The sequence below is a fragment of the Leptodactylus fuscus genome, unplaced genomic scaffold (assembly GCF_031893055.1).
Source record: "Leptodactylus fuscus isolate aLepFus1 unplaced genomic scaffold, aLepFus1.hap2 HAP2_SCAFFOLD_56, whole genome shotgun sequence".
NCBI classification, from domain to species: Eukaryota; Metazoa; Chordata; class Amphibia; order Anura; family Leptodactylidae; genus Leptodactylus; species Leptodactylus fuscus.
In genome coordinates this window covers 22,653-83,600 of record NW_027440589.1, presented here as the reverse complement: position 1 = coordinate 83,600, position 60,948 = coordinate 22,653, and the positions used below count along the sequence as shown (strand labels likewise).

At 45.6% G+C, this 60,948-nt stretch overlaps 1 protein-coding gene across 1 annotated transcript; it reads right to left on the bottom strand.

Moving 5' to 3' along the window:
- Nucleotides 1-5,982: 5,982 nt before the first annotated feature.
- Nucleotides 5,983-38,432, bottom strand: LOC142188586 (voltage-dependent T-type calcium channel subunit alpha-1G-like). The gene is made up of 6 exons (XM_075261878.1): nt 38,071-38,432; nt 36,319-36,459; nt 17,169-17,294; nt 12,523-12,697; nt 7,681-7,814; nt 5,983-6,925 (listed from the first exon to the last, which is right to left on the bottom strand). Exons 1-6 carry the CDS (start codon nt 38,284-38,286, stop codon nt 6,230-6,232), a joined length of 1,488 nt encoding a protein of 495 aa, XP_075117979.1. The 5' UTR covers nt 38,287-38,432; the 3' UTR covers nt 5,983-6,229.
- Nucleotides 38,433-60,948: the final 22,516 nt, after the last annotated feature.

The following is a 60,948-nucleotide window of genomic DNA, read 5'->3' as shown; positions in this document are numbered from 1 at the left end:
CCCTGCAGTCCTGTCAGATAATCCTCACTGTCCCCAAGATAATGATTACACAGCACAGACTCTTATATAGTATATAAGTGACACAGGGTATATACAGTATAAGTATCGCCCCCTGCAGTCCTGTCAGATAATCCTCGCTGTCCCCCAGATAATGATTACACAGCACAGACTCTTATATAGTATATAAGTGACACAGGGTATATACAGTATAAGTATCGCCCCCTGCAGTCCTGTCAGATAATCCTCGGTGTCCCCCAGATAATGATTACACAGCACAAACTCTTATATAGTATATAAGTGACACAGGGTATATACAGTATAAGTATCGCCCCCTGCAGTCCTGTCAGATAATCCTCACTGTCCCCAAGATAATGATTACACAGCACAGACTCTTATATAGTATATAAGTGACACAGGGTATATACAGTATAAGTATCGCCCCCTGCAGTCCTGTCAAATAATCCTCGGTGTCCCCCAGATAATGATTACAAAGCACAGACTCTTATATAGTATATAAGTGACACAGGGTATATACAGTATAAGTATCGCCCCCTGCAGTCCTGTCAGATAATCCTCGCTGTCCCCCAGATAATGATTACACAGCACAAACTCTTATATAGTATATAAGTGACACAGGGTATATACAGTATAAGTATCGCCCCCTGCAGTCCTGTCAGATAATCCTCGGTGTCCCCAGATAATGATTACACAGCACAGACTCTTATATAGTATATAAGTGACACAGGGTATATACAGTATAAGTATCGCCCCCTGCAGTCCTGTCAGATAATCCTCGCTGTCCCCAGATAATGATTACACAGCACAGACACTTATATAGTATATGTGACACAGGGTATATACAGTATAAGTATCGCCCCCTGCAGTCCTGTCAGATAATCCTCGCTATCTCCCAGATAATGATTACACAGCACAGACTCTTATATAGTATATAAGTGACACAGGGTATACACAGTATAAGTATCGCCCCCTGCAGTCCTGTCAGATAATCCTCGCTGTCCCCCAGATAATGATTACACAGCACAGACTCTTATATAGTATATAAGTGACACAGGGTATATACAGTATAAGTATCGCCCCCTGCAGTCCTGTCAGATAATCCTCGCTGTCCCCCAGATAATGATTACACAGCACAGACTCTTATATAGTATATAAGTGACACAGGGTATATACAGTATAAGTATCGCCCCCTGCAGTCCTGTCAGATAATCCTCACTGTCCCCCAGATAATGATTACACAGCACAGACTGTTATATAGTATATAAGTGACACAGGGTATATACAGTATAAGTATCGCCCCCTGCAGTCCTGTCAGATAATCCTCACTGTCCCCCAGATAATGATTACACAGCACAGACTGTTATATAGTATATAAGTGACACAGGGTATATACAGTATAAGTATCGCCCCCTGCAGTCCTGTCAGATAATCCTCACTGTCCCCCAGATAATGATTACACAGCACAGACTCATATAGTATATAAGTGACACAGGGTATATACAGTATAAGTATCGCCCCCTGCAGTCCTGTCAGATAATCCTCGCTGTCCCCCAGATAATGATTACACAGCACAGACTCTTATATAGTATATAAGTGACACAGGGTATATACAGTATAAGTATCGCCCCCTGCAGTCCTGTCAGATAATCCTCACTGTCCCCCAGATAATGATTACACAGCACAGACTCTTATATAGTATATAAGTGACACAGGGTATATACAGTATAAGTATCGCCCCCCTGCAGTCCTGTCAGATAATCCTCGGTGTCCCCAGATAATGATTACACAGCACAGACTCTTATATAGTATATAAGTGACACAGGGTATATACAGTATAAGTATCACCCCCTGCAGTCCTGTCAGATAATCCTCACTGTCCCCCAGATAATGATTACACAGCACAGACTGTTATATAGTATATAAGTGACACAGGGTATATACAGTATAAGTATCGCCCCCTGCAGTCCTGTCAGATAATCCTCGCTGTCCCCCAGATAATGATTACACAGCACAAACTCTTATATAGTATATAAGTGACACAGGGTATATACAGTATAAGTATCGCCCCCTGCAGTCCTGTCAGATAATCCTCGCTGTCCCCAGATAATGATTACAAGCACAAACACTTTGGTAATATCTTCAGTTATTTTGCTTGCAATGAAAAAACACAAAAGAGAATGAAAAAAAGTCACATCATTGATCATTTTACACAAAACTCCCAAACTGGTGCGGACAGAAGTATTGGCGCCCTCAGCCTAATACTTGGTAGCACAACCTTTAGACACAATAACTGCGCACAACCGCTTCCACTAACCAGCAATGAGTTTCTTACAAGGCTCTGCTGGAATCTTAGACCCTTCTTCTTTGGCAAACTGCTCCAGGTCCCCCCTGAGATGTGAAGGGGGCCTTCTCCAAACTGCCCCCAAGAGATCTCTCCCCCTCCCCCACAGGTGTTCTATGGGATTCAGGGCTGGACTCATTGCTGCCACTTTACAAGTCTCCAGGGCTTTCTCTCACCACCATTTTCTAGTGCTGACCTGAAGTGTGTTTTGGGTCCTTGTCCTGCTGGAAGAGCCCTGACCTCTGAGGGAGACCCAGCTTTCTCACACTGGGCCCTACATGATGCTGCACAATGTGTTGGTCGTCTTCAGACTTCATAATGCCATGCACACGGTCAAGCAGTCCAGTGCCAGAGGCAGCAAAGCAACCCCAAACCATCAGGGCCCTCCGCCATGTCTGACTGTAGGGGGCGTCTTCTTCTCTTTTTCCCTGTAATCTCTATGTTGAGGCCTTCTCCTACTTTTGTCTCCTCTGACCAGAGAACATTCTTCCAGAACGGTTTTGGCTTTCTCAGGTAAGTTTTGGCAAACTCCAGCCTGGCTTCTGTCTGTGGGTAAGAAGTGGGGTCTTCCTGGGTCTCCTACCATACAGTCCCTTCTCATTCAGACGCTGACGCTGGATAGTACGGGGTGACACTGTTGTACCCTCGCACTGCAGGGCAGCTTGGACTTGTTTGGATGTTAGTCGAGGTTCTTTATCCGCCATCCGCACAATCTTGCGGTGAAATCTCTGGTCAATGTTTCTTCTCCGTCCACATCTCGGGAGGTTAGCCACAGGGCCATGGGCTTTACACTTCTTACTGACACTGCGCACGGTAGACACAGGAACATTCAGGGCTTTGGAGATGGACTTGTAGCCTTGAGATTGCTCAGGCTTCCTCACAATTTTGCTTCTCAAGTCCTCAGACAGTTCTTTGGTCTTCTTTCTTTTCTCCATGCTCAATGTGGTCACACAAGGACACAGGACAGAGGTGGAGTCAACTTTAATCCATTTCAACTGGCTGCAAGTGTGATTTAGTTATTGCCACCACCTGTTAGGTGCCTCAGGTAAGTAACAGGTGCTGGTAATTACACAAATTACAGAAGCATCACATGATTTCTCAAACAGTGCCAATACTTTTGTCCACCCTCTTTTTTATGTTTGCTGTGGAATTATATCCAATTTGGCTTTTTGACAATTCTTTTTGTGGTTTTCCATTGAAGACAAATTAAATGAAGAAAATACCAAAGAATTTGTGACTGTAATCATTATCTGGAAGAACACGAGGATTATCTGACAGGACTGCAGGGGGGCCAATACTTTTGGCCATTACTGTATGTCAGACTACCTACGATTGGTTGTAGTCTGTTACCATGGAGACACATGAGCATACCCTGCCGATGTCACCACAATGATAACCTATTATCTCTCCACAGAATCTGTCATTGGTGCAGGCCCCGCCTCTGGGCCCCCTGCCGGAGGTCCCCCATTGCATTGTGCTGCTCAGAATCATCCACCCCAAGACACAATTTCCAATCACTTTTTGCTGTTTCTTGTACTTTTATATTTCGCACTTTTTATACTTTGGTGAATGTTTGTCCACAGGATTTGCCGCAACGTCTGACAGATGAGACTCCCCCTCCCGCCAGGTAATACCTCGCCGCAACGTCTGACAGATGTGACTCCCCCTCCCACAGGTAATACCTCACCGCAACGTCTGACAGATGAGACTCCCCCTCCCGCCAGGTAATACCTCACCGCAACGTCTGACAGATGTGACTCCCCCTCCCGCCAGGTAATACCTCACCGCAACGTCTGACAGATGTGACTCCCCCTCCCGCCAGGTAATACCTCGCCGCAACGTCTGACAGATGTGACTCCCCCTCCCACAGGTAATACCTCACCGCAACGTCTGACAGATGTGACTCCCCCTCCCGCCAGGTAATACCTCGCCGCAACGTCTGACAGATGTGACTCCCCCTCCCACAGGTAATACCTCACCGCAACGTCTGACAGATGAGACTCCCCCTCCCGCCAGGTAATACCTCACCGCAACGTCTGACAGATGTGACTCCCCCTCCCGCCAGGTAATACCTCACCGCAACGTCTGACAGATGTGACTCCCCCTCCCGCCAGGTAATACCTCACCGCAACGTCTGACAGATGTGACTCCCCCTCCCGCCAGGTAATACCTCGCCGCAACGTCTGACAGATGAGACTCCCCCTCCCGCCAGGTAACATCTCGCCGCAACGTCTGACAGATGTGACTCCCCCTCCCGCCAGGTAACATCTCGCCGCAACGTCTGACAGATGTGACTCCCCCTCCCGCCAGGTAATACCTCGCCGCAACCTCACTGACACTGCAATCCAGACAGCGAAAAAGCTCTGAGCCATAGGCGGAACCAGAGCAGAACATTCGTCCATCGCAACTCTGTAACTCCCACTGACTTTTGTAACAGTTTTTGCTGTTTTTTATAAAGCTCAACCACTGAGGATAATCTGGATTATTAGTCTGGATTACTCTGAATAAGTCTGGAATACTCCGGATTAGTATGAAATAGTCTGGATAGTCTGAGTTATTAGTCTGGATTATTAGTCTGGATTACTCTGGATTCGTCTCAAATTTTAGTCCGGATTAGTCTGAAATAGTCAGGATTACTCTGGATAGTCTAAATTAGTCTGAATTATTACGCTGGATTAGTCTGAATTGGTCTGGATAGTCTGAGTTATTAGTCTGGATTACTCTGAATAGTCTGGATTAGTCTCAAATTTTAGTCTGGATTAGTCTGAATTATTACTCTGGAATAGTCTGAATTTCTTCTGGATAGTCTGGATTAGTGTGGATAGTCTGAGTTATTAGTCTGGATTAGTCAGGACAGTCTGGATTAGTCTGAGGTATCAGTCAGACTAATCCAGAGTAATCCAGGCTAATAATTCAGAGTTATTAGTAAGGATAGTCTGAGTTATTAGGATGGATTAGTCTGGATTAGTCAGTTATTACTCTGGATAGTCTGGATTACTCTGGATTAGTCTGAGTGATTAGAGTGGATTACTCTGGATTATTCTGAGTGATTAGTGTGGATTACTCTGGATTAGTCAGTTATTACTCTGGATAGTCTGGATTACTCTGGATTAGTCAGTTATTACTCTGGATAGTCTGGATTACTCTGGATTATTCTGAGTGATTAGTGTGGATTACTCTGGATACTCTGGATTAGTCTGGATTAGTCAGTTATTACTCTGGATAGTCTGGATTACTCTGGATTAGTCAGTTATTACTCTGGATAGTCTGGATTACTCTGGATAGTCTGGATTATTCTGAGTTATTAGTCTGGATTCGTGTGGATTACCCTGGATACTCTGGATTACTCTGGATAGTCGGGATTATTCTGAGTGATTAGAGTGGATTACTCTGGATAGTCGGGATTACTCTGGATTTCAGCGTGTCAGTAAGGTGCAGCCTGGTGAAGTCCATTGTGCAGACAGATGCGGCCGCACCTCCGGGACTCTCCGGTGGATACGCCATACATGTAGAGTAAGCCGAGCTGTATACTGGGCTCAGTCTAGGACGGCCCTACCTCCGGCACACTCCGGTATACACTGCACAGACACCCTTACCATAGAGACCATGTGAGACGCGGAGCTGACACTCTATAGAGTTTATTTAATAAAAATAACATGAGTTTTACTAACTAGAGAAATGTGAAAATCCTTTTGGAAACGTATTGCTGTTTGTCCCGACAGAACGAGGTGTTCAAGTATTTCCCCTCCTCCTCCGACTTCCCTCCGTTCACCACCCAAGCAGCTCGGCTTTGTGTAACAAATGTTCAGACTCAAAAATAGGATTTAGTTTTTCTTTCAATTGATCGGATAGAAAAATGATTCCTAGAAATTAGGAGATTGACATCTCGGGAAGTGAGGGCTCCGCCGTGGTGGGCGGGTCCTTAGAGTCTAATGAGTGGGATTGTGGTGGTAAAGCTTGCGCCTGTAGGCAGGGGGCGCACTCGGGGCAGTGCGGGAGGCTCGCTCGTGTCTGGAGGTCTTCGCGTTCATTGAGTATATGACTAATGAAGCCGCACGAGCGAGACGTCGGGTGCGGAGACTTTGTGTTCTCCAGGGAACAGACCTCGATGGAATGTCTTCTGGAGTCCTCCAGCCACGAGGCGGTCTTCTTCTTCAGGGCGCGCTGGGCGTCCATGCTGTAGAACTTCTTCATGTCTCGCAGCACCACATTGTTACTGTTCTCCAGCTGGACCTTCTGGCTCAATGAATAGGCGGCCGAGTAGAATGTCAGGGCCTGGCAGGTGCGGAGGCCGAAGTCTTGGTGACATTGGGACGACGTCTTCAGGACGTGGCTCCTCTCCTGGGCCGAGGCTTTCCATGTCAGAGGACAGAGGCCGCTCTCGGGGCAGGGTGGGGGAGGGACTGTCTGTTTGTCCACCTGGCACAAAGTCCTTTCGGGCTCCGCTGTGTTTCGGACGGTTGGCACGTTTGTGGGGAGTTGGCAAACTGGTAAGGACACGAGGTTTTCGGCGGCGTCACCTTGGTTGTCCATGAACAGCTCAAACGAATCGTTCTGCACCGCTTTCTGCAAGAAGGAAGAAAGATGGTGAATGTGTAACGAGGGACGAGAAGAAGACGGCGGCCATCTTACGAGTTCTAGAGTGAGATAGTGAAGGTCCCGGGGGGGGGGGGGGGCTCTGGGTTATTCACTTACCTCCTCCTCCGACCTCTACTGCGGATACCTGAGGGGTTTCTGGCCCAGGGTCATGTGATCTGAACAAGGACCTGCCCCGCCCCCATATTCACTCCTTGCAGAGAGGAGGGCGGGGCCAAGTGCCGAATCTCGTGACCCGGGGTCAGAATCAGCCTGGAAGCCTCCGGCACATCCGCAATAGAAGCCACAGGAAGGAAGTGCTGGAACGTCCCGCAGGACCCCGCCAACGCCTGAACCTCCAGTACGTAGAAGCCTCGGGACATACAAGTCACTCGGAGCTAGGATTAGTGACTTGTATCTCTGGCAGGTCGTGTTAGTTATGGAGGTGAAGGAGGCGGAGCCAGGACCACCCTGTACTTCCTCCCCGCCGAGGTCATACAGTCCTGTTATTACTGCAGCATTGGCGCTGGGTCTGGTCGGCAGTGACTACAGCAGTGTGTGAGTAGTGGCGGAGAGCGCAGTGCAGACGTGCAGACTCAGTGACCGGTGACCGCACTGCAGCTTCACTACATCTGGAACAGACAATGAGAACCGTGAAGAAGACAAAGCCCAGACCTGAAGCCGACAAGGGAACGTCCTGCACACGGACATGGAAGAAACGTGACACGGACACGGACCGCACGTACCTGTCGCCGGAGCATCCTGTGTGTAGATGGCGACCGCAGGGGGGCGCAGAGTTTTGGGATCACTAATTCAGATCTGACATCATTCAGCGCGGCGTCCTGGAGCGGACAGCGGCCGTCCACGTGACTGCTGGAACCTACAAGAGAGTCCCAATCACCAGGGACAGTGTGTTATACAGGGGGCGGGGCGGTATACGGAGGTCGTCTGTTACAGTAATACAAGCGTATAGGCCCAACAAACAGCCGGATAATAGAGAGAAAGAAACACATTGTATACAAAGTATCTATAGACTGGTAGCGGTATATACTGTATATAGATTACAGACTGTAGTATATACTGTACATATAATACAGACTATATACTAACACTAATATACTATATACTAATACTACATTCTATACAAAGTAGCTATAGACTGGTAGCGGTATATACTGTATATAGATTACAGACTGTAGTATATACCGTACATATAATACAGACTATATACTAACACTAATATACTATATACTAATACTACATTCTATACAAAGTATCTATAGACTGGTAGTGGTATATACTGTATATAGATTACAGACTGTAGTATATACTGTACATATAATACAGACTATATACTAACACTAATATACTATATACTAATACTACATTCTATACAAAGTATCTATAGACTGGTAGCGGTATATACTGTATATAGATTACGTACCATATACTAACACTAATATAATATATATATATATATATATATATATATATATATATATATACACTAACATACTATATACTAATGTTGCACACCTAATGAACTAACACTGGTGTGGTTGGGGGGGTTTATATTCTTTATTCACCTTATCTGTAATCATAAGGGACCTGCATCAATATGGAGAGTAGGACCTCCCTTCTTCTTGCTATCTGAGGTGCACTACAATAAGTGTCCTTCCATACTATCTAGTAATTATACATTAGCATCAAGTTCTCAGTCATTCCTAACATCAGTGACTGTATCAACATATACTGAGCAATACAATATGAGAATATAACAACAACATGGCTGCAGCAATTAATCACTGTACCTGTAATCATAAGGGACATGCATCAACATGGAGAGTAGGACCTCCCTTCTTCTTGCTATCTGAGGTGCACTACAATAAGTGTCCCACCAGAAACACACCTCTGAGATACATGGTCCCACTCTAGTGTCAGATTACAGGACCTGTAAACTGCTAGTCTGACACTAGGTAATATCCAAATTTTTGTGTGGTGGATCTTTCTGTATATATCTCACACTAATACTATACAAAGTATCTATAGACTGGTAGCGGTATATACTGTATATAGATTACGTACCATATACTAACACTAATATAATATATATATATATATATATATATATATATATATATATATATATATATACTAACATACTATATACTAATACTATACAAAGTATCTATAGACTGGTAGCGTTATATACTGTATATAGATTACAGACTGTAGTATATACCGTACATATAATACAGACTATATACTAACACTAATATACTATATACTAATACTACATTCTATACAAAGTATCTATAGACTGGTAGCGGTATATACTGTATATAGATTACACACCATATACTAACACTAATATAATATATATTAATACTATACAAAGTATCTATAGACTGGTAGCGGTATATACTGTATATAGATTACACACCATATACTAACACTAATATACTATATACTAATACTACATTCTATACAAAGTATCTATAGACTGGTAGCGGTATATACTGTATATAGATTACGTACCATATACTAACACTAATATAATATATATATATATATATATATATATATATATATATATATACACACTAACATACTATATACTAATACTATACAAAGTATCTATAGACTGGTAGCGGTATATACTGTATATAGATTACGTACCATATATATATATATATATATATATATATATATATATATATATATATATATATATATATATATATATATCTATATATCTCCCTATATTATAAAAATGAATGTCTGTCTGTCTGTCTGTCTGTTCTCTAATGCGAACCAAACGACTGGACCGATCTTCACCAAATTTGGTACAGAGATACTTCAGATATCCGGGAAGGTTTAAGACGAGACTCCAACTCGCTCGGACGTACCGTTGCTGAGATACAGCATTCCAAACACTCATATTCCAACTGCAATACACACGGTCACTCCACATGCACAATACAACACTGATATCCAAACTGAGATACACGCATCAGAGGATTAGATACACAGATCAGCACACAGTATCACACTCCAGAAGATTAGATACACGCGTCTGCACACAGTCCCACACACCAGAGGATTAAATACGCGCTTCTGCACACAGTTCCACGCACTGAAGGATTTGATACGTGCATCTGCACACGGTTCCACCTACCGAAGGATTAGATACAGGCGTCTACACACAGTTCCACACTCCAGAGGATTAGATACGCGCGTCTGCACACATTTGTACACACCATAGGATTAGATACACGCGTCTACACACAGTTCCACACTCCAGAGGATTAGATACGCGCATCTGCACACATTTGTACACACCATAGGATTAGATACACGCGTCTGCACAGAGTACCACATGCCGTAGGATTAGATACATGCGTCTACACACAGTTCCACACTCCAGAGGATTAGATATGCGCATCTGCACACAGTTGTACACACCATAGGATTAGATACACGTGTCTGCACACAGTACCACATGCAGTAGGATTAGATACACGCGTCTACACATAGTTCCACACACCGAAGGATTAGATACGCGCCTCTTCACACAATACCACACAAGGGAGGATTAGATACGTGTGTGTGCACACAGTACCACACTTTGGAGGATTAGATACATGCCTCTGCACACAGTACCACATGCAGTAGGATTAGATACGCGCGTCTACACATAGTTCCACAAGCGGAAGGATTAGATACGCGCCTCTTCACACAATACCACACAGGGGAGGATTAGATACGTGTGTGTGAACACAGTACCACACTTTGGAAGATTAGATACATGCCTCTGGACACAGTACCACAAGCCAGAGAATTAGATACGCGTTTCCGCACACAGTATCACACGGGGGAGGATTAGATACGCGCGTCTGCACACAGTACCACACGGGGGAGGATTAGATACGCGCGTCTACACACAGTACCACATGCTGGGGGATTGGATACGCACGTCTACATACAGTACCACATGCCATAGGATTAGATACGCGCGTCTGCACACAGTACCACATGCCGGGGGATTGGATACGCACGTCTACACACTGTTCCATACGCCATAGGATTAGATACGCACCTCTTCACACAATACCACACAGGGGAGGATTAGATACACGTGTCTTCACACAGTTGTACACGCCATAGGATTAGATACACACATCTGCACAGAGTACCACATGCCGTAGGATTAGATACACGCATCTACATACAGATCCACACTCCAGAGGATTAGATTCGCACGTCTGCACACAGTTATACACGCCATAAGATTAGATACACACATCTGCACACAGTACCACATGCTGTAGGATTAGATACGCGCGTATACACACAGTTCCACACGCCAAAGGATTAGATACGCGCCTCTTCACACAATACCACACAGGGGAGGATTAGATACATGCGTCTGAATACAGTACCACACGGGGGAGGATTAGATATGCGCATCTGCACACAGTACCACATGCCAGAGAATTAGATACACATCTCAGCACACAGTACCACACGGGGGAGGATTAGATACGCGCATCTGCACACAGTACCTCACGCCAGGGATTAGATACACCTGTCTGCACACAGTACCACACGCCAGAGGATTAGATACACGCGTCTTCACATAGTACCACATGCCGTAAGATTAGATATGCACGTCTGCACACAGTTTCATTTACTGGAGGATTAGATACACACATCTGTACACAGTACCACACCAACAAGGATTAGATACTTGCGTCTAAACACAGTACTACACGGGGAAGGATTAGATACAGCTTTACTCCAGGTCTCCATAACAACTGATCACAGATTTTTCACTGATATCCAAAATGAGATTCACATAATGACATGACGCTTATGGACATACACACAAAGCACATACAACATACACCAGTGCAAAACTGGACAATTCTTATGGGGCCACTACACAAACATAACATGTAATATACCCGTGTGAAGCCGCCTCCTCCCTCTAGTATATATATATATATATATATATATATATATATATATATATATATATATATATATATATACTAACATACTATATACTAATACCGTACAAAGTATCTATAGACTGGTAGCGGTATATACTGTATATAGATTACAGACTGTAGTATATACCGTACATATAATACAGACTATATACTAACACTAATATACTATATACTAATACTATATTCTATACAAAGTATCTGTAGGGTCTGGTAGACTGATACCGGTATATACTATATATAGATTACACACACATATATATATATATATATAGATATTACATTATATAGATTAGTACTATATACTAACACTATAATATACCATATACACACTAACCTACTATATACAGATACTTATATATACAGTGATATATACAGTATATATATATGTGTGTGTATACTACCATGTGACTATAGCCGGACCCCGGGGTCTTCTCTCACTCACTGGTTGGTACCATTACTATGGTGGGGTGGGGGGGGGGGATCCTGCACAATTTCTCCCCATTTGTAGCCCACATATGGCTGTTGCCCTTCTCCACTAGCCCCATTGTATCATGTACTTGCCCTTGTTGGTACCTGACTTGTGGCAGGAGATGTTCCTCTGGGCCTGGCACTCGGCACACACGTGTTCTGTCCGTAGCATGTAGCTGTCATTGGGCAGGGAGTGGGTTCTGCAGACCAGCGGCTTCTTCACACTCAATAAATGACTTTCTTTAGTAGTCGCCGACTTCTGGAGCGGAGAATATTCACCCTGAAACGGGGAGGAAGATGGAAAAATCATTAAAACCATTTGCTAATCACCGACTGGACCTGATGTCACCACTAGAGGGAGCCGGAGAGTGCAGGCTGTATACAGAGATCTCCGGCTCCCCCAGTGGTGGCCTCAGGAACTACAAATCAAAAAATCACATCACTAAATGATACTAAGAAATGGATCGGCACAAAATCCTGGACGGTGTAAGAAAACGTGGAGGATCCCTTTAAATATAGTAAGATCTGATTGCCTAGAAATCTGCCCCAATAACTGCCCCCAGTACACATAAAGGGTTACACTAATCTCCTGCCTTTCGGCCTTGGACAGAATAAATTTGTCAGGGTTGGGACAATCCTTGTGGATATATTTCATTCTGCGGGGCCACATGTGGGGTCCGGGCGGCAGAGAGGACAGTGTAGCCAACAGGACGGGTCATTTAAAGGGGATGTCGAGGAGTCTATAAAGATTTAATAAGGAAGAGAATGGGGTAAAATAAAAAAAACAAAACAACCTGGTAAATGCCCCAGTGACTCCCTATATGTGACCAGTGATTCCTTATATGTGGCCAGTGACTCCTTACATGTGGCCAGTGACTCCCTATATGTGACCAGTGATTCCTTATATGTGGCCAGTGACTCCTTATATGTGGCCAGTGACTTCTCATATGTGGCCAGTGATTCCTTACATGTGGTCAGTGACTCCTTATATGTGGCCAGTGACTCCTTATATGTGGCCAGTGACTCCTTACATGTGGTCAGTGACTCCTTATATGTGGCCAGTGACTCCTTATATGTGGTCAGTGACTCCTTGTATGTGGCCAGTGACTCCTTATATGTGGCCAGTGACTCCCTATATGTGACCAGTGATTCCTTATATGTGGCCAGTGACTCCTTACATGTGGCCAGTGACTCCCTATATGTGACCAGTGATTCCTTATATGTGGCCAGTGACTCTATATGTGGCCAGTGACTTCTCATATGTGGCCAGTGACTCCTTACATGTGGTCAGTGACTCCTTATATGTGGCCAGTGACTCCTTGTATGTGGCCAGTGACTCCTTATATGTGGCCAGTGACTCCTTATATGTGGCTAGTGACTCTTTATATGTGGCCAGTGACTTCTCATATGTGGCCAGTGACTCCTTACATGTGGTCAGTGACTCCTTATATGTGGCCAGTGACTCCTTATATGTGGCCAGTGACTCTTTGTATGTGGCCAGTGACTCCTTATATGTGGCCAGTGACTCCTTATATGTGGCCAGTGACTTCTCATATGTGGCCAGTGACTTCTCATATGTGGCCAGTGACTCCTTACATGTGGCCAGTGACTCCTTACATGTGGTCAGTGACTCCTTATATGTGGCCAGTGACTTCTCATGTGGCCAGTGACTTCTCATATGTGGCCAGTGACTCCTTACATGTGGCCAGTGACTCCTTATATGTGGCCAGTGACTTCTCATATGTGGCCAGTGACTCCTTATATGTGGTCAGTGACTCCTTGTATGTGGCCAGTGACTCCTTACATGTGGTCAGTGACTCCTTATATGTGGCCAGTGACTTCTCATATGTGGCCAGTGACTTCTCATATGTGGCCAGTGACTCCTTACATGTGGCCAGTGACTCCTTACATGTGGTCAGTGACTCCTTATATGTGGCCAGTGACTCCTCATATGTGGCCAGTGACTCCTTACATGTGGCCATTCACTTGCCATATTCACAGGACTGAGGCTGCCAGTGATTGGCTGTAATGGTCACATGTCGGGGGCTGTTTCCGCGGCCCCGGGGTGGGGTTTCTTTTTAGTTTTCTACCCTTACTACATCTTTGAGACCCCTGAGGACTGTATAAGGAGCAGTTGGGGAGTTTTTTCGGTGTTTGCAGCAGGTTTTCGGTTCCTCTTATTACACTCCTATGACCCGCATTGGTCTGAATGCGCTCGTACAAAACCATTAATAGGAAGGGAATGGGAATGTCGCCCATGGGGCCCACCAATGATGTGCCAATACTGCGCCATCTGAACAGGCCCATAAACAGTCCGGTATTGGATGTGCGGCCCTAATGTGGAATACAGAGTAGTGGCCCCAAACCTGAACACCCACCATTACAGGGGGCCAAGGGCCACTAAATCCTGAACACCCGCCATTACAGGGGTCCGAGGGCCACTAAATCCTGAACACCCGCCATTACAGGGGTCCGAGGGCCATTAATACTGAACACCTGCCATTACAGGGGTCCGAGGGCCACTAAATCCTGAACACCCGCCATTACAGGGGTCCGAGGGCCATTAATACTGAACACCCGCCACTACAGGGGTCCGAGGGCCACTAAATCCTGAACACCCGCCATTACAGGGGTCCGAGGGCCATTAATACTGAACACCCGCCACTACAGGGGTCCGAGGGCCACTAAATCCTGAACACCCGCCATTACAGGGGTCCGAGGGCCATTAATACTGAACACCCGCCACTACAGGGGTCCGAGGGCCACTAAATCCTGAACACCTACCATTACTGGGGTCCAAGGGCCACTAAATACTGAACACCCGCCATTACAGGGGTCAGAGGGCCACAAAATACTGAACACCTACCATTACTGGGGTCAGAGGGCCACTAAATCCTGAACACCCGCCACTACAGGGGTCCGAGGGCCACTAAATCCTGAACACCCGCCACTACAGGGGTCAGAGGGCCACTAAATCCTGAACACCTACCATTACAGGGGTCCGAGGGCCACTAAATCCTGAACACCCGCCACTACAGGGGTCAGAGGGCCACTAAATCCTGAACACCTACCATTACAGGGGTCAGAGGGCCACTAAATCCTGAACACCCGCCACTACAGGAGTCAGAGGGCCACTAAATCCTGAACACCTACCATTACAGGGGTCCGAGGGCCACTAAATCCTGAACACCTACCATTACAGGGGTCTGAGGGCCACTAAATCCTGAACACCCGCCATTACAGGGGTGACAGGGCCACTAAATACTGAACACCCGCCATTACAGGGGTCCGAGGGCCATTAATACTGAACACCCGCCATTACAGGGGTCCGAGGGCCATTAATACTGAACACCTGCCATTACAGGGGTCAGAGGGCCACAAAATACTGAACACCCGCCATTACAGGGGTCGGAGGGCCACTAAATCCTGAACACCCGCCATTACAGGGGTCTGAGGGCCACTAAATCCTAAACACCCGCCATTACAGGGGTCTGAGGGCCACTAAATCCTAAACGCCCACCATTACAGGGGTCTGAGGGCCACTAAATCCTAAACACCCGCCATTACAGGGGTCGGAGGGCCACTAAATCCTGAACACCCACCATTACAAGGGTCACTGAAGTTCCACTGGGTCAGGCCAGGCTTCGGGCCCGCGTGGTCCTCCCGTCACGTGCCGTTGTGTATAATGGGCACCTTCTGCCTACACTAACAGGACAGGCCGTCACACCGCACACGGGGCTATTATCAGACCATTGGGGTATTAACCCTCCAGACGCCAGGCTCAGGGGCAGATTACTGCTCGCTCACCAGTGACTACAGCGGTGCCCCATAGCCCCCATAACTAGTAGTGGCCCCGGACCCCTCCCATAGACTGAGCGGTCACGTGTCTTATCTCTCATGATATTCAGCATGCCCATCCCCCCCCATCATTAGTGGGACCGGTGGCCCCCATGGGTACGGCCATCGTGACATCTCCAATAACCTCGCCCTGTACACAAGACCCAATGAGATGAGGACAAGAAATGAAGACACAAAATCCACATATAATGAATGGGCCTGGACCGAGGGGTTAACATGACGTAGGCGGAGCCAGGGGGCAGATTTATTAGGACTGGCCAGTCTCAGTAAGGGCCCCGACCAGTGGAGGGCCCGGCGGACTCACAGGATGGAGATCTAAGACAGAACGGGCACCAGAGGGCCAGAGACTCTCCAGAGATTTAGTGCCCCGAATATTCCATACAGGGGTTAATACCCACCCGGTGTCCACTTACCTAGAGATCGGTCTCGGGCCCACCCGCAGCTCAGCAATGTTCATCCCCCGCAACTGCGCATGCGCCATTCATTGTCTGCGCAGGGGTCAGACAGGGGTAGTAGTGCAATATCTGGGGCACTAAATGTTCGGTCGGTGTTGGGTTTAGTATAGGTGAGGGTTCACACTGGAAGATTCTGGACCAGGTCTAACATTTATACTTGGAATTATCTGCGAGATGTGATCAGAGCCCAGGAATTATCTGAGGAGCAGCAGAACTTCTCTCTACCGTCTATAATTAGGCTTAGTGGTCAGAGTGGGGATTGGATTATACAATATATATGGAAATCTAGATAAAACAATGAAAATGAAAAATAAAATAATCAAAAATTCTTATAAAATGGTTTTGACCTAAAAGGCTGAGATGACAGACAAGGGGGCGCGTGGAGACCCTTTAAGGAGCCCTAGAGCTGAGAGAAGTAATAGAAAGAAAGGCGGATACTTTGGATTCGAGAACGCTAAACATGATGTCGTCCGGCAGAGAGTCGTCCGTTAGCGCTAAGGACCAGGACTTTTCGGACATAATATCTGAGGTCATGGACAATCCTTCCATCTCCGCTAGAGGAATCTAAATGAGGGAAAACGGCCAAGAATAAGAACAGAACAAAAGAAAAAGTTACCGAAAACCTCCCCCGAACACAAAATATCCCAAGACACAAAATAATGGACCACCAATGAATGAGATGAAGACATTTATACCCTGAGCACTGACTGACCCTCATCGCTGCTTCACAGATTACCCCTATACCACAGACTAGGGCTCAGATTACCCCTATACCACAGACTAGGGCTCAGATTACCCCTATACCACAGATTAGGGCTCAGATTACCCCTATACCACAGATTAGGGCTCAGATTACCCCTATACCACAGATTAGGGCTCAGATTACCCCTATACCACAGACTAGGGCTCAGATTACCCCTATACCACAGATTAGGGCTCAGATTACCCCTATACCACAGATTAGGGCTCAGATTACCCCTATACCACAGATTAGGGCTCAGATTACCCCTATACCACAGACTAGGGCTCAGATTACCCCTATACCACAGACTAGGGCTCAGATTACCCCTATACCACAGACTAGGGCTCAGATTACCCCTATAACACAGATTAGGGCTCATATTACCCCTATACCACAGATTAGGGCTCAGATTACCCCTATACCACAGACTAGGGCTCATATTACCCCTATACCACAGATTAGGGCTCAGATTACCCCTATACCACAGACTAGGGCTCATATTACCCCTATACCACAGATTAGGGCTCATATTACCCCTATACCACAGATTAGGGCTCAGATTACCCCTATACCACAGACTAGGGCTCATATTACCCCTATAGCACATATTAAGACACAGATTACTGCCTATAGCACAGATTAGGGCTCAGATTACCCCCTACATCACATATTAGGGCTCAGATTACCCCTATACCACAGATTAGGGCTCATATTACCCCTATACCACAGATTAGGGCTCATATTACCCCTATACCACAGATTAGGGCTCAGATTACTCCTATAGCACAGATTAGGGATCAGATTACCCCCTACATCACATATTAGGGCTCAGATTACTCCTATAGCACAGATTAGGACTCAGACTACCCCTAAAGCAAAGATTAGGGCACAGATTACCCTCTATAGCACATATTAGGGCTCAGATTACTCCTATAGCACAGATTAGGGCTCAGATTACCCCTATACCACAGATTAGGGCTCATATTACTCCTATAGCACAGATTAGGGATCAGATTACCCCCTACATCACATATTAGGGCTCAGATTACCCCTATACCACAGATTAGGGCTCAGATTACTCCTATAGCACAGATTAGGGATCAGATTACCCCCTACATCACATATTAGGGCTCAGATTACTCCTATAGCACAGATTAGGACTCAGATTACCCCTAAAGCAAAGATTAGGGCACAGATTACCCTCTATAGCACATATTAGGGCTCAGATTACTCCTATAGCACAGATTAGGGATCAGATTACCCCCTACATCACATATTAGGGCTCAGATTACTCCTATAGCACAGATTAGGACTCAGATTACCCCTAAAGCACAGATTAGGGCATAGATTACCCTCTATAGCACATATTAGGGCTCATATTACCACTATAGCACAAATTAGGGCCCAGATTACCCCTATAGCACAGATTAGGGCACAGATTACATCTATATATAATGTTAATTTATGTAAATTGAAGACTTTTCCTAAAAATATTGCTTTAGAAATTCTGCTTTGTTTTCCTGCGATGTGACCTTACTCCCCCATTGTTTACACAGCGTTTCCATAGCGCCGAACCTGTGAGATAGGACAAGTGACGTCACTGACTGCTCTGGACAATCGTTCAGCTAATGGGAGTTTGCTGACAAAGTCGAGTCTGCTATCTCTTTATGTAAACACACAGATAACACAAAGTCCATTGTGTACAAGCATCTGCATATTATCTGACCGGTATAAGTATTGTGATACCTCGTAGTGTCAAGAGGGAGGGGAGAAATACAGGAAGTGAGAAGAAGAGACTGCAGGGAAAGCTGCTGGAGCACTGAGATAGGAGAACCCCTTTAATGTCTGCAGATCCCACTAACAAGTTCTTCTGTATAGGAGAATCCTGTATATGGAGTCAGCGATAGAAGTGTCTGCCTTTCATGGGCACGTTCCCTCTGTCACCCCCTGGTGCCAATAATATGCCATGGCATTCAGGGGTCTGAGAGAGGCTGTTCCATGTCCATATACCTATCAAAAAAACTGCACAGCTACACCGTCACTGAGATACACCGAGTAATAAACAATGACATAGACTGTACAGCTACACCGTCACTGAGATACACCGAGTAATAAACAATGACAGACTGTACAGCTACACCGTCATTGAGATACACCGAGTAATAAACAATGACAGACTGTACAGCTACACCGTCACTGAGATACACCGAGTAATAAACAATGACAGACTGTACAGCTACACCGTCACTGAGATACACCGAGTAATAAACAATGACATAGACTGTACAGCTACACCGTCACTCAGATACACCGAGTAATAAACAATGACATAGACTGTACAGCTACACCGCCACTGAGATACACCGAGTAATAAACAATGACAGACTGTACAGCTACACCGCCACTGAGATACACCGAGTAATAAACAATGACATAGACTGTACAGCTACACCGCCACTGAGATACACCGAGTAATAAACAATGACATAGACTGTACAGCTACACCGCCACTGAGATACACCGAGTAATAAACAATGACAGACTGTACAGCTACACCGTCACTGAGATACACCGAGTAATAAACAATGACAGACTGTACAGCTACACCGTCACTGAGATACACTGAGTAATAAACAATGATAGACTGTACAGCTACACCGTCACTGAGATACACTGAGTAATAAACAATGACAGACTGTACAGCTACACCGCCACTGAGATACACCGAGTAATAAACAATGACATAGACTGTACAGCTACACCGTCACTGAGATACACCGAGTAATAAACAATGACAGACTGTACAGCTACACCGTCACTGAGATACACCGAGTAATAAACAATGACAGACTGTATAGCTACACCGTCACTGAGATACACCGAGTAATAAACAATGACAGACTGAACAGCTACACCGCCACTGAGATACACCGAGTAATAAACAATGACAGACTGTACAGCTACACCGCCACTGAGATACACTGAGTAATAAACAATGACAGACTGTATAGCTACACCGTCACTGAGATACACCGAGTAATAAACAATGACAGACTGAACAGCTACACCGCCACTGAGATACACCGAGTAATAAACAATGACAGACTGTACAGCTACACCGCCACTGAGATACACCGAGTAATAAACAATGACAGACTGTACAGCTACACCGCCACTGAGATAAACCGAGTAATAAACAATGACAGACTGTACAGCTACACCGTCACTGAGATACACTGAGTAATAAACAATGACAGACTGTACAGCTACACTGTCACTGAGATACACCGAGTAATAAACAATGACAGACTGTACAGCTACACCGTCACTGAGATACACCGAGTAATAAACAATGACAGACTGTACAGCTACACCGTCACTGAGATACACCGAGTAATAAACAATGACAGACTGTACAGCTACACCGTCACTGAGATATACTGAGTAATAAACAATGACAGACTGTACAGCTACACCGCCACTGAGATACACCAAGTAATAAACAATGACAGACTGTACAGCTACACCGTCACTCAGATACACCGAGTAATAAACAATGACAGACTGTACAGCTACACCGTCACTGAGATACACTGAGTAATAAACAATGACAGACTGTACAGCTACACTGTCACTGAGATACACCGAGTAATAAACAATGACAGACTGTACAGCTACACCGTCACTGAGATACACCGAGTAATAAACAATGACAGACTGTACAGCTACACCGTCACTGAGATACACCGAGTAATAAACAATGACAGACTGTACAGCTACACCGTCACTGAGATATACTGAGTAATAAACAATGACAGACTGTACAGCTACACCGCCACTGAGATACACCAAGTAATAAGCAATGACAGACTGTACAGCTACACCGTCACTCAGATACACCGAGTAATATACAATGACAGACTGTACAGCTACACCGTCACTGAGATACACCTAGTAATAAACAATGACACAGACTGTACAGCTACACCGTCACTGAGATACACCAAGTAATAAACAATGACAGACTGTACAGCTACACCGCCACTGAGATACACTGAGTAATAAACAATGACAGACTGTACAGCTACACCGTCACTGAGATACACCTAGTAATAAACAATGACAGACTGTACAGCTACACCTTCACTGAGATACACGCGTAATAAACAATGACAGACTGTACAGCTACACCGCCACTGAGATACACCGAGTAATAAACAATGACAGACTGTACAGCTACACCGTCACTGATATACACTGAGTAATAAACAATGACAGACTGTACAGCTACACCGTCACTGAGATACACTGAGTAATAAACAATGACAGACTGTACAGCTCACCGCCACTGAGATACACCGAGTAATAAACAATGACAGACTGTACAGCTACACCGTCACTGAGATACACTGAGTAATAAACAATGACAGACTGTACAGCTACACCGTCACTGAGATACACTGAGCAATAAACAATGACAGACTGTACAGCTACACCGTCACTGAGATACACTGAGTAATAAACAATGACAGACTGTACAGCTACACCGCCACTGAGATACACCGAGTAATAAACAATGACAGACTGTACAGCTACACCGTCACTGAGATACACTGAGTAATAAACAATGACAGACTGTACAGCTACACCGTCACTGAGATACACGAGTAATAAACAATGACAGACTGTACAGCTACACCGTCACTGAGATACACTGAGTAATAAACAATGACAGACTGTACAGCTACACCATCACTGAGATACACTGAGCATCAAACAATGACAGACTGTACAGCTACACCGCCACTGAGATACACCAAGTAATAAATAATGACAGACTGTACAGCTACACCGTCACTGAGATACACCGAGTAATAAACAATGACAAAGACTGTACAGCTACACCGTCACTCAGATACATTGAGCATCAAACAATGACAGACTGTACAGCTACACCGTCACTGAGATACACCTAGTAATAAACAATGATAGACTGTACAGCTACACCGTCACTGATACACTGGGCATCAATGGCAAAGACTGTACAGCTACACCATCACTGAGATACACCTAGTAATAAACAATGACAGACTGTACAGCTACACCGCCACTGAGATACACCAAGTAATAAACAATGACAGACTGTACAGCTACACCATCACTGAGATACACCGAGTAATAAACAATGACAGACTGTACAGCTACACCGTCACTGAGATACACAAGTAATAAACAATGACAGACTGTACAGCTACACCGTCACTGAGATACACCAAGTAATAAACAATGACAGACTGTACAGCTACACCGTCATTGAGATACACCGAGTAATAAACAATGGCAAAGACTGTACAGCTACACTGTCACTGAGATACACCGAGTAATAAACAATGACAGACTGTACAGCTACACCGTCAATGAGATACACCGAGTAATAAACAATGACAGACTGTACAGCTACACCGTCACTGAGATGCACTGAGCAAACAATGACAGACTGTACAGCTACACCATCACTGAGATACACTGAGCATCAAACAATGACAGACTGTACAGCTACACCGTCACTGAGATACACCGAGTAATAAACAATGACATAGACTGTACAGCTACACCGTCACTGAGATACACGAGTAATAAACAATGACAGACTGTACAGCTACACCGTCACTGAGATACACCGAGTAATAAACAATGACAGACTGTACAGCTACACCGCCACTGAGATACACCGAGTAATAAACAATGACAGACTGTACAGATACACCGTCACTGAGATACACCGAGTAATAAACAATGACAGACTGTACAGCTACACCGCCACTGAGATACACCGAGTAATAAACAATGACAGACTGTACAGCTACACCGCCACTGAGATACACCGAGTAATAAACAATGACAGACTGTACAGCTACACCGCCACTGAGATACACCGAGTAATAAACAATGACAGACTGTACAGCTACACCGCCACTGAGATGCACTGAGCAAACAATGACAGACTGTACAGCTACACCGCCACTGAGATACACTGAGTAATAGACAATGACAGACTGTACAGCCACACTGTCACTGAGATACACTGAGTAATAAACAATGACAGACTGTACAGCTACACTGTCACTGAGATACACTGAGTAATAAACAATGACAGACTGTACAGCTACACTGTCACTGAGATACACTAAGCATCAAACAATGACAGACTGTACAGCTACACCGTCATTGAGATACACCGAGTAATAAACAATGACAGACTGTACAGCTACACCGCCACTGAGATACACTGAGCATCAAACAATGAAAGACTGTACAGCTACACCGTCACTGAGATACACCTAGTAATAAACAATGATAGACTGTACAGATACACCGTCACTGAGATGCACTGAGCAAACAATGACAGACTGTACAGCTACACCGTCACTGAGATACACCGAGTAATAAACAATGATAGACTGTACAGCTACACCGTCACTGAGACACACCGAGTAATAAACAATGACAGACTGTACAGCTACACCGTCACTGAGATACACTGAGTAATAAACAATGACAGACTGTACAGCTACACCGTCACTGAGATACACCGAGTAATAAACAATGACAGACTACAGATACACCGCCACTGAGATACACCTAGTAATAAACAATGACAGACTGTACAGCTACACCGTCACTGAGATACACCAAGTAATAAACAATGACAGACTGTACAGCTACACCGCCACTGAGATACACCGAGTAATAAACAATGACAGACTGTACAGCTACACCGTCACTGAGATACACTGAGTAATAAACAATGACAGACTGTACAGCTACAGCATCACTGAGATACACCGAGTAATAAACAATGACAGACTGTACAGCTACACCATCACTGAGATACACCGAGTAATAAACAATGACAGACTGTACAGCTACACCGTCACTGAGATACACGAGTAATAAACAATGACAGACTGTACAGCTACACCGTCACTGAGATACACCGAGTAATAAACAATGACAGACTGTACATCTACACCGCCACTGAGATAACCAAGTAATAAACAATGACAGACTGTACAGCTACACCGTCACTCAGATACACCGAGTAATAAACAATGACAGACTGTACAGCTACACTGTCACTGAGATACACCGAGTAATAAACAATGACAGACTGTACAGCTACACCGCCACTGAGATACACCGAGTAATAAACAATGACAGACTGTACAGCTACACCGCCACTGAGATACACTGAGCATCAAACAATGACAGACTGTACAGCTACACCATCACTGAGATATACCGAGTAATAAACAATGACAAAGACTGTACAGCTACACTGTCACTGAGATACACTGAGTAATAAACAATGACAGACTGTACAGCTACACCGCCACTGAGATACACTAAGCATCAAACAATGACAGACTGTACAGCTACACCGTCACTGAGATACACCGAGTAAAAAACAATGACAGACTGTACAGCTACACCGTCATTGAGATACACCGAGTAATAAACAATGACAGACTGTACAGATACACCGTCACTGAGATACACCGAGTAATAAACAATGACAGACTGTACAGCTACACCGTCACTGAGATACACGAGTAATAAACAATGACAGACTATACAGCTACAACGTCACTGAGATACACCGAGTAATAAACAATGACAGACTGTACAGCTACGCCGTCACTGAGATACACTGAGCATCAAACAATGAAAAAAAACTGCACAGCTACACCGTCACTGAGATACACCGAGTAATAAACAATGACAGACTGTACAGCTACACCGCCACTGAGATACACTGAGCATCAAACAATGACAGACTGTACAGCTACACCGTCACTGAGATACACCTAGTAATAAACAATGATAGACTGTACAGCTACACCGCCACTGAGATACACCTAGTAATAAACAATGACAGACTGTACAGCTACACCGTCACTGAGATACACTGAGTAATAAACAATGACAGACTGTACAGCTACACCGTCACTGAGATACACCGAGTAATAAACAATGACAGACTGTACAGATACACCGCCACTGAGATACACCTAGTAATAAACAATGACAGACTGTACAGCTACACCGTCACTGAGATACACCAAGTAATAAACAATGACAGACTGTACAGCTACACCGCCACTGAGATACACCGAGTAATAAACAATGACAGACTGTACAGCTACACCGTCACTGAGATACACTGAGTAATAAACAATGACAGACTGTACAGCTACAGCGTCACTGAGATACACCGAGTAATAAACAATGACAGACTGTACAGCTACACCATCACTGAGATACACCGAGAAATAAACAATGACAGACTGTACAGCTACACCGTCACTGAGATACACGAGTAATAAACAATGACAGACTGTACAGCTACACCGTCACTGAGATACACCGAGTAATAAACAATGACAGACTGTACATCTACACCGCCACTGAGATAACCAAGTAATAAACAATGACAGACTGTACAGCTACACAGTCACTCAGATACACAGAGTAATAAACAATGACAGACTGTACAGCTACACTGTCACTGAGATACACCGAGTAATAAACAATGACAGACTGTACAGCTACACCGTCACTGAGATACACCGAGTAATAAACAATGACAGACTGTACAGCTCACCGCCACTGAGATACACCGAGTAATAAACAATGACAGACTGTACAGCTACACCGTCACTGAGATACACTGAGTAATAAACAATGACAGACTGTACAGCTACACCGCCACTGAGATACACTGAGCATCAAACAATGACAGACTGTACAGCTACACCGCCACTGAGATACACCAAGTAATAAACAATGACAGACTGTACAGCTACACCATCACTGAGATATACCGAGTAATAAACAATGACAAAGACTGTACAGCTACACCGTCACTGAGATACACCAAGTAATAAACAATGACAGACTGTACAGCTACACCATCACTGAGATATACCGAGTAATAAACAATGACAAAGACTGTACAGCTACACCGTCACTGAGATACACCAAGTAATAAACAATGACACTGTACAGCTACACCGTCACTCAGATACATTGAGCATCAAACAATGACAGACTGTACAGCTACACCGTCACTGAGATACACCTAGTAATAAACAATGATAGACTGTACAGCTACACCGTCACTGAGATACACGAGTAATAAACAATGACAAAGACTACAGCTACACCGTCACTGAGATACACCGAGTAATAAACAATGACAGACTGTACAGCTACACCGCCACTGAGATACACTAAGCATCAAACAATGACAGACTGTACAGCTACACCGTCACTGAGATACACCGAGTAATAAACAATGACATAGACTGTACAGCTACACCGTCACTCAGATACACCTAGTAATAAACAATGACAGACTGTACAGCTATACCTTCACTGAGATACACGCGTAATAAACAATGACAGACTGTACAGCTACACCGCCACTGAGATACACCGAGTAATAAACAATGACAGACTGTACAGCTACACCGCCACTGAGATACACTGAGCATCAAATGACAGACTGTACAGCTACACCGCCACTGAGATACACCAAGTAATAAACAATGACAGACTGTACAGCTACACCGCCACTGAGATACACCAAGTAATAAACAATGACAGACTGTACAGCTACACCGTCACTGAGATACACCGAGTAATAAACAATGACAGACTGTACAGCTACACCGCCACTGAGATACACCTAGTAATAAACAATGACAGACTGTACAGCTACACCGCCACTGAGATACACCGAGTAATAAACAATGACAGACTGTACAGCTACACCGCCACTGAGATACACCTAGTAATAAACAATGACAGACTGTACAGCTACACCGTCACTGAGATACACTGAGTAATAAACAATGACAGACTGTACAGCTACACCGCCACTGAGATACACCAAGTAATAAACAATGACAGACTGTACAGCTACACCGACACTGAGATACACCAAGTAATAAACAATGACAGACTGTACAGCTACACCGTCACTGAGATACACCGAGTAATAAACAATGACAGACTGTACAGCTACACCGTCACTGAGATACACCGAGTAATAAACAATGACAGACTGTACAGCTACACCGTCACTGAGATACACTGAGCATCAAACAATGACAGACTGTACAGCTCACCGCCACTGAGATACACCAAGTAATAAACAATAACAAAGACTGTACAGCTACACCGTCACTGAGATACACTGAGCATCAAACAATAACAAAGACTGTACAGCTACACCATCACTGAGATATACCGAGTAATAAACAATGACAGACTGTACAGCTACACCGTCACTGAGATACATTGAGCATCAAACAATGACAGACTGTACAGCTACACCGTCACTGAGATACACCGAGTAAAAAACAATGACAGACTGTACAGCTACACCGTCATTGAGATACACCGAGTAATAAACAATGACAGACTGTACAGATACACCGTCACTGAGATACACCGAGTAATAAACAATGACAGACTGTACAGCTACACCGTCACTGAGATACACCGAGTAATAAACAATGACAGACTGTACAGCTACACCTTCACTGAGATACACGCGTAATAAACAATGACAGACTGTACAGCTACAACGTCACTGAGATACACCGAGTAATAAACAATGACAGACTGTACAGCTACACCGTCACTGAGATACACCGAGTAATAAACAATGACAGACTGTACAGCTACACCTTCACTGAGATACACGCGTAATAAACAATGACAGACTGTACAGCTACAACGTCACTGAGATACACCTAGTAATAAACAATGACAGACTGTACAGCTACACCGTCACTGAGATACACTGAGTAATAAACAATGACAGACTGTACAGCTACACCGCCACTGAGATACACCAAGTAATAAACAATGACAGACTGTACAGCTACACCGACACTGAGATACACCAAGTAATAAACAATGACAGACTGTACAGCTACACCGTCACTGAGATACACCGAGTAATAAACAATGACAGACTGTACAGCTACACCGTCACTGAGATACACCGAGTAATAAACAATGACAGACTGTACAGCTACACCGTCACTGAGATACACTGAGCATCAAACAATGACAGACTGTACAGCTCACCGCCACTGAGATACACCAAGTAATAAACAATAACAAAGACTGTACAGCTACACCGTCACTGAGATACACTGAGCATCAAACAATAACAAAGACTGTACAGCTACACCATCACTGAGATATACCGAGTAATAAACAATGACAGACTGTACAGCTACACCGTCACTGAGATACATTGAGCATCAAACAATGACAGACTGTACAGCTACACCGTCACTGAGATACACCGAGTAAAAAACAATGACAGACTGTACAGCTACACCGTCATTGAGATACACCGAGTAATAAACAATGACAGACTGTACAGATACACCGTCACTGAGATACACCGAGTAATAAACAATGACAGACTGTACAGCTACACCGTCACTGAGATACACCGAGTAATAAACAATGACAGACTGTACAGCTACACCTTCACTGAGATACACGCGTAATAAACAATGACAGACTGTACAGCTACAACGTCACTGAGATACACCGAGTAATAAACAATGACAGACTGTACAGCTACACCGTCACTGAGATACACCGAGTAATAAACAATGACAGACTGTACAGCTACACCTTCACTGAGATACACGCGTAATAAACAATGACAGACTGTACAGCTACAACGTCACTGAGATACACCTAGTAATAAACAATGACAGACTGTACAGCTACACCGTCACTGAGATACACTGAGTAATAAACAATGACAGACTGTACAGCTACACCGCCACTGAGATACACCAAGTAATAAACAATGACAGACTGTACAGCTACACCGACACTGAGATACACCAAGTAATAAACAATGACAGACTGTACAGCTACACCGTCACTGAGATACACCGAGTAATAAACAATGACAGACTGTACAGCTACACCGTCACTGAGATACACCGAGTAATAAACAATGACAGACTGTACAGCTACACCGTCACTGAGATACACTGAGCATCAAACAATGACAGACTGTACAGCTCACCGCCACTGAGATACACCAAGTAATAAACAATAACAAAGACTGTACAGCTACACCGTCACTGAGATACACTGAGCATCAAACAATAACAAAGACTGTACAGCTACACCATCACTGAGATATACCGAGTAATAAACAATGACAGACTGTACAGCTACACCGTCACTGAGATACATTGAGCATCAAACAATGACAGACTGTACAGCTACACCGTCACTGAGATACACCGAGTAAAAAACAATGACAGACTGTACAGCTACACCGTCATTGAGATACACCGAGTAATAAACAATGACAGACTGTACAGATACACCGTCACTGAGATACACCGAGTAATAAACAATGACAGACTGTACAGCTACACCTTCACTGAGATACACGCGTAATAAACAATGACAGACTGTACAGCTACAACGTCACTGAGATACACCGAGTAATAAACAATGACAGACTGTACAGCTACGCCGTCACTGAGATACACTGAGCATCAAACAATGAAAAAAAACTGCACAGCTACACCGTCACTGAGATACACTGAGCATCAAACAATGACAGACTGTACAGCTACACCGTCACTGAGATACACCTAGTAATAAACAATGATAGACTGTACAGATACACCGTCACTGAGATACACTGAGTAATAAACAATGATAGACTGTACAGCTACACCGTCACTGAGACACACCGAGTAATAAACAATGACAGACTGTACATCTACACCGCCACTGAGATAACTAAGTAATAAACAATGACAGACTGTACAGCTACACCGTCACTGAGATACACTGAGTAATAAACAATGACAAAGACTGTACAGCTACACCGTCACTGAGATATACTGAGCATCAATGGCAAAGATTGTACAGCTACACCGTCACTGAGGTACACTGAGCAAACAATGACAAAGACTGTACAGCTACAATGTCACTGAGATACACCACGTAATAAACAATGACAGACTGTACAGCTACACCGTCACTGAGATACACTGAGAATCAAACAATGAAAAAAAATTGCACAGCTACACCGTCACTGAGATATACTGAGTAATAAACAATAACAAAGACTGTACAGCTACACCGTCACTGAGATACACTGAGTAATAAACAATTACAAAGACTGTACAGCTACACTGTCACTGAGATACACCAAGTAATAAACAATTACAAAGACTGTACAGCTACACTGTCACTGAGATACACCGAGTAATAAACAATGACATAGACTGTACAGCTACACCGTCATTGAGATACACTGAGTAATAAACAATGACAGACTGTACAGCTACACCGTCACTGAGATACACTGAGTAATAAACAATGACAAAGACTGTACAGCTACACCGTCACTGAGATATACTGAGCATCAATGGCAAAGATTGTACAGCTACACCGTCACTGAGGTACACTGAGCAAACAATGACAAAGACTGTACAGCTACAATGTCACTGAGATACACCACGTAATAAACAATGACAGACTGTACAGCTACACCGTCACTGAGATACACTGAGAATCAAACAATGAAAAAAAATTGCACAGCTACACCGTCACTGAGATATACTGAGTAATAAACAATAACAAAGACTGTACAGCTACACCGTCACTGAGATACACTGAGTAATAAACAATTACAAAGACTGTACAGCTACACTGTCACTGAGATACACCAAGTAATAAACAATTACAAAGACTGTACAGCTACACTGTCACTGAGATACACCGAGTAATAAACAATGACATAGACTGTACAGCTACACCGTCATTGAGATACACTGAGTAATAAACAATGACAGACTGTACAGCTACACCGTCACTGAGATATACTGAGCATCAATGGCAAAGATTGTACAGCTACACCGTCACTGAGTTACACTGAGCAAACAATGACAAAGACTGTATAGCTACACTGTTACTGAGATACACCGAGTAATAAACAATGACAGACTGTACAGCTACACCGCCACTGAGATACACTGAGAATCAAACAATAACAAAGACTGTACAGCTACACCGTCACTGAGATACACTGAGCATCAAACAATAACAAAGACTGTACAGCTACACCGTCACTGAGATACACCAAGTAATAAACAATAACAAAGACTGTACAGCTACACCGTCACTGAGATACACTGAGCATCAAACAATAACAAAGACTGTACAGCTACACCGTCACTGAGATACACCAAGTAATAAACAATAACAAAGACTGTACAGCTACACCGTCACTGAGATACACTGAGCATCAAACAATAACAAAGACTGTACAGCTACACCGTCACTGAGATACACTGAGCATCAAACAATAACAAAGACTGTACAGCTACACCGTCACTGATACACTGGGCATCAATGGCAAAGACTGTACAGCTACACTGTCACTGAGATACACAAGCAATAAACAGACAAAAAACGGTATAACTATGCTGTCACTGAGATACAACAAACAACAGAACAATATCACTCTTCAACCAATGCAACACTAAACATGTCAACCATGGTGCATGATCTCACTTTCAGATGTCCCACTGATTCAGTTCGCACAACCTGAAGAGAGAGTAAAGGGTAACATACAGTGAGTCCATGTGTAGTGAGAATAAGATCAACAGCCATCTCACAATTTAAAGGGGTTTTCCAGCAACATTGTAACTGTGACCCGCTACACTGTAACTGTGACCCATTACATTGTAACTGTGACCCACAATACTGCAACAACTGTGACCTACTGTAACTAAGTCTGGCTACATTGTAACTGAGGCTGGCTACATTGTAACTGTGACCTACTACATTGTAACTGAGGCTGGCTACACTGTAACTGTAACTGGTCCCCTGCTGTTCTCACTCTATTTTTTCCCAGGTCCCTGCTGGTCTCTACTTGCTGGTCCCTCTTGATCACCACTCAGGCAAACACTGGCCATCATGTTTAGTGGTATCAAGAAGTGCGGACCTGATAAGTATCAAACCGCAGTGGCGCCTGATGGGAGAGGTCAATTTTAAAATTTGGACCTTTTTTAAAAAACAAAAACGGACTAGTCAGCCGAGCAATACCTGAAAGAAGTCCGTTCACATGTTCATGTTTATTGCCCACATTAAGGCTGCATTCACACAGAGTAACGTCAGGCGTCATTTGTGTGTAATTTGTGTGTCTTTTACGGCCGTCATAAAACGTTTACATAGAGTTCTATAGGAAAAGACGGCCGTAATTTACTGCTTACAATGACGGCCGTCTTTTCCTATAGAACTCTATGTAAACGTTTTATGACGGCCGTAAAAGACACACAAATTACACACAAATGACGCCTGGCGTTACTCTGTGTGAATGCAGCCTAAGGGCCTTACAGGGGCTGCTTGTGTTTCCGCCTTTATTGGGTCTCCGCTGTCATCTTTTTGTGCCCCTCAGGTGACCTTCACATAAACTGTATAATGATCCCTCCAAAGTCCAGAGCGACCCCAGAATGTGCAGGTCAGTGAGCCGAGGACGGATGAAGAAGGCTTTGATTTAATTGATAGAGAGAGATAGGAGTCACAGTCTGAGTGTCAGGGACAAGATAGAGAGAGGTAGGAGTCACAGTCTGAGTGTCAGGGACAAGATAGAGAGAGGTAGGAGTCACAGTCTGAGTGTCAGGGACAAGATAGAGAGAGGTAGGAGTCACTGTCTGTCACATTGTTAGATGAGCACAGGATACGAGTGTCAGTGAAGAAATAGAGAGAGATAGGAGTCACTGTCTGTCTAGCACACTGATTGATCAGCAGCAAATGCTGTGTATGTCAGTGAAGTGGTAGAGATAGATAAGATCCCCTCTGTCTGTCACACTGTTAGAACGTCAGTACGAGCTGAGTATGTCAGTGATGTCATAGAGATAGATAAGATCCCAAGTGTGAGCCCAAGTGTGAGCCCAGCCGTAAGCCCAGCCGTGAGGCCAAGTGCGAGCCCAAGTGTGAGCCCAAGTGTGAACCCAAGTGTGAGCCCAAGTGTGAGCCCAAGTGTGAGCCCAAGTGTGAGCCCAAGTGTGAACCCAAGTGTGAGCCCAAGTGTGAGCCCAAGTGTGAACCCAAGTGTGAGCCCAAGTGTGAGCCCAAGTGTGAGCCCAAGTGTGAACCCAAGTGTGAACCCAAGTGTGAGCCCAAGTGTGAGCCCAAGTGTGAACCCAAGTGTGAGCCCAAGTGTGAGCCCAAGTGTGAACCCAAGTGTGAGCCCAAGTGTGAGCCCAAGTGTGAGCCCAAGTGTGAGCCCAAGTGTGAGCCCAAGTGTGAACCCAAGTGTGAGCCCAAGTGTGAGCCCAAGTGTGAGCCCAAGTGTGAACCCAAGTGTGAGCCCAAGTGTGAGCCCAAGTGTGAACCCAAGTGTGAGCCCAAGTGTGAGCCCAAGTGTGAGCCCAAGTGTGAACCCAAGTGTGAGCCCAAGTGTGAGCCCAAGTGTGAACCCAAGTGTGATCCCAAGTGTGAGCCCAAGTGTGAGCCCAAGTGTGAACCCAAGTGTGAGCCCAAGTGTGAGCCCAAGTGTGAGCCCAAGTGTGAGCCCAAGTGTGAGCCCAAGTGTGAACCCAAGTGTGAGCCCAAGTGTGAGCCCAAGTGTGAACCCAAGTGTGAGCCCAAGTGTGAACCCAAGTGTGAGCCCAAGTGTGAGCCCAGACTTAGTTACAAAGTTCATAACAGTTGTGATTGTGAAATCAGTCTCTCTAATATCAGATAATCTATAAGAGGGCAGGAATAATATACAAGGCTGAAAAGTCAAAGAGGAGGAGCAAAGAAGCCGCATAAAGAAATCTAAGTGCTAATAAAATAACATGAAGAAGGTCCCAACGTGGGCCAAACCATAAAGAAAGAGACAACACCAACCGTATAGAATGAGAGACCTGAGCGCTAATGTATAGGTGACCCTATATATAGTATGTGGAGGGAATAGGTGCTGCCATTATGGATATCCAGTATATGGCACCAGGGGGCGGGCACTACAGCAATGGATTCAAAGTGTCACCAACATGCTTAAAGGGGTTTTCCAGCTATTTTTATACAACTGGAGAACCCCTTTAAGAGCGTCCTGCCTATTTACATCCTAATACACCCCGCGCTCTTCCATTGCTGCATACATAGGCGTCTGCTCGATCCCCCCCCCCCCAGTGACAACCACTCCAGGGGTCCTCCTCTCCACCCCCATCACTCTCTGCCCAACCATATCCAGGGTGGCCGCAGCCCCTCGGGCGTCTACTCCTCTGATCTGATTGGTCGGTGTGCACAGTCGCCCCAGTATAAGGGACAGGCAGGAAGGCTTTATATAGAATAAACCACTTGGTACCAATATGAAAATGAATTCCTCAGGTGCGCAATAAGAAGGGGCCAAGAACCGTACGCCCACGGGCCTGGGAAGAGCCCAGACCTAGAACTCGTTACTCATAGGATATTGGGGTATCATGTTTGGTGTCTATGTGTCGGGGACTTTGCTGGTAACCCCGTCATGCCCCTGGTTTGACCATATGATCATGTGATGAGGAATGATGACCAGTTATAGTTATTGGATTGCTAAGATGGAGGGCGGGTCTGAAACCCTGATGACGTCATTCTAGGGTGGAGCCCGGGGTCAATATATGGTTGGCCTGGGGCGGAGCTTGTTTCTTCTTATCTGACCCCACATCTGGACACAACATGTGAGCGAGTCGGCTGTGTGTGGGTGTGGGCCCCTCCCCCTCTTGCTGGGGGGAAGGGCGGGGACTAGGAAGCCATGTGGCTGAAGGACTCTGATCATGGACTTATGGATGATGAGGAATATGATGTAACTCTCATCTGATCATGGACTAGGATGAATTGTTATGGACTGTTATACTGGTATGGATTACAATCTCTCTTTATTGCTACATGTTATGTGGGGGGGGGGGGGCTGTATGTGCCCCCACCATGGACACTATGGGACTGTAATCTCCTGCCTTATGGATATCATGCGCTGGCTGCAGAAGTGCCATGGGCCTAAGGACTGTTTCTAATCTTTTAATCTTACTGTACCGTATCATACCTTTCTGTAACCATATAAGCTTGTATCCGCCATCGTATATCTCTATGTATATACTGGCTGACTGCTATCGACCCCCTTGGGTTAATAAATCTTTAGAAGGCTCTTCTCGTATTATCCTATAAGGCCCGCTCCTCTCTCTGATTGTGAGATTGGACGGTAAAGATAAGAAGGCGATCGCGGTTTCGCCTGTGGCAAAGGCCAGGTAGGCCAGAGGCTGCGGCTGGTGGCTAAGGTGGAGGCGGAATCCTTGCACATTGGAGGCCAGGGTGAAACGGTGCGATTGCTCACCCCCCCATGTTCATGCAGATACTGTGATAAAATACCCCCCCATGTAATACGGCAGCGATGTCACTGTGACCCCAAAGAATAACATTACTATTTATACCGTAAGGTCCATTGGGTTCACAAATACACAAAAATGGTCACAATCGCGGAGGTCTCTGGTCCTCCCAAAGTGAATCGTCACTGAAAATGGTGGCAAAACAAACGGCGCCCCCTACTGCCAAAAACAAGCCCCTCTACAGCTCGGATAAAGGGGAAATGATACAGATTATAAAGGTGAAGGAAGAACCAAATGCGAGGAGTCCTGACACTGATCTGTGAGTGCGCCATTATCTGCTGGACGGGAATTATTATGCAGGACTGACACTGATGGTGATCATACAATGTGCTGGTGCCGAGCGAAACCTTCTGCCCGCACTCACCTGCTGATCGGACGGGCTCTTGTCATACGGAGGTAAAGCGTAATGGTGGCAGACGGAACCCGAAAGATTGTCCATGAGCTTCATCTCACCCTCTAAGGATCCCTGGATGAGCAGTGATATGGTATCGAACATATGTCTCTCCTGGAAGAAAGACAAACAACAAGAAACCCGGCATCAGTGTCAGTATCAAATGTACAAGAGCGAGTAACCCGGCATCAGTGTCAGTATCACATGTAGAAGAGCGAGTAACCCGGCATCAGTGTCAGTATCACAAGTACAAGAACGAGTAACCCGGCATCAGTGTCAGTATCACATGTATAAGAGCGAGTAACCCTGCATCAGTGTCAGTATCACATGTATAAGAGCGAGTAACCCGGCATCAGTGTCAGTATCACATGTATAAGAGCGAGTAACCCGGCATCAGTGTCAGTATCACATGTATAAGAGCGAGTAACCCGGCATCAGTGTCAGTATCACAAGTACAAGAACGAGTAACCCGGCATCAGTGTCAGTATCACATGTAGAAGAGCGAGTAACCCGGCATCAGTGTCAGTATCACATGTAGAAGAGCGAGTAACCCTGCATCAGTGTCAGTATCACATGTATAAGAGCGAGTAACCCGGCATCAGTGTCAGTATCACATGTATAAGAGCGAGTAACCCGGCATCAGTGTCAGTATCACATGTATAAGAGCGAGTAACCCGGCATCAGTGTCAGTATCACATGTATAAGAGCGAGTAACCCGGCATCAGTGTCAGTATCACAAGTACAAGAACGAGTAACCCGGCATCAGTGTCAGTATCACATGTAGAAGAGCGAGTAACCCAGCATCAGTGTCAGTATCACAAGTACAAGAACGAGTAACCCGGCATCAGTGTCAGTATCACATGTATAAGAGCGAGTAACCCGGCATCAGTGTCAGTATCACATGTATAAGAGCGAGTAACCCGGCATCAGTGTCAGTATCACATGTATAAGAGCGAGTAACCCGGCATCAGTGTCAGTATCACAAGTACAAGAACGAGTAACCCGGCATCAGTGTCAGTATCACATGTAGAAGAGCGAGTAACCCAGCATCAGTGTCAGTATCACAAGTACAAGAACGAGTAACCCGGCATCAGTGTCAGTATCACATGTATAAGAGCGAGTAACCCTGCATCAGTGTCAGTATCACATGTATAAGAGCGAGTAACCCGGCATCAGTGTCAGTATCACATGTATAAGAGCGAGTAACCCGGCATCAGTGTCAGTATCACATGTATAAGAGCGAGTAACCCTGCATCAGTGTCAGTATCACATGTATAAGAGCGAGTAACCCGGCATCAGTGTCAGTATCAGGCGGGGTTCACACGGAGTATTGTGGCTCGTTATTTGGTATGTACAAGCCGCGGGATCTTATGCGGGCCGTATACGCTCCCATTGTTTTCAATGAGAGCCGGTACCGTACACGCAATGCTATTTTGCGGCCGCCGCAAAATCACGGCCACAAAATAGCGCCGCGTGTACGGTATCGGCTCCCATTGAAAACAATGGGAGCGTATACGGTCCGCATAAGATCCCGCGGCGTGTACGTACCAAATAACGAGCCACAATACTCCGTGTGAACCCGGCCTCACATGTTACATGTCTTACAAGAAGGTGTAAGAAGTTGAGGACCACACACAGTCACAGGACTATTCGGGTAGGTTTGTCCTCTCGCAGGCACCATATCAGGCACCTCCTGTGATAATTGCTCATCTTCTCAGGTCTTACCATGGGATGGACCAGTGACTGAGAGTCCACCTTATCTTTCACCGAGTTGAGGTATCCGTACGGACTGTCCTGAGCGTAGCCGAGGTCTCTCCCAGCCCACAGGAAATTATCATTATCCGGACTCTGCATGTTCTGGATCTGGAACTCCAACTCCATCTCGGCCTCCAGTTCGGCTTCCTCTTTGGCCTCCTTGTTGCTTTCTTCAAGGTGTTTCATGAGGACGGCGATGACCACGTTGACTAAGACAAACTGTGCGGTCAGAACAAAGGAGACGAAGTAGATGGGAGAGATGACGGTGTTGTAGCAGGTGGACTCCTCGTTGCAGTCCCGTAGAGTGTCCTAGGGTCAGAAACAACAGTCATGGTCTAATCCACACTGTAGTCCATGGATGGTGCCCCCTACTGAAGACTTCTCCAATCCTACACCCTATAGAACTTTCTGGAACGTCTATCGCACCCAGTCATCTCCATGATTAGAAGTGACTCAGAATTTGTCATGGATTTTATATCAGTGGAGAGATGTGATATGGTTATTAGTATTATGTAATAATCCAGTATTATCTAACAGGCTGGAATATACGATAGTCTGGATTAGAACTAGAAAGAACCAAGTAACGTCACTGCCGTAAAAGTCAGTAAAATGGCGTCTCCTCTCGCGCTGCTCTGGACTGACAACATGAGAGCGTCTCTCTGCACACTCCACACTTGTATCACCGCAGTATCAGACACTCCGCACTTGTATATCTGCAGTATCAGACACTCCACACTTGTATCACCGCAGTATCAGACACTCCACACTTGTATCACCGCAGTATCAGACACTCCGCACTTGTATATCTGCAGTATCAGACACTCCGCACTTGTATCGCTGCAGTATCAGACACTCCGCACTTGTATATCTGCAGTATCAGACACTCCGCACTTGTATATCTGCAGTATCAGACACTCCGCACTTGTATATCTGCAGTATCAGACACTCCGCACTTGTATATCTGCAGTATCAGACACTCCGCACTTGTATATCTGCAGTATCAGACACTCCGCACTTGTATATCTGCAGTATCAGACACTCCGCACTTGTATCGCTGCAGTATCAGACACTCCGCACTTGTATATCTGCAGTATCAGACACTCCGCACTTGTATCGCTGCAGTATCAGACACTCCGCACTTGTATATCTGCAGTATCAGACACTCCGCACTTGTATATCTGCAGTATCAGACACTCCACACTTGTATCGCTGCAGTATCAGACACTCCGCACTTGTATCGCTGCAGTATCAGACACTCCGCACTTGTATATCTGCAGTATCAGACACTCCGCACTTGTATATCTGCAGTATCAGACACTCCGCACTTGTATATCTGCAGTATCAGACACTCCGCACTTGTATATCTGCAGTATCAGACACTCCGCACTTGTATATCTGCAGTATCAGACACTCCGCACTTGTATATCTGCAGTATCAGACACTCCGCACGTGTATCGCTGCAGTATCAGACACTCCGCACTTGTATCGCTGCAGTATCAGACACTCCGCACTTGTATATCTGCAGTATCAGACACTCCGCACTTGTATATCTGCAGTATCAGACACTCCGCACTTGTATATCTGCAGTATCAGACACTCCGCACTTGTATCGCTGCAGTATCAGACACTCCGCACTTGTATATATGCAGTATCAGACACTCCGCACTTGTATATCTGCAGTATCAGACACTCCACACTTGTATCACCGCAGTATCAGACACTCCGCACTTGTATCGCTGCAGTATCAGACACTCCGCACTTGTATATCTGCAGTATCAGACACTCCGCACTTGTATATCTGCAGTATCAGACACTCCGCACTTGTATATCTGCAGTATCAGACACTCCGCACTTGAATATCTGCAGTATCAGACACTCCGCACTTGTATATCTGCAGTATCAGACACTCCGCACTTGTATATCTGCAGTATCAGACACTCCGCACTTGTATCGCTGTAGTATCAGACACTCCGCACTTGTATATCTGCAGTATCAGACACTCCACACTTGTATCACCGCAGTATCAGACACTCCGCACTTGTATCGCTGCAGTATCAGACACTCCGCACTTGTATCGCTGCAGTATCAGACACTCCGCACTTGTATCGCTGCAGTATCAGACACTCCGCACTTGTATATATGCAGTATCAGACACTCCGCACTTGTATATCTGCAGTATCAGACACTCCACACTTGTATCGCTGCAGTATCAGACACTCCGCACTTGTATATCTGCAGTGTCAGACACTCCGCACTTGTATATCTGCAGTATCAGACACTCCGCACTTGTATATCTGCAGTATCAGACACTCCGCACTTGAATATCTGCAGTATCAGACACTCCGCACTTGTATATCTGCAGTATCAGACACTCCGCACTTGTATATCTGCAGTATCAGACACTCCGCACTTGTATCGCTGTAGTATCAGACACTCCGCACTTGTATATCTGCAGTATCAGACACTCCACACTTGTATCACCGCAGTATCAGACACTCCGCACTTGTATCGCTGCAGTATCAGACACTCCGCACTTGTATATCTGCAGTATCAGACACTCCGCACTTGTATATCTGCAGTATCAGACACTCCGCACTTGTATATATGCAGTATCAGACACTCCGCACTTGTATCACCGCAGTATCAGACACTCCGCACTTGTATATCTGCAGTATCAGACACTACGCACTTGTATCGCTGTAGTATCAGACACTCCGCACTTGTATATCTGCAGTATCAGACACTCCGCACTTGTATCACCGCAGTATCAAACACTCCGCACTTGTATCACCGCAGTATCAGACACTCCGCACTTGTATATCTGCAGTATCAGACACTCCACACTTGTATCGCTGTAGTATCAGACACTCCACACTTGTATCACCACAGTATCAGACACTCCGCACTTGTATCACCGCAATATCAGACACTCCGCACTTGTATATCTGCAGTATCAGACACTCCGCACTTGTATATCTGCAGTATCAGACACTCCGCACTTGTATATCTGCAGTATCAGACACTCTGCACTTGTATCACCGCAGTATCAGACACTCCGCACTTGTATCACCGCAGTATCAGACACTCCGCACTTGTATATCTGCAGTATCAGACACTCCACACTTGTATCGCCGCAGTATCAGACACTCCGCACTTGTATATCTGCAGTATCAGACACTCCGCACTTGTATATCTGCAGTATCAGACACTCCGCACTTGTATATCTGCAGTATCAGACACTCCGCACTTGTATATCTGCAGTATCAGACACTCCGCACTTGTATATCTGCAGTATCAGACACTCCGCACTTGTATATCTGCAGTATCCGACACTCCACACTTGTATCGCCGCAGTATCAGACACTCCGCACTTGTATATCTGCAGTATCAGACACTCCGCACTTGTATATCTGCAGTATCAGACACTCCGCACTTGTATATCTGCAGTATCAGACACTCCGCACTTGTATCGCTGCAGTATCAGACGCTCCGCACTTGTATATCTGCAGTATCAGACACTCCACACTTGTATATCTGCAGTATCAGACACTCCGCACTTGTATCGCTGTAGTATCAGACACTCCGCACTTGTATATCTGTAGTATCAGACACTCCGCACTTGTATCACCGCAGTATCAGACGCTCCGCACTTGTATATCTGTAGTATCAGACACTCCGCACTTGTATCGCTGCAGTATCAGACGCTCCGCACTTGTATATCTGCAGTATCAGACACTCCACACTTGTATATCTGCAGTATCAGACACTCCGCACTTGTATCGCTGTAGTATCAGACACTCCGCACTTGTATATCTGCAGTATCAGACACTCCGCACTTGTATCACCGCAGTATCAGACACTCCGCACTTGTATCGCTGTAGTATCAGACACTCCGCACTTGTATCGCTGTAGTATCAGACACTCCGCACTTGTATATCTGCAGTATCAGACACTCCGCACTTGTATCACCGCAGTATCAGACACTCCGCACTTGTATCGCTGTAGTATCAGACACTCCGCACTTGTATATCTGCAGTATCAGACACTCAGCACTTGTATATCTGCAGTATCAGACACTCCGCACTTGTATCGCTGTAGTATCAGACACTCCGCACTTGTATATCTGCAGAATCAGACACTCCGCACTTGTATCACCGCAGTATCAGACACTCCGCACTTGTATATCTGCAGTATCAGACACTCCGCACTTGTATATCTGCAGTATCAGACAATCCGCACTTGTATCACCGCAGTATCAGACACTCCGCACTTGTATATCTGCAGTATCAGACACTCCGCACTTGTATATCTGCAGTATCAGACACTCCGCACTTGTATCGCTGTAGTATCAGACACTCCGCACTTGTATCACTGCAGTATCAGACACTCCGTACTTGTATCGCTGCAGTATCAGACACTCCGCACTTGTATATCTGCAGTATCAGACACTCCGCACTTGTATATCTGCAGTATCAGACACTCCGCACTTGTATATCTGCAGTATCAGACACTCCGCACTTGTATATCTGCAGTATCAGACACTCCGCACTTGTATCGCTGTAGTATCAGACACTCCACACGTGTATCACCGCAGTATCAGACACTCCGCACTTGTATCACCGCAGTATCAGACCCTCCGCACTTGTATATCTGCAGTATCAGACACTCCGCACTTGTATATCTGCAGTATCAGACACTCCGCACTTGTATATCTGCAGTATCAGACACTCCGCACTTGTATATCTGCAGTATCAGACACTCCGCACTTGTATCGCTGTAGTATCAGACACTCCACACTTGTATCGCCGCAGTATCAGACACTCCGCACTTGTATCACCGCAGTATCAGACACTCCGCACTTGTATATCTGCAGTATCAGACACTCCGCACTTGTATATCTGCAGTATCAGACACTCCGCACTTGTATCGCTGTAGTATCAGACACTCCGCACTTGTATCACTGCAGTATCAGACACTCCGTACTTGTATCGCTGCAGTATCAGACACTCCGCACTTGTATATCTGCAGTATCAGACACTCCGCACTTGTATATCTGCAGTATCAGACACTCCGCACTTGTATATCTGCAGTATCAGACACTCCGCACTTGTATATCTGCAGTATCAGACACTCCGCACTTGTATCGCTGTAGTATCAGACACTCCACACGTGTATCACCGCAGTATCAGACACTCCGCACTTGTATCACCGCAGTATCAGACCCTCCGCACTTGTATATCTGCAGTATCAGACACTCCGCACTTGTATATCTGCAGTATCAGACACTCCGCACTTGTATATCTGCAGTATCAGACACTCCGCACTTGTATATCTGCAGTATCAGACACTCCGCACTTGTATCGCTGTAGTATCAGACACTCCACACTTGTATCGCCGCAGTATCAGACACTCCGCACTTGTATCACCGCAGTATCAGACACTCCGCACTTGTATCGCTGCAGTATCAGACACTCCGCACTTGTATATCTGCAGTATCAGACACTCCGCACTTGTATCGCTGTAGTATCAGACACTCCGCACTTGTATATCTGCAGTATCAGACACTCCGCACTTGTATCGCTGCAGTATCAGACACTCCACACTTGTATCGCTGCAGTATCAGACACTCCGCACTTGTATATCTGCAGTATCAGACACTCCGCACTTGAATATCTGCAGTATCAGACACTCCGCAGTTGTATATCTTCATTATCAGACACTCCGCACTTGTATCACCGCAGTATCAGACACTCCGCACTTGTATATCTGCAGTATCAGACACTCCGCACTTGTATCACCGCAGAATCAGACACTCCGCACTTGTATATCTGCAGTATCAGACACTCCGCACTTGTATATCTGCAGTATCAGACACTCCGCACTTGTATATCTGCAGTATCAGACAATCCGCACTTGTATCACCGCAGTATCAGACACTCCGCACTTGTATCACCGCAGTATCAGACACTCCGCACTTCTATATCTGCAGTATCAGACACTCCACACTTGTATCGCCGCAGTATCAGACACTCCGCACTTGTATATCTGCAGTATCAGACACTCCGCACTTGTATATCTGCAGTATCAGACACTCCGCACTTGTATATCTGCAGTATCAGACACTCCGCACTTGTATATCTGCAGTATCAGACACTCCGCACTTGTATCGCTGTAGTATCAGACACTCCACACGTGTATCACCGCAGTATCAGACACTCCGCACTTGTATCACCGCAGTATCAGACCCTCCGCACTTGTATATCTGCAGTATCAGACACTCCGCACTTGTATATCTGCAGTATCAGACACTCCGCACTTGTATATCTGCAGTATCAGACACTCCGCACTTGTATATCTGCAGTATCAGACACTCCGCACTTGTATATCTGCAGTATCAGACACTCCGCACTTGTATATCTGCAGTATCAGACACTCCACACTTGTATCGCCGCAGTATCAGACACTCCGCACTTGTATCACCGCAGTATCAGACACTCCGCACTTGTATATCTGCAGTATCAGACACTCCGCACTTGTATATCTGCAGTATCAGACACTCCGCACTTGTATCGCTGTAGTATCAGACACTCCGCACTTGTATCACTGCAGTATCAGACACTCCGTACTTGTATCGCTGCAGTATCAGACACTCCGCACTTGTATATCTGCAGTATCAGACACTCCGCACTTGTATATCTGCAGTATCAGACACTCCGCACTTGTATATCTGCAGTATCAGACACTCCGCACTTGTATATCTGCAGTATCAGACACTCCGCACTTGTATCGCTGTAGTATCAGACACTCCACACGTGTATCACCGCAGTATCAGACACTCCGCACTTGTATCACCGCAGTATCAGACCCTCCGCACTTGTATATCTGCAGTATCAGACACTCCGCACTTGTATATCTGCAGTATCAGACACTCCGCACTTGTATATCTGCAGTATCAGACACTCCGCACTTGTATATCTGCAGTATCAGACACTCCGCACTTGTATCGCTGTAGTATCAGACACTCCACACTTGTATCGCCGCAGTATCAGACACTCCGCACTTGTATCACCGCAGTATCAGACACTCCGCACTTGTATCGCTGCAGTATCAGACACTCCGCACTTGTATATCTGCAGTATCAGACACTCCGCACTTGTATCGCTGTAGTATCAGACACTCCGCACTTGTATATCTGCAGTATCAGACACTCCGCACTTGTATCGCTGCAGTATCAGACACTCCACACTTGTATCGCTGCAGTATCAGACACTCCGCACTTGTATATCTGCAGTATCAGACACTCCGCACTTGAATATCTGCAGTATCAGACACTCCGCACTTGTATATCTTCATTATCAGACACTCCGCACTTGTATCACCGCAGTATCAGACACTCCGCACTTGTATATCTGCAGTATCAGACACTCCGCACTTGTATCACCGCAGAATCAGACACTCCGCACTTGTATATCTGCAGTATCAGACACTCCGCACTTGTATATCTGCAGTATCAGACACTCCGCACTTGTATATCTGCAGTATCAGACAATCCGCACTTGTATCACCGCAGTATCAGACACTCCGCACTTGTATCACCGCAGTATCAGACACTCCGCACTTCTATATCTGCAGTATCAGACACTCCACACTTGTATCGCCGCAGTATCAGACACTCCGCACTTGTATATCTGCAGTATCAGACACTCCGCACTTGTATATCTGCAGTATCAGACACTCCGCACTTGTATATCTGCAGTATCAGACACTCCGCACTTGTATATCTGCAGTATCAGACACTCCGCACTTGTATCGCTGTAGTATCAGACACTCCACACGTGTATCACCGCAGTATCAGACACTCCGCACTTGTATCACCGCAGTATCAGACCCTCCGCACTTGTATATCTGCAGTATCAGACACTCCGCACTTGTATATCTGCAGTATCAGACACTCCGCACTTGTATATCTGCAGTATCAGACACTCCGCACTTGTATATCTGCAGTATCAGACACTCCGCACTTGTATCGCTGTAGTATCAGACACTCCACACTTGTATCGCCGCAGTATCAGACACTCCGCACTTGTATCACCGCAGTATCAGACACTCCGCACTTGTATATCTGCAGTATCAGACACTCCGCACTTGTATATCTGCAGTATCAGACACTCCGCACTTGTATCGCTGTAGTATCAGACACTCCGCACTTGTATCACTGCAGTATCAGACACTCCGTACTTGTATCGCTGCAGTATCAGACACTCCGCACTTGTATATCTGCAGTATCAGACACTCCGCACTTGTATATCTGCAGTATCAGACACTCCGCACTTGTATATCTGCAGTATCAGACACTCCGCACTTGTATATCTGCAGTATCAGACACTCCGCACTTGTATCGCTGTAGTATCAGACACTCCACACGTGTATCACCGCAGTATCAGACACTCCGCACTTGTATCACCGCAGTATCAGACCCTCCGCACTTGTATATCTGCAGTATCAGACACTCCGCACTTGTATATCTGCAGTATCAGACACTCCGCACTTGTATATCTGCAGTATCAGACACTCCGCACTTGTATATCTGCAGTATCAGACACTCCGCACTTGTATCGCTGTAGTATCAGACACTCCACACTTGTATCGCCGCAGTATCAGACACTCCGCACTTGTATCACCGCAGTATCAGACACTCCGCACTTGTATCGCTGCAGTATCAGACACTCCGCACTTGTATATCTGCAGTATCAGACACTCCGCACTTGTATCGCTGTAGTATCAGACACTCCGCACTTGTATATCTGCAGTATCAGACACTCCGCACTTGTATCGCTGCAGTATCAGACACTCCACACTTGTATCGCTGCAGTATCAGACACTCCGCACTTGTATATCTGCAGTATCAGACACTCCGCACTTGAATATCTGCAGTATCAGACACTCCGCACTTGTATATCTTCATTATCAGACACTCCGCACTTGTATCACCGCAGTATCAGACACTCCGCACTTGTATATCTGCAGTATCAGACACTCCGCACTTGTATCGCTGTAGTATCAGACACTCCGCACTTGTATCACCGCAGTATCAGACACTCCGCACTTGTATCACCGCAGTATCAGACACTCCGCACTTGTATATCTGCAGTATCAGACACTCCGCACTTGTATATCTGCAGTATCAGACACTCCGCACTTGTATCGCTGCAGTATCAGACGCTCCGCACTTGTATATCTGCAGTATCAGACACTCCGCACTTGTATATCTGCAGTATCAGACACTCCGCACTTGTATCGCTGCAGTATCAGACACTCCGCACTTGTATATCAGCAGTATCAGACACTCCGCACTTGTATATCTGCAGTATCAGACACTCCGCACTTGTATCGCTGTAGTATCAGACACTCCACACTTGTATCACCGCAGTATCAGACACTCCGCACTTGTATCACCGCAGTATCAGACACTCCGCACTTGTATATCTGCAGTATCAGACACTCCGCACTTGTATATCTGCAGTATCAGACACTCCGCACTTGTATATCTGCAGTATCAGACACTCCGCACTTGTATATCTGCAGTATCAGACACTCCGCACTTGTATCGCTGCAGTATCAGACACTCCACACTTGTATATCTGCAGTATCAGACACTCCGCACTTGTATATCTGCAGTATCAGACACTCCGCACTTGTATATCTGCAGTATCAGACACTCCGCACTTGTATATCTGCAGTATCAGACACTCCGCACTTGTATCGCTGTAGTATCAGACACTCCGCACTTGTATATCTGCAGTATCAGACACTCCGCACTTGTATATCTGCAGTATCAGACACTCCGCACTTGTATATCTGCAGTATCAGACACTCCGCACTTGTATATCTGCAGTATCAGACACTCCGCACTTGTATATCTGCAGTATCAGACACTCCGCACTTGTATCGCTGTAGTATCAGACACTCCGCACTTGTATCACTGCAGTATCAGACACTCCGCACTTGTATATCTGCAGTATCAGACACTCCGCACTTGTATCGCTGTAGTATCAGACACTCCGCACTTGTATCGCTGTAGTATCAGACACTCCGCACTTGTATCACTGCAGTATCAGACACTCCGCACTTGTATATCTGCAGTATCAGACACTCCGCACTTGTATATCTGCAGTATCAGACACTCCGCACTTGTATATCTGCAGTATCAGACACTCCGCACTTGTATATCTGCAGTATCAGACACTCCGCACTTGTATATCTGCAGTATCAGACACTCCTCACTTGTATATCTGCAGTATCAGACACTCCGCACTTGTATATCTGCAGTATCAGACACTACGCACTTGTATATCTGCAGTATCAGACACTCCGCACTTGTATATCTGCAGTATCAGACACTCCGCACTTGTATCACCGCAGTATCAGACACTCCGCACTTGTATATCTGCAGTATCAGACACTACGCACTTGTATATCTGCAGTATCAGACACTCCGCACTTGTATATCTGCAGTATCAGACACTCCACACTTGTATCACCGCAGTATCAGACACTCCGCACTTGTATATCTGCAGTATCAGACACTCCGCACTTGTATATCTGCAGTATCAGACACTCCGCACTTGTATATCTGCAGTATCAGACACTCCGCACTTGTATCACCGCAGTATCAGACACTCCGCACTTGTATATCTGCAGAATCAGACACTCCGCACTTGTATATCTGCAGTATCAGACACTCCGCACTTGTATATCTGCAGTATCAGACACTCCGCACTTGTATCGCTGCAGTATCAGACACTCCGCACTTGTATATCTGCAGTATCAGACACTCTGCACTTGTATATCTGCAGTATCAGACACTCCGCACTTGTATCACCGCAGTATCAGACACTCCGCACTTGTATATCTGCAGTATCAGACACTCCGCACTTGTATATCTGCAGTATCAGACACTCCGCACTTGTATATCTGCAGTATCAGACACTCCGCACTTGTATCGCTGTAGTATCAGACACTCCACACTTGTATCACCGCAGTATCAGACACTCCGCACTTGTATCACCGCAGTATCAGACCCTCCGCACTTGTATATCTGCAGTATCAGACACTCCGCACTTGTATATCTGCAGTATCAGACACTCCGCACTTGTATATCTGCAGTATCAGACACTCCGCACTTGTATCGCCGCAGTATCAGACACTCCGCACTTGTATATCTGCAGTATCAGACACTCCGCACTTGTTTCGCTGTAGTATCAGACACTCCACACTTGTATATCTGCAGTATCAGACACTCCGCACTTGTATCACCGCAGTATCAGACACTCCGCACTTGTATCACCGCAGTATCAGACACTCCGCACTTGTATATCTGCAGTATCAGACACTCCGCACTTGTATATCTGCAGTATCAGACACTCTGCACTTGTATCACCGCAGTATCAGACACTCCGCACTTGTATATCTGCAGTATCAGACACTCCGCACTTGTATATCTGCAGTATCAGACACTCCGCACTTGTATATCTGCAGTATCAGACACTCCGCACTTGTATATCTGCAGTATCAGACACTCCGCACTTGTATATCTGCAGTATCAGACAATCCGCACTTGTATCACCGCAGTATCAGACACTCCGCACTTGTATCACCGCAGTATCAGACACTCCGCACTTGTATATCTGCAGTATCAGACACTCCGCACTTGTATATCTGCAGTATCAGACACTCCGCACTTGTATCGCTGCAGTATCAGACGCTCCGCACTTGTATCACCGCAGTATCAGACACTCCGCACTTGTATATCTGCAGTATCAGACACTCCGCACTTGTATATCTGCAGTATCAGACACGCCGCACTTGTATATCTGCAGTATCAGACACGCTGCACTTGTATATCTGCAGTATCAGACACTCCGCACTTGTATATCTGCAGTATCAGACACTCCGCACTTGTATATCTGCAGTATCAGACACTCCGCACTTGTATATCTGCAGTATCAGACACTCCGCACTTGTATATCTGCAGTATCAGACACTCCGCACTTGTATCACCGCAGTATCAGACACTCCGCACTTGTATATCTGCAGTATCAGACACTCCGCACTTGTATATCTGCAGTATCAGACACTCCGCACTTGTATCGCTGCAGTATCAGACACTCCGCACTTGTATCACCGCAGTATCAGACACTCCGCACTTGTATATCTGCAGTATCAGACACTCCGCACTTGTATATCTGCAGTATCAGACACGCCGCACTTGTATATCTGCAGTATCAGACACGCTGCACTTGTATATCTGCAGTATCAGACACTCCGCACTTGTATATCTGCAGTATCAGACACTCCACACTTGTATCGCCGCAGTATCAGACACTCCGCACTTGTATATCTGCAGTATCAGACACTCCGCACTTGTATATCTGCAGTATCAGACACTCCGCACTTGTATATCTGCAGTATCAGACACTCCGCACTTGTATATCTGCAGTATCAGACACTCCGCACTTGAATATCTGCAGTATCAGACACTCCGCACTTGTATATCTTCATTATCAGACACTCCGCACTTGTATATCTGCAGTATCAGACACTCCGCACTTGTATATCTGCAGTATCAGACACTCCGCACTTGTATATCTGCAGTATCAGACACTCCGCACTTGTATCGCTGTAGTATCAGACACTCCGCACTTGTATATCTGCAGTATCAGACACTCCGCACTTGTATCGCTGTAGTATCAGACACTCCGCACTTGTATATCTGCAGTATCAGACACTCCGCACTTGTATATCTGCAGTATCAGACACTCCGCACTTGTATATCTGCAGTATCAGACACTCCGCACTTGTATATCTGCAGTATCAGACACTCCGCACTTGTATCGCTGTAGTATCAGACACTCCACACTTGTATCACCGCAGTATCAGACACTCCGCACTTGTATCACCGCAGTATCAGACACTCCGCACTTGTATATCTGCAGTATCAGACACTCCGCACTTGTATATCTGCAGTATCAGACACTCCGCACTTGTATCGCTGCAGTATCAGACACTCCGCACTTGTATATCTGCAGTATCAGACACTCCGCACTTGTATATCTGCAGTATCAGACACTCCGCACTTGTATCACTGCAGTATCAGACACTCCGCACTTGTATATCTGCAGTATCAGACACTCCGCACTTGTATATCTGCAGTATCAGACACTCCGCACTTGTATCACTGCAGTATCAGACACTCCACACTTGTATCGCTGCAGTATCAGACGCTCCGCACTTGTATATCTGCAGTATCAGACACTCCGCACTTGTATATCTGCAGTATCAGACACTCCGCACTTGTATATCTGCAGTATCAGACACTCCGCACTTGTATCGCTGCAGTATCAGACACTACGCACTTGTATATCTGCAGTATCAGACACTCCGCAATTGTATATCTGCAGTATCAGACACTCCGCACTTGTATATCTGCAGTATAAGGCACTCCGCACTTGTATCGCTATAGTATCAGACACTCCACACTTGTATCACCGCAGTATCAGACACTCCGCACTTGTATCACCGCAGTATCAGACACTCCGCACTTGTATATCTGCAGTATCAGAAACTCCGCACTTGTATATCTGCAGTATCAGACACTCCGCACTTGTATATCTGCAGTATCAGACACTCCGCACTTGTATATCTGCAGTATCAGACACTCCGCACTTGTATATCTGCAGTATCAGACACTCCGCACTTGTATCGCTGCAGTATCAGACACTACGCACTTGTATATCTGCAGTATCAGACACTCCGCAATTGTATATCTGCAGTATCAGACACTCCGCACTTGTATATCTGCAGTATCAGACACTCCGCACTTGTATCGCTGTAGTATCAGACACTCCACACTTGTATCACCGCAGTATCAGACACTCCGCACTTGTATATCTGCAGTATCAGACACTCCGCACTTGTATATCTGCAGTATCAGACACTCCGCACTTGTATATCTGCAGTATCAGACACTCCGCACTTGTATATCTGCAGTATCAGACACTCCGCACTTGTATATCTGCAGTATCAGACACTCCGCACTTGTATATCTGCAGTATCAGACACTCCGCACTTGTATATCTGCAGTATCAGACACTCCGCACTTGTATATCTGCAGTATCAGACACTCCGCACTTGTATCGCTGCTGTATCAGACACTCCGCACTTGTATATCTGCAGTATCAGACACTCCGCACTTGTATATCTGCAGTATCAGACACTCCGCACTTGTATATCTGCAGTATCAGACACTCCGCACTTGTATATCTGCAGTATCAGACACTCCGCACTTGTATATCTGCAGTATCAGACACTCCGCACTTGTATATCTGCAGTATCAGACACTCCGCACTTGTATATCTGCAGTATCAGACACTCCGCACTTGTATATCTGCAGTATCAGACACTCCGCACTTGTATATCTGCAGTATCAGACACTCCGCACTTGTATATCTGCAGTATCAGACACTCCGCACTTGTATCGCTGCTGTATCAGACACTCCGCACTTGTATATCTGCAGTATCAGACAATCCGCACTTGTATATCTGCAGTATCAGACACTCCGCACTTGTATATCTGCTGTATCAGACACTCCGCACTTGTATATCTGCAGTATCAGACACTCCGCACTTGTATATCTGCAGTATCAGACACTCCGCACTTGTATATCTGCAGTATCAGACACTCCACACTTGTATCACCGCAGTATCAGACACTCCGCACTTGTATATCTGCAGTATCAGACACTCCGCACTTGTATATCTGCAGTATCAGACACTCCGCACTTGTATATCTGCAGTATCAGACACTCCGCACTTGTATCACCGCAGTATCAGACACTCCGCACTTCTATATCTGCAGTATCAGACACTCCACACTTGTATCACCGCAGTATCAGACACTCCGCACTTGTATCACTGTAGTATCAGACACTCCTCACTTGTATATCTGCAGTATCAGACACTCCGCACTTGTATCACCGCAGTATCAGACACTCCGCACTTGTATATCCGCAGTATCAGACACTCCGCACTTGTATATCTGCAGTATCAGACACTCCGCACTTGTATCACCGCAGTATCAGACACTCCACACTTGTATATCTGCAGTATCAGACACTCCGCACTTGTATATCTGCAGTATCAGACACTCCGCACTTGAATATCTGCAGTATCAGACACTCCGCACTTGTATATCTTCATTATCAGACACTCCGCACTTGTATATCTGCAGTATCAGACACGCCGCAATGTATATCTGCAGTATCAGACACTCCTCACTTGTATATCTGCAGTATCAGACACTCCGCACTTGTATATCTGCAGTATCAGACACTCCGCACTTGTATCGCTCTAGTATCAGACACTCTGCACTTGTATCACCGCAGTATCAGACACTCCACACTTGTATATCTGCAGTATCAGACACTCCGCACTTGTATCGCTGCAGTATCAGACACTCCGCACTTGTATATCTGCAGTATCAGACACTCCGCACTTGTATATCTGCAGTATCAGACACTCCGCACTTGTATCGCTGCAGTATCAGACACTCCGCACTTGTATATCTGCAGTATCAGACACTCCGCACTTGTATATCTGCAGTATCAGACACTCCGCACTTGTATATCTGCAGTATCAGACACTCCGCACTTGTATATCTGCAGTATCAGACACTCCGCACTTGTATCACTGCAGTATCAGACACTCCGCACTTGTATATCTGCAGTTTCAGACACTCCGCACTTGTATCACCACAGTTTCAGACACTCCGCACTTGTATATCTGCAGTATCAGACACTCTGCACTTGTATATCTGCAGTATCAGACACTCCGCAATTGTATATCTGCAGTATCAGACACTCCACACTTGTATATCTGCAGTATCAGACACTCCGCACTTGTATATCTGCAGTATCAGACACTCCGCACTTGTATATCTGCAGTATCAGACACTCCGCACTTGTATATCTGCAGTATCAGACACTCCGCACTTGTATATCTGCAGTATCAGACACTCAGCACTTGTATATCTGCAGTATCAGACACTCTGCACTTGTATATCTGCAGTATTAGACACTCCGCACTTGTATCGCCGCAGTATCAGACACTCCGCACTTGTATATCTGCAGTATCAGACGCTCCGCACTTGTATATCTGCAGTATCAGACACTCCGCACTTGTATATCTGCAGTATCAGACACTCCGCACTTGTATATCTGCAGTATCAGACACTCCGCACTTGTATATCTGCAGTATCAGACACTCCGCACTTGTATATCTGCAGTATCAGACACTCCGCACTTGTATCGCTGCAGTATCAGACACTACGCACTTGTATATCTGCAGTATCAGACACTCCGCAATTGTATATCTGCAGTATCAGACACTCCGCACTTGTATATCTGCAGTATCAGACACTCCGCACTTGTATCGCTGTAGTATCAGACACTCCGCACTTGTATCACTGCAGTATCAGACACTCCGCACTTGTATATCTGCAGTATCAGACACTCCGCACTTGTATATCTGCAGTATCAGACACTCCGCACTTGTATATCTGCAGTATCAGACACTCCGCACTTGTATATCTGCAGTATCAGACACTCCGCACTTGTATATCTGCAGTATCCGACACTCCTCACTTGTATATCTGCAGTATCAGACACTCCGCACTTGTATATCTGCAGTATCAGACACTACGCACTTGTATATCTGCAGTATCAGACACTCCGCACTTGTATATCTGCAGTATCAGACACTCCGCACTTGTATATCTGCAGTATCAGACACTCCGCACTTGTATCACCGCAGTATCAGACACTCCGCACTTGTATCGCTGTAGTATCAGACACTCCGCACTTGTATATCTGCAGTATCAGACACTCCGCACTAGTATCACCGCAGTATCAGACACTCCGCACTTGTATATCTGCAGTATCAGACACTCCGCACTTGTATATCTGCAGTATCAGACACTCCGCACTTGTATATCTGCAGTATCAGACACTCCGCACTTGTATATCTGCAGTATCAGACACTCCGCACTTGTATCACCGCAGTATCAGACACTCCGCACTTGTATATCTGCAGAATCAGACACTCCGCACTTGTATCGCTGCAGTATCAGACACTCCGCACTTGTATATCTGCAGTATCAGACACTCTGCACTTGTATATCTGCAGTATCAGACACTCCGCACTTGTATCGCTGTAGTATCAGACACTCCACACTTGTATCACCGCAGTATCAGACACTCCGCACTTGTATCACCGCAGTATCAGACCCTCCGCACTTGTATATCTGCAGTATCAGACACTCCGCACTTGTATATCTGCAGTATCAGACACTCCGCACTTGTATCACCGCAGTATCAGACCCTCCGCACTTGTATATCTGCAGTATCAGACACTCCGCACTTGTATATCTGCAGTATCAGACACTCCGCACTTGTATATCTGCAGTATCAGACACTCCACACTTGTATCACCGCAGTATCAGACACTCCGCACTTGTATATCTGCAGTATCAGACACTCCGCACTTGTATATCTGCAGTATCAGACACTCCACACTTGTATCACCGCAGTATCAGACACTCCGCACTTGTATCACCGCAGTATCAGACACTCCGCACTTGTATCACCGCAGTATCAGACCCTCCGCACTTGTATATCTGCAGTATCAGACACTCCGCACTTGTATATCTGCAGTATCAGACACTCCGCACTTGTATCACCGCAGTATCAGACCCTCCGCACTTGTATATCTGCAGTATCAGACACTCCGCACTTGTATATCTGCAGTATCAGACACTCCGCACTTGTATATCTGCAGTATCAGACACTCCGCACTTGTATATCTGCAGTATCAGACACTCCGCACTTGTATATCTGCAGTATCAGACAATCCGCACTTGTATCACCGCAGTATCAGACACTCCGCACTTGTATCACCACAGTATCAGACACTCCGCACTTGTATATCTGCAGTATCAGACACTCCGCACTTGTATCGCTGCAGTATCAGACGCTCCGCACTTGTATATCTGCAGTATCAGACACTCCGCACTTGTATCGCTGCAGTATCAGACACTCCACACTTGTATCACCGCAGTATCAGACACTCCGCACTTGTATATCTGCAGTATCAGACACTCCGCACTTGTATATCTGCAGTATCAGACACTCCGCACTTGTATATCTGCAGTATCAGACACTCCGCACTTGTATCACTGCAGTATCAGACACTCCGCACTTGTATCGCTGCAGTATCAGACGCTCCGCACTTGTATATCTGCAGTATCAGACACTCCGCACTTGTATATCTGCAGTATCAGACACTCCGCACTTGTATATCTGCAGTATCAGACACTCCGCACTTGTATCGCTGCAGTATCAGACACTACGCACTTGAATATCTGCAGTATCAGACACTCCGCAATTGTATATCTGCAGTATCAGACACTCCGCACTTGTATATCTGCAGTATAAGGCACTCCGCACTTGTATCGCTATAGTATCAGACACTCCACACTTGTATCACCGCAGTATCAGACACTCCGCACTTGTATCACCGCAGTATCAGACACTCCGCACTTGTATATCTGCAGTATCAGACACTCCGCACTTGTATATCTGCAGTATCAGACACTCCGCACTTGTATATCTGCAGTATCAGACACTCCGCACTTGTATATCTGCAGTATCAGACACTCCGCACTTGTATATCTGCAGTATCAGACACTCCGCACTTGTATATCTGCAGTATCAGACACTCCGCACTTGTATATCTGCAGTATAAGGCACTCCGCACTTGTATCGCTATAGTATCAGACACTCCACACTTGTATCACCGCAGTATCAGACACTCCGCACTTGTATCACCGCAGTATCAGACACTCCGCACTTGTATATCTGCAGTATCAGACACTCCGCACTTGTATATCTGCAGTATCAGACACTCCGCACTTGTATATCTGCAGTATCAGACACTCCGCACTTGTATCACCGCAGTATCAGACACTCCGCACTTGTATCACCGCAGTATCAGACACTCCGCACTTGTATATCTGCAGTATCAGACACTCCGCACTTGTATATCTGCAGTATCAGACACTCTGCACTTGTATCACCGCAGTATCAGACACTCCGCACTTGTATATCTGCAGTATCAGACACTCCGCACTTGTATATCTGCAGTATCAGACACTCCGCACTTGTATATCTGCAGTATCAGACACTCCGCACTTGTATATCTGCAGTATCAGACACTCCGCACTTGTATATCTGCAGTATCAGACAATCCGCACTTGTATCACCGCAGTATCAGACACTCCGCACTTGTATCGCTGCAGTATCAGACACTCCGCACTTGTATATCTGCAGTATCAGACACTCCGCACTTGTATCGCTGCAGTATCAGACACTCCGCACTTGTATCACCGCAGTATCAGACACTCCGCACTTGTATATCTGCAGTATCAGACACTCCGCACTTGTATATCTGCAGTATCAGACACTCCGCACTTGTATATCTGCAGTATCAGACACTCCGCACTTGTATCACTGCAGTATCAGACACTCCGCACTTGTATCGCTGCAGTATCAGACGCTCCGCACTTGTATATCTGCAGTATCAGACACTCCGCACTTGTATATCTGCAGTATCAGACACTCCGCACTTGTATATCTGCAGTATCAGACACTCCGCACTTGTATCGCTGCAGTATCAGACACTCCGCACTTGTATATCTGCAGTATCAGACACTCCGCACTTGTATATCTGCAGTATCAGACACTCCGCACTTGTATCGCTGCAGTATCAGACACTACGCACTTGTATATCTGCAGTATCAGACACTCCGCAATTGTATATCTGCAGTATCAGACACTCCGCACTTGTATATCTGCAGTATAAGGCACTCCGCACTTGTATCGCTATAGTATCAGACACTCCACACTTGTATCACCGCAGTATCAGACACTCCGCACTTGTATCACCGCAGTATCAGACACTCCGCACTTGTATATCTGCAGTATCAGACACTCCGCACTTGTATATCTGCAGTATCAGACACTCCGCACTTGTATATCTGCAGTATCAGACACTCCGCACTTGTATATCTGCAGTATCAGACACTCCGCACTTGTATATCTGCAGTATCAGACACTCCGCACTTGTATCGCTGCAGTATCAGACACTACGCACTTGTATATCTGCAGTATCAGACACTCCGCAATTGTATATCTGCAGTATCAGACACTCCGCACTTGTATATCTGCAGTATCAGACACTCCGCACTTGTATCGCTGTAGTATCAGACACTCCACACTTGTATCACCGCAGTATCAGACACTCCGCACTTGTATATCTGCAGTATCAGACACTCCGCACTTGTATATCTGCAGTATCAGACACTCCGCACTTGTATATCTGCAGTATCAGACACTCCGCACTTGTATATCTGCAGTATCAGACACTCCGCACTTGTATATCTGCAGTATCAGACACTCCGCACTTGTATATCTGCAGTATCAGACACTCCGCACTTGTATATCTGCAGTATCAGACACTCCGCACTTGTATATCTGCAGTATCAGACACTCCGCACTTGTATATCTGCAGTATCAGACACTCCGCACTTGTATATCTGCAGTATCAGACACTCCGCACTTGTATATCTGCAGTATCAGACACTCCGCACTTGTATATCTGCAGTATCAGACACTCCGCACTTGTATCGCTGCTGTATCAGACACTCCGCACTTGTATATCTGCAGTATCAGACAATCCGCACTTGTATATCTGCAGTATCAGACACTCCGCACTTGTATATCTGCTGTATCAGACACTCCGCACTTGTATATCTGCAGTATCAGACACTCCGCACTTGTATATCTGCAGTATCAGACACTCCGCACTTGTATATCTGCAGTATCAGACACTCCACACTTGTATCACCGCAGTATCAGACACTCCGCACTTGTATATCTGCAGTATCAGACACTCCGCACTTGTATATCTGCAGTATCAGACACTCCGCACTTGTATATCTGCAGTATCAGACACTCCGCACTTGTATCACCGCAGTATCAGACACTCCGCACTTCTATATCTGCAGTATCAGACACTCCACACTTGTATCACCGCAGTATCAGACACTCCGCACTTGTATCACTGTAGTATCAGACACTCCTCACTTGTATATCTGCAGTATCAGACACTCCGCACTTGTATCACCGCAGTATCAGACACTCCGCACTTGTATATCTGCAGTATCAGACACTCCGCACTTGTATATCTGCAGTATCAGACACTCCGCACTTGTATCACCGCAGTATCAGACACTCCACACTTGTATATCTGCAGTATCAGACACTCCGCACTTGTATATCTGCAGTATCAGACACTCCGCACTTGAATATCTGCAGTATCAGACACTCCGCACTTGTATATCTTCATTATCAGACACTCCGCACTTGTATATCTGCAGTATCAGACACGCCGCAATGTATATCTGCAGTATCAGACACTCCTCACTCGTATATCTGCAGTATCAGACACTCCGCACTTGTATATCTGCAGTATCAGACACTCCGCACTTGTATCGCTCTAGTATCAGACACTCTGCACTTGTATCACCGCAGTATCAGACACTCCACACTTGTATATCTGCAGTATCAGACACTCCGCACTTGTATCGCTGCAGTATCAGACACTCCGCACTTGTATATCTGCAGTATCAGACACTCCGCACTTGTATATCTGCAGTATCAGACACTCCGCACTTGTATCGCTGCAGTATCAGACACTCCGCACTTGTATATCTGCAGTATCAGACACTCCGCACTTGTATATCTGCAGTATCAGACACTCCGCACTTGTATATCTGCAGTATCAGACACTCCGCACTTGTATATCTGCAGTATCAGACACTCCGCACTTGTATCACTGCAGTATCAGACACTCCGCACTTGTATCACCACAGTATCAGACACTCCGCACTTGTATATCTGCAGTATCAGACACTCCGCACTTGTATATCTGCAGTATCAGACACTCTGCACTTGTATATCTGCAGTATCAGACACTCCGCACTTGTATATCTGCAGTATCAGACACTCTGCACTTGTATATCTGCAGTATCAGACACTCCGCACTTGTATATCTGCAGTATCAGACACTCCGCACTTGTATATCTGCAGTATCAGACACTCCGCACTTGTATATCTGCAGTATCAGACACTCTGCACTTGTATATCTGCAGTATCAGACACTCTGCACTTGTATATCTGCAGTATCAGACACTCCGCACTTGTATATCTGCAGTATCAGACACTCCGCACTTGTATATCTGCAGTATCAGACACTCCGCACTTGTATATCTGCAGTATCAGACACTCCGCACTTGTATATCTGCAGTATCAGACACTCCGCACTTGTATATCTGCAGTATCAGACACTCTGCACTTGTATATCTGCAGTATTAGACACTCCGCACTTGTATCGCCGCAGTATCAGACACTCCGCACTTGTATATCTGCAGTATCAGACGCTCCGCACTTGTATATCTGCAGTATCAGACACTCCGCACTTGTATATCTGCAGTATCAGACACTCCGCACTTGTATATCTGCAGTATCAGACAGTCCGCACTTGTATATATGCAGTATCAGACACTCCGCACTTGTATATCTGCAGTATCAGACACTCCGCACTTGTATCGCTGCAGTATCAGACACTACGCACTTGTATATCTGCAGTATCAGACACTCCGCAATTGTATATCTG

Coding starts and splice junctions, on each gene's coding strand:
- LOC142188586 (XM_075261878.1), bottom strand. CDS start 38,286: ATGAAACACCTTGAAGAAAGCAACAAGGAGGCCAAAGAGGAAGCCGAA. Junction 36,460..38,070: donor AGTCACTGGTCCATCCCATG/GTAAGACCTGAG, acceptor TCTTTCTTCCAG/GAGAGACATATGTTCGATAC. Junction 17,295..36,318: donor AGAGCCCGTCCGATCAGCAG/GTGAGTGCGGGC, acceptor TCCCTCATTTAG/ATTCCTCTAGCGGAGATGGA.